Here is a 72089-nt window from a genome sequence, read left to right as displayed (position 1 = left end):
GTAATAAATCCCTACTTTATTCTTACTGTGTCTAGTCTCTGTGCTAGGTCAGCCTTCACAAGGCATCTTGGAGCACCCAAGATTAGAAATCCAGCCAAAATAAGCTGAGTTTCCCTGCAGGGAAGGAGCATACCCAGTCTTGAGACAGCCCCCAAGCCCTTCAAACATCTCAGTTGTTTAGCATTTTTGTCATTCTCTCTGTTAAATTACTGCTTTAAAAATATCTGGCATGTCTGGAAGCTAGGAGCATAATCTTAATCCTTCCCTCCATCATTAATTCATTCAATTATGTCTTCCCCTGGTTCTCAATAAACGTTCTGCCCTGGTACCTCAATGTCAATTGTGCTATTAGTACAGCAGCTGGGAACCAGGGCCCCTCTGTAGCATTAACTCCATGTCTGAGTGCAGTGAAAGGAAAGGAGGCAGGCCCTGCTGCAGGGTTAAAAGCAGAGCCAACAGCAGGTGGGAAGACAGAGGAAAGAGATAATAAAAATAAAGACATGCATAATTCTTCTCCAATCAGAAACAGCAATCACAGCTCACCACCTGCTCTTAATGCTCTTTTTCAGTGGACCAAGTCAGCAGAGCAGTTTGCAGATAAACACAATTAGTTGTTTAGTTTAGGCATCCGTAGAGATTGCAGGGCTGTGGAGATTACTGTGCAAAGAGAGCAGAGCACACACGTGTGGACACAGCAGTCATGCAGGGGATGCTAAATGTTTTAAGGGGATTGCAAAAAGGAATTAGAATATATAAGAGATGGAAAAAATGGAGAAAATTAATCAAAGAAGAATAGAGGGATGAATGTCAGGCAAGCTACGGGGGTTTATCTCTTCCCATTCCTGGAAAAGCCACTCAATGGAAATGATTAAATCATCTCCCTAATCAGAAAAAGAAAAAACCCACTGACATACAGATTTGCCTTTTATGCAGCAGGAGAAAGACCAAAAGGTCTTTTCTCATCTCCAGTTTTAGTGACAAATACAAATTACATAAATTATTTAGCACCTGAGCACTTGTGCTATAAGAAGCACGAGCACAATCCCAACAGATAAATTGAAATCCTGCGAGAGAATCAAGTGGAACTGGCCAGGTGTCCCTGCACACAAAGCCATGGCCCTCTCTCTTACAGCCCGTGCTTGAGGACAAGCCTGCCTCTTCCTTTTAAGCCATCACATTTTTATTTTCATTTTTCCTGTTTAGGAAGAGGGAACCATGTTGCTAAGGTAGCTTGCTTTAGACATTACAACAGAGAAGGATGCTTTTTCGAACTCAAGAGGTTTTCCAGAAATATTCCTTTTACTTTTACTGGAAAACTACCACCACATCAACCTTGATTTGTTCATTCACAAACATATTGCTAAGCTATTATTCATATGCTGGGAAGTATTTTGCTAGATGGCAAGTCTGTCAAATAACAGTAATAATTCTTCTTTGCAACAGCTAGGACACATGAAGCACATTCCCAAATAAAAACTGTTTGTAGGGTTTTCTGTCCTGCTCTTGTCAATCACTACATACCAGACTGGTTAGAGCTTTGACTTGTTTTTGTTTTCCTTTGAATGTTTCCACTCTTTTAAGCCTGTTTTCACAGACATGGTTGACATTGTTTTGAGTTCACCTCTTTATATTTTCCTTATGGTTTTGCAGAAATGTCTCAAACATAACTGCAGGTTGCTTCTGGCATTCAAACCCCTCCTCTGGGTTGCAACAGACGCAGTGCATAATATTGCTTTGGCCATAATCTAACTTCTTAATGGTATTTTTTTCATCAAATAACTGTGGGATGTTTTTATCTCTTCCTTCTTCAAATCTATCAGCTCTGAGGGAACAGGGATGAGCCCCAGCCAGGGTGGGATATCAGCCCGTAGCTGGTTGGGAGATACAAAGTGAAGGTCAGGACCAGGATTTGTCTTGCCCTTTCCCACTCCTAAGGAGCTATACCAGGGCCTTCTGCCCTACCCTCTCTATCTCATCATTCAGCACTGCCTCCCAGCATTGAAAACAGTCCTACAGGGCACAGAAATGCTCCCACCATGAAGGGAAACATTTCCTCCCCTTGCTGCACACAGCTCTGGCACACACATGGTCCCCAGCCATGCCTGTGCTACTGAGTGAGCTCAAAGATGTGGCATTATTAAAGGGTGAGCAGCTTTTGTTTGAGCTCATCTAGAATTAATCAAGATGTAGGCACCACTTGTATACAAACCCCCTTTTCCTGAAGCCATCTGCACAATGACATTAAGAATGGCAAGTGAGCTACTGACAAACCATCTGATTTGCATTTGTGGTTACAGCAGGCAAGAATCTGTTGGGCTACAAGTGAGATCCAGAACTGCTTTTTCTCTCTAGTGTCAGCTCAAGAGAAAAACCTACCAACAACATTCAGTGAGGGAGTACTGGAGATGTCTGCAATAAAAGAAACTAGACCTGAATGCTGAAGTAATTCAGATACACGAACACTTTACAGAGCACACTCAGGTCATCCAGAACTGCTTAAATTGTGCATTAAGGCAGACTTTAAAAGGAGAAGAAGAGCAAATACTAATTGATTAATTTGTGATGACCTACACCAATAAAACCATGGGGTATCACCAGGGCAGCCCTGATTTCTGCCAGCCAGCACTCCCAGGATTCTCTGCCCCAGGAGGCTGCTGGCACTTCCCTCTCCCACCCAGATCTCTGGAAAGGTGATGTGTAGCAGAGTTCAGTGCCAGAACCTAAATTCTATAAAATCTAAATTCTATAAAATACTGATTCCAGAATCACCATGTATAGCTGCCTTCGTTGCAGATTCCAGCTTTCCCTGTTAGGGCAATATCAGCCTGGGCTGCCAGTAACAAAAAGGCAAAACCACTGAGATTGTGACCCAAAGAAGCCTCTCTCTCTATAACATTTAAATGCTCTGTTTGTGCACGATACCATGCGCTCCTTTTCATGATTTATCAAGTATCTATCATACACTTATTTGAAAGACTGTTTAATCCATATGGTAACTATGCACAAAAATTCAAATTGTAAGCAGTGCTATGAGTTTGGTTCATGCTATGTGTCTTTTAACATTATATTTATCTCCCTGTCTGCACATCCTCCTCCATATAATATCACGGGTGCCTGGTGAAGACTGCAATCCCTTCATAGACTTGCAGATATTCCACTCAGTGATATCTGATATTATAACTTACCTGCTATGGCCTGTAAGCACACAGGTACAAATTTGGATTTATGGTTTTCTAAGCCTTTGCAGCTGTGCTTTATCCCACATTACAGTAGTAGGTGACACAGCCTGCAAGAGACAGTCATTCAATTAATTAAAGATCACTCCCTGCCACTTCAGGCACACACAACTTGTCTGTTTTCATGCACTCACTTCAACACTCAGAGCCCAGCCTGCTCTGATTTGAACATTTGAATTTACAGCAACAGTAACTCTGTACCTACCAGTGGAATCACATCATCATCATCACCACGTGAGCAGAATCTGCCTCTGACCACATACACAGAAACACAACTGCAACAAATTTCTTTTAAAATACGGATGGTTTAAACTTTAAAGCTAACTACAGCTGTCACCAAGCCAGATTTGAGCTTCATTTCAACACTGCAGCACCCATATTTGGCACAGAAGGGACTTTTCAGATGTCAAAGAAACCAAGCACACAGCAATCTCATACATGTTCAGGGTCACATTTCTCGGGCACTGCAAATGGTCACAAAAACTTCATTTAGTCCAACCTCAGGAAAAATGTTAACATTGGATGAATGAGCCCCTTGGGAATTTTTATCTGTTTGCCCAAAATATGCTCCAGATCGTGTGAGCCTGCATGGCTCCTCTTGCCTCCAAGAGGAAATACTTCCTGGGAATTTCTCAGGAGCAGAGCTGACAGCTTGCTGCCACTGCAGACAGGCTGTGAGGGGTGAGCAATGGGAGCCCTGTGCTGGATTAAACCCACCACTGTCAGCCCCACTCCACTCACTGACTGATTGCTGCCTTAGGTGGGGTTTCCCACAAAGGTGGTCAGGCTTTTCAAGTGGGATTTTGGGCTCTGGAGGTTCTGAGAGCTTGCACTAATGAGTGCCCCAGGCTCCCTGCCTCAGCAGCACCAGCAGCTGCAGGAGCCATCCAGGCAGAGATGCTGCCATCACATCTCAGAAATCACACTCCATGATGCCTGGGGTGATCCATGGGGATACCCTGATCTGCAGAGCTCCATCCAAAACGTTGTGGCACCCCAGTGAGGGAGGAGGCAGCAAACAACCTCTGCAGCTGCACAGGGAGGGGCCCTTTGGAGAGCACAGGGAGAGGCAGAGCAGGGTGTGGACACTCTAAACTGGCCACAGGATGAGCTGGAGGATGCACATGGGCATTTCCTGGGATGCAGCATGCCCATTTCCTGGGCACATCCAGGAAACTTTTTCTGAGCAGCATATGATGCACAGCTGCCATCCCTCTGTCTGGGAAGATGCACAAGACTAACCTGTGGTATTCACATTCCCTGGAAAAATCCCTTCACACAGGATTTTTCTCCTGGGAAGTTGAGAAACCTCAGAGAAAAGGAAACAACAATTATCTCATTTGCTTCTCCTGTGTTTTGCTCCTTTAGAATGTGTTTGGAGATTGTTTCATTGGTTTTCTGTGAATTTTTTTGACTCTTTGGCCAATCAGGGCCAAGCTGTGTCGGGACTCTGGAAAGAGTCAGGAGTTTTCATTATTATCTTTTTAGCATTCTGTAAGTATCCTTTCTGTATTCTTTAGTATAGTTTAGTATGGTATTCTTTAATATAATATAGTATCTTAAAATAATAAATTAGCCTTCTGAAAACATGGAGTCAGATTCATCATTCCTCCCATCATCAGGGCACCCCACAATCCAATACTAACCTCTCCTGCCTAATCAAATGAAACAGGCAGTGTAGAATGGGATAAACCCATACTGCATGGGATAAACACAGTTTTTCAGATAGTTACAGTGGTAGGGGTGAGCACAAACAGCAAAAGAAATGGGTCAGAAGTCTGATTCAGGGTCTGAGAAGAGTTTTGATTTCTTTTGTCCTGATTAAAAAAGCACATCATTACATTTGGTAGTTGGTTGGTTTTTTGGTTTGTGGCATTTTCCAAGATGCCTTTCAAGCAGAAAAATTTACAGTTCTGATGCTTCCTGTGGGCACTGAAATAACTCCACAATATGGTGAAACAATGAGGCTCCCAGCACGGGGAGAACAGGCAGATCTCAAGGCCAGGAAGGAGAAGTTCCTTGGTATCCTTAGGAGCACAAGAAGGTCATCCCAATGCCATGGATTAGTCAGATGCATTTTTGCCATTTCAGACACTAAGGGAGATCAGACTCAGACACAAATCACCCAGTGTCAGAAAACTGCCAAAAAAAAAACCCTTGGCAAATGCCAAACTCTCTGAGCTATGTGCAAACTGGCAGACACTCCAGGTTTCTGCCTACTCATATAATTACTCTTTTAAAAATTAAAAAAAAAAAAAGAAAAGAAATTGTTTGGCCTAATTTTCCCATTTTTTAAGACAAGAAATCTGCTAGATTCTACCTTTCTCTCCGAGAGCTTGGTGGCATAGGTCAGATAGAGAACCTGAAGTAGATGCAAGTTTTTTTGCTGTTCTTCTCCCTCAGGAACCTACTACTCCTTGTTCATATTCCCAAGGTACAGACTGCTCCAGAGCATGGAGATTTGGGGCACAAGATCAGCCATGAGCTGAGATGTGCATCTCCTCCAGCAACTGAAGGTCTACACGATGAATGATTCACAGCTGTCCTCACCATCGCCTACTCTCTGTCTTCAGAGAAATGAAATCTTGCCTTGGCAAAAAAGAAAAGCTACTGCATTTCTACCTCCTCTTTCAATATTTTTAAACTTTTCTTTCATTCCTGTTGGAAATTAGATGTTTTAAGAATAGGCTTAAAAACAAGGTTAAAAAAAGAGCATGCAAATACATTTGCACATCATGAGCAATTGCTGAGGTACTTCCATAGCTTTTCTTTTTGTTTATTCCCATACAGGAAACATACTGAAAAAAGTTTTTAAAATGGAAAGCAGTGAAGTCTCACTGAGGTAGTCTATGTTTTTCCATTATGGGATAAAAGCACAAATGAAAGAATTTTGTCAGTATTCAGAAAAAATGCAGCATCTCCCTGGAAACTTTGGACACAGTAGCAGCTGGAACCATGGCAGGTTCCATGAGAGGAGCACAGCAGAGCCCCTCAGTCACCCAGAAAAGACTGGCTATTGCCCCCATACCACCAGCCTGTTTAAATGGAAGGAGACAAGCAGGAGAGAAAGGCTTAGAAAAGGAACAAGTGGAAAAACACATCTATATACTCCACCATTTTCTGAATTTTCCTATAGTCCTGACTGATGCTCAATCAGAAATCGGCTTCTAACTGAAGATTATTATCTTTTGGGAGTAGAAAAATTAACACCTGAATTGTGTTAGTCTGGAAAACCACCAAGGATTACAACACCAGCAACAGCTTCACTCAGAAGAGGAAAAGTTACTCCCATTCCACGGGAATTGTGTATGCCCCAGGTGCCCTGCAGGTGAGAGATCACAGCTCTGCATATTGTCACTCACAAGGTGGAGGGGCAAAGCTTCCTCACACATTTCAGCATCTTTAAGCTTAGGGCACTTATTTTGCTGCACAATTGAATCAGTAAATGGGCTAAATGTGTAGAAGTCCCTAGAGTGATGGTGGTTTCTTTCCTTCTTGTAAATTATGCTTTAAATATCACTACTTATTCAAGGACTCCCTTTAACCAAGGAGAAACTAAAATACATAACCAAACACTCATCCAGGAACATTTAAAGTGTCATAGGAAATGCTGTTATATTGCCATAATTAGTCATAATCATGAACTCCCACATTCATCATGTTTCTCAGTGTGTTTCTATACTACCACAGCACCCCCAGCCACCAGCACGCACCAGGGCTGCAGCTCTGAGCACTTCATAAACACAAACCACGATGACTCTCCTTGTTCCCAGTTTATAATTCACTAATCACAAGCTCCTTCTCTTGCAAGCTTTATCCCCCTGGCACAGCTCCTCAAGCCAGGCATTTCTGACCCCACAGTTAGGTGCCATCACTTTTTCAGACTCTCATCCTCACCATCCACCTCACCTTGGGGTAAGAGGGAATTCTGCAACCTGTGGCAGGAGGTTACTTGGAAATTCACTGGGCAAGTATCTCACCATTTGCACTGCAAAAGGATTGCTCTGCACTTGTAACTGTGCTGGAGGGCACTGCCAGCACAGCCTTCCTTCACAGAGCTACTTGTCATAATTTCTGCATTTATTTCTATGGGAGATAGATTTCAAGAAGCCCCCCCCCTTTTTAATACAAATATTTAAATAAACAAAAATTATCCAGAGGCAAGTTTTACGTGCAGGAAATTAAATATTTTAACAGCACTGAAAACAGGACTTGAAATGCAAATATTCTTCAATTTGTATCTTTTTCCTGTTACTGGAACCAGTAAAGCCTCAGAACCTCAGATGAAACCCACAACTATATTTCTGGCTTCCTCCTGGGTTTTCCTATACCCAGGAACCACTTATGTTGTCAGAAGATGCTAAATTACTCAGGCCCTAAAAAGCAAGTCTTAAAGCCATTCATGGCTGACCACTCTAAATAATTTTTCAAGTGCACCATACACATTCATGGCTGAGCACTCTAAATAATTTTTCAAGTGCACCATACACAATTTAGATTGTGTATGGTGCACATTGTAGTATTTGGCTGCATTATACAGATGAGAAGGAAAAGGAAATATGTGCTGGTAGACAGAACAAATCAAGCTCAGCTGAATTTGATTATTTGATCTGCCATTCATTTACAGCAAAAGTAGCTGTTCCTATCTGTATTAGTCTCACTCAGTAAAGTATTTACACTTATTTTCTTAGTTTATCTAATTAGAATGATGAAAAAATACAGGCTCCATATGGCAAATGACTTCAATAAAAGCCTTTGATGCTACAGCATAACATAGTAGGGCAAGATTTGCAGTGGATTTATGTGATGGCCTAAGACATAACTCCTCCTTCCAGAAAGTTCTCCACCATAACAGAGGAGGCAGCGAATCCACAGCACACCTTGTCTCAGTTCTGCTGAGATGTTTTCCTGTGCCTCCTTCTTGCCATTATCCTTTCTGCACACCCACACCTCTGAGGGAAGCTGTTGTATGATTTGGGGGCAGGTTCTTGCTCATGAGGAGCTATTAACATAATTACTGAGGTCAGATTAATTTACAATGTCACAGAAGCTCAGTGCTGCAAAATTTCTTAACACCCCAGGAGCGTCCAGAGCTGCCCTGCACAGGGGACAGACCTCACCTCCAGCATCACTCTCCAGCCACTCAGCATCTCTGGGAAAGGCCATTCAGCTTTCCTCTTGGCTGCCTGTTCCCCAGCAGCAGAGACACAAGAGCTGTGTTATGACCACAGGTGTTTGCTCAGGGTTCCTGCTGCCATGGTTCACAGACAGGCACACGTACAGCAGATCTTTCAGAAGGGTAATTTTTTTGGTGGGGCACTCCCACAGAGCAGGAAGCTCCTCAGATCTCACCCACAAGCAATGAGCAGCTTCCCCCTCACATGCTATCTTACTGCTGGGGCAGGGAGCTGTTGGCAGTCCAGCTGGTTAATTGAGCTTAATTTCAATTTATTGAAAATTAAACTAAAGCAAGGAAAAACAGCAAAAAGATAAAAATCTGAAAAAACCAAAAAGAGCACTGAAGAATTCCAAATTACTGAACACCCGCCAAAATAAAATATGAACACTTGTTTTAATTAGATTTTTTTTTCATTTGTGCCAGTATTTGGAGTGACCACTTCTATTCAAATAAGAGATGAAGAGCAACAACCCATTACATTCACTTGTCAAGGCATCTGCACTGAGATAGAAGCATTTGCTTTGTTTTCCATGGCCTTCTGATGCACCAGAATAAGACAGGAACCCAGGAGAGGTGTAGCTGGAATTTAAAGGCAAGGCAAAGTGGAATTTGAACTGACCAAATCACCCACTGTGCTAGTCCCTCAGACTAACAGGAACATTTCTAGAACATCCCCCAGAACACAGTGGGATCACAACATCACCCCCAGCCACACAGACGTGGTTTGGAGCAGTTTTCAGCAGAATTGTGATATTATATTTCAGCAGAATATTATATGTAATAGAATAGAAGCAGAGAAGTTCTGTCCCTTCAAATGAGCTCTCATTTTCATTCCCAGCCCTTCACACTGCCAAACTCAGCTTTTGTGCAGTGCACTCTTCGGTGGTGTGGGCCATCAAGACAAATCTCTTGCTAATGTATAGGTTTGACATTTTCAGATGTATTCAGACATATTACCCATAAAATGGCTCTAACACAATAAAGGACATAATCAGAATTGTCTGTTCCCAGGATATTTGGCACTTCAAAACTCAGATGCATTCAACTCTTCAATAATTCTTGTACATTTGGATAATTTGCTGTGGTAATGCATAATCTTGCCTAGAGGACTCATACCTTAAGAAATTTAATAAATTCAATAGAAACCTGCATAGCCCACAGTTACTAGTCATCATTCCATTTAAAAAGCCCAGCCCAGAGTGTCAGCACTGCATGATCTCATTGTCTTTCTGCAAGGCAGTGCTGATCACACAGCATTTTACTCCAGGTTTCACCAAACCAGAGGTGGAAGTGGTGGCTCATCCTATCACCTTCCACTGTTCCCAGAGAGAGCAGAGGTCACTTTAGGCTCACAACTCAAGGGAAAAGGCACATTCCAACTCTCCCCACACCAGCCAGAGAAGGAGGCTAGAGGTAGACAGAGAAAAATTAAATACCTGCTCACCTCTACACATGAGTCAGGGTCAAAACAAGGAACAAAACAGGAAGAGAAAGAAATACCTGTCAGTGCTACATCCTCTGTGCATACAGGACTTCCATTTTCAAGGCACCACTCTCAAGGGGTGCAGTCACCACCTCTGGAACGTTCCAAAATGTGTGGACATGAGTGTGCTGCACCTACAGTGGCACTTGACCTTAGAGGTCTTTTCCAGCCTTAAGCATTCTAGGAGTCTGTGAATTCCTGGGGCATCAGTGCATCCTCTGCCTGTGCAGACAGATTTCACCCCAAATGAGCCTCACCATGCAATGAGCGTGGGGCACCCCAACTTCTTAACAGTGCCTCATATCCTTTAAACAACCAATCCTGCTCCCTGCAGAGACATCACGGGCTCTTTGAGCTGAGGGATGAGCTACATGAAAAATCCAGGGGGTCCAGAACCCACAAAGGTCCAAAGTGCAAAGTCCCCACCGAATGCCTTCCCATGCCTATCAAAATCCAGCTTGTTACTTCATAATTCAAGTTCCTGCCTGCTGTTAAAATAAATAAATACCTAAAAGTAGAAACCCTCAGAACCACAGACTCACAACATAGTTTGGGTTGGCAGAGAACTTAAAAATTCTGTTCCCACCTCCCTGCTGTGGGCAGGGATGCCTTCTAATAGACCAGATTGCTCCAAGCCTGTCCAACCTGTCCTTGAACACTTCCAGAGGTGGGGCATCCACATTTTCCTTTGTCAGCCTCATCCTGTGCTCACCACCCTCAGAATGAGGAATTTTTTCCTGATGCCTGACCTGAACCTGCTCTCTTTCAGTTTAAATGCATTCCCCCTTGTCCTGTCACTGCATGTCCTTGCCAAAAGACTCTCCCCAGTTCCCTCAGAACCCCACCAGGCACTGGAAGGGGCTCTGGGGTCTCCCTGGTCTTCCCTTCTCCAGGCTGAGCAGTCCCCAGCTCTCCCAGCCTGTCCTCACAGCTTCATGGGCTGCTCTGGACTCTCTCACAGCACATCTGCCCACAGCTGTTTCCAGCCAGAGCTGCAGCTGCCCAGCTGGGAAGCTCCTTCTGCCCTTGGAAGGATCACTGTGTCCCTGACATCTTGCACAGGAATGCTAAACTCCTCCTGAATTTCAGACAATCAGTCTCAAAGTTTCAATCTAAGAGTGACATGATCCTGCAAAGAGAGCCAAATATTCAGGTCTCATCAGGGCTTTAATTACACTGGGTTATTTGCCTTGTTTGCAGCTTTACCAGTATGAGATAATTACACTTGCAGGAAAGCAACACTTACAGCTGGAAACACTAACAGGAATCTATAATATCAAAATCCACCTAGAGAGGGATATTTTATTTCATTTCTCCCCTATTAAACACTTCTGCAAGAAAACTGCAGTGCAGACAGCACAGGACCTTCCTCTCTGAGGCTTTCCCAGCACAGGGGTGACCCAGACAGTTCCCATCATCTCTGGGCACAGGGTTCCTCCCTTCAGTGCCAGACTGGGTGGCAACCTGAGGCCATCAGAGCTGGCCAAGGCACCAAGCAGAGCCCTTGGCACCTGCCCCACCTCTCACAGAAAGAAAACTGCAGCAGGGGCTTGCTGCTGTGAGGACCTAAATGCTGATGTGGAGAACTGGTGAAAAAACAAAACATTGCAGAACCGTACAAATATTCTAAACTCCACACACTCCCAGCAAAGCATCTAAAAACAGGGCTAAAATGTTCCCTGTGTCTAAGCCCTATGTCAGACAATTCACACCTTTTCAAAAAACACAGGGCTAGACAAACTAGTCTATTTTAGACTTATTTGTTTCATGAACCACTTGTTCATTTATTATGAAGCAGATATAAAAGAGTCTTCCTTAGAAAATAATTTTGCTTATGATGTTTTTGATAAATTATTAACCTTCTGAAGAGCTCTGGCAGCATTCATTGATCACTAAGCTCTTTTTTAGTATTTCCTCAAGTCTTCCTCTTTTCCTACTGCAATTTTTATTTTGAGGATGTAAGTAATGATGCTTTTAGGGTCAGCAGGCACACCAATAACTCATGAGTATACTGCTCTCATTCTTCTGCATCTTAGCGCAGAAAGCTGGGGACTTTTGTTTTCTTTAGGTATTAAAAATTGTATCTGTGAACAGCAACAAAGCTAGAAGTCACTGAGCACGGTGTAATTATATATGTAAACAGCATCAAAGCTAAGAGTAGAAATCACTGAGCACAAGGCCATCTGCTGCAATGAATTTTCAGAGCATCAGAGGAGGTAAAATGTTGCTTTGTCATAAATTTCCATGAATTTTCTTGCAGCAAAACCTTATGTTTCTGTCCAGCATCTCCTTACAGGAGAAGAATCCCTATTCATCTCACATGCCATTCAAATGATATTTCTCAAGAGAGGTTGAATACTCAGAGTCTGCCACAAGATCTCATGCAATACAACAAAACAGGCTAAGAAATACAGAATAAAACTACATCAGTGGGAAGGCAGCTAAGAAGAATATAATTAAGCAGGCTAGAATTTAGCAAGAGTACTCATATTAGCACGTTACAATCAGGGTTTAAATCATAGATTAACATCTCAGAGAACACCACAAAAGCTGTGATAACTCCCCAGGGCTGGGGTCTCAGGTTTTGGTGCCCTCCAGAGGATCCAGCCCTACCCCCAGTGTGACACCCCTGTGCCAGGGGGGGCTCTGCTGCTGCTGCCCCCAAACCTGGGGTTCAGTGGCGGCCCCAGCTCCTCCAGGCTCAGCCACGAGCTCCATCCCCCTTCCTCAAAGCCTCATTTTTCACTCCAAGCCTGCAGCCAGGATGTGCCAGGTCTCTGCAAGGCTCATTTTCCTGCTGGGTGTCACACGGCACACGGGAACAACTGTGTCATTCAGGGAGAGGTAATGGGCATCAATTACTGTGACAGACAACAAGAGGCTGACCTAATATCTGTATTAATACAGCACCTCTTCATTTCTAAAAGAGGTGGTTTAGATTCATTGCTCCTGCAGCATATTCCCATCTCTAATATAATTCATTCCACGGTTTTAAGTGCAACAGCTAAAGACATTCAAAAATCAAATCTGAAAAACTTATTTTTGATTCTATAGCAACAAGCTGTTCTCTTCATAGTAAACATCTTACAAGAAAATTACTTACCTCTTTTTTTTTTCTTGAGACTTCAATGCAGAGAATTGCTTTCTGACTTGAATTTTGCATGACAAGTTTCAGATGTATTTGAATTTATAAGGCCAAACAAACAACTCCTGAAAACAGTGATTTAAAGTTTAAACACCAGCCTTATGAAATAGATGATGTGGTTAGATTAGTTCTCCAGAAGTTATAACACTTAATGCATTCAGTTTAAGATGTCTTAAAGTGTGACATGTGGACCAATATCTGCATTTCTGGAAGGTGATGCAGTTGGCTTCTTCTCACTGGCTCAAGCACACTAAGAATTTAGTTTACTATTACTCAAAATTTTACTTTTTAATTTGCAGTCAAAAACAATTGCAACAACGAAAGCCTCAGCAGGAGCAAGCCTTGCTCAGTGCTCGGCTCCAACCTCCCATCACATCCTTTTCCCTACACAGCATCCCCACAGGGGGCTCCCCACAGAGCCCTGGGCAGTCACTGCACACTGGGTGGCAACAGCCCAACAGATCCAAATCACCTTTCCAAAACTGCACATCAAAATCACCATCCAGGCAACTCTGTTATGGGAAACACCCAACATTCAATAACACACTCATGCTTGATACCCTCTGAGTTTGCTGTTCAGGCTCTGGAGGCATGACCAGCAGTCCTGTGAGATGCCAGATGTTGTGGAGCAGCACTTGAGCTCCTTCCCCTCAGAACTACTCTGTATTTCCTAATTCAAGAGGCTTTTCTCTTCCAGGATCAACAGTAAAGAAGTTTTCTTACTATTTACAGCAAAACACGTGCCACATGCAAAATGCTGTGAGTTTATTTGCTACTGCCCAGTTCTTGTGTCAAGTACAGATTTAAATACCTTTTTCTTCTATGTGAAGTAGGAAGAACAGAGCACTGCTTGACTGGCCTAAAAGAAATTTCCTGGGAAAGAGGAATTTCCCTTGAGCTTCCCAGTGCTGTACCCAGGAGGAGGAAATGTAAACAAGCCCCTGTGTCAGGCAGGATTCTTAAAGGACAGAATCAGACCTCCAGTGGCACAGGGCACAGCTGCCCCTGTGGTGGGCTGGATATCCACCACTCTTCCTCCCTAAAAATGAGGTGTCCTTAACACAAAACATGTGGGGATTGTATGATTCAGGTGAGGCAAGTTTGATTCTGGCATATGCTTATGAGGGGCAACTAATTAAAAAAGAAAAAAGATGCTACAGAATTTTGAGAAGACATCCAGAAGCCCAATCCACAAACCCCTGTTTTCAAACTGGGAAACACCCTGCCCAACAACACACAATGAGCAAGAGACCTGCAGTGGGGAGGACACAACATTCAGAGCTTGGCTGGCAGACTGGGTCAACACAATCTGCATTTCTTCTGTGCCCAGAGCATAAATCAGCAAGCACATGGTAAATGGTGCACCATAAAGCAAGCTGCAGATTTACACCAACCACATCAGCTGCTCCTTGCAGAGCTGTCCTGAGAGTCAGAATTCAGGGAGCTCCCAGGGGCAGCAGTGACCCTGCACATGCACATCCTGCATTCCCTGCGCTCTGCTGGCAGAGCCCACCACGGTGGTACAGGGATCCTCTGGGCTGCCACAGACTGCTCCCATCACTCAGGCTTTGAGCAAAGCAAGCAAGTCTGAGAATCCAAGTAAAAGTCTCAGCTGAGCTCAGTGATCAATAGAGTGTAAATCTCAGCCTTTTGCTCCTGGGATGATGTTCACTTGATTTTTTTTTTTTAATTAATATTCTTGTTAATAGGTGTGTTGAATCGTTATACAAGCACTGCAGCTATTGCACTTTACAAGGTTTATCCACTGGTTTTGTGGACTTGCATTCATGTTTATCTGGGTAAATAAAGCTGAAGTTTAGTCAGGATCACAAGACAGGTTCTGATGAACAATCATCATTCTTATCAAATGAAAATTGCACAGAGAGTGGTTGACTCAAGAAAGGCATTGTAACTAATTACTATGATCATTGTTATTTTAAAATTAATTTTGACAAGATCCATTATTGGTAAGCACCATTAATTTGTTCTATTCTCCTGACTGTTTTTATGGGACATTGAAATTACATATGTCATTAAAAGCTGTTCATTTTAAAGTATTATTAAAACTTAATACAATGACAGTAAAATTATCCATACTATAGAATGTGTTCATTGTTATGAAAAACTGGTAAATTGCTAATAAATAACAGGTTCAGTGAAAAGGAAAGCAAATCTGTACTGCACAGGAACTGATCTATTCTACATGTTACTTCCTCTACTATATTGTACCCCTTGTTTCTGTTTTCTAAAGTTACATATTTTTGCAGGCACATAGAAGCTCATATTGGAAGTTTCTATTTTGTGTTAATATTTTCTGCAGAAGTTCAATAAACAGACAATGATCTTGTGATGAGGCAGTAACAACATACCTGGGGGGATATCTGGACTATTTTCATGTATCTTCCTTAGAACAAACCAAACTGGGAATTCTCCTGGTTGCAGATGATGAATCAGAGCTGGATTATTTGCCTCCCCTGGGAATGCTGGCTGTGCATTCTCATTTGTACATGCACAGAGTGCAAAGGAACACATTTGCACCACTCTCTGTTCCAATAGAAACCTCAGGATCAGGCACAGCTCTGTCACCTCCCCAAACCAAGGAAAGGCAATTGCCTCTTGACAAAGCACTCAGGTGAACAATTCTACCAAACACAAGCAATGCCAGGGGAATGATCTCCCAGCACTCAGGGCATGCCTGTATTCAAGAATTACTGGGAACTTGGTCCGTGTGTCTGTAGGGGATATTATTTAAAGAATAAGCAAAGGTTCTGTGTCAGAAAACGTGCATCATTCACATAAACTAACACTGAACTAGGAGGGGCAGGATGTGTTGGGTTTGTGTGGTCAGGTAGTGGGAGCAGGAGGAGGGCAGAGATTTGGCTTCTCTGAAAAGCTGCCAGAAGCTTCCCCCTTGTCCAAGAGAGCCAGCACCAGCCTGCTCCACCAGACCAAGGCTGAGCCCACCAGCAACACCAGAGAGGGGGAGGTGGAGAACATGGGAACGAAGCTGAGGAAGGGAAGGGCTGTGGGGGCAGATGTTGTAACACTTGGTTTTATTCCTCCTTACCCTGGTCTGATTTGATTGGTCATAAAGCAAACTAATGTCTCCAGGTTGAGTGTTTTGGGAAATCAAAATCACTTAACAACTGAAAGTGATTTCCCTTCCTTACCCACAAGGCTTTTGCTACGTTTCCTCTCCCCTGTGCATCTGAGAAGTGACAGAGCAGCTGTGGTGGGCACCTGGCCCCAGCCAGAGCCAAATCACTCTGGTCCCAATACAAAAACCATGATGGTATCAGATCTTTGCTGGTAAGAAAGGAGGGAAACAGATTTTATAGAAAAATATCAACTATATATCAACGCTATATATATATATCAACACAAAGCAGTACATGCCCAAGCTCATAACATCAGCCTCTCAATACTTGTTTACTCTTTTAGAAATCATCCCTTTTATTTGCATTTAACCAGGTCTTCCACAAGGCTGCCACATCAATACAGGATTTAGGTCCCTCTGAAGGATTTCTTTGCCTTCACAAACAAGATGCTGCATTAATAGATTTTCCCACCTTTCATTTTATTTTTAATAACCTGTGGAGAGGAGCCTTGGGTATACTCCAGGAAGCACTGGGGCTATTTATTCCACTGGATAAACTGATTCCTAATGATCCAGCTTCAAATAAACTACAGGAACACTCCCACTTCTCCAGACAGACACATTACCTTGTTTCTCTCTCCAGAGCTGTAAGGCTGCTCCAGAGCTACTGTGACTGTGAAGATGAGCAAATGGATTTTTACACGGGGATGCTACAGGCAGACTGGGTTGCTACAACCCAAGAGGAAGTTACTGATGCTAGCACATCTGTGCATAGCATCTATTACAGTAAATAATCTCAAGCTGCAGTGAGGAAATGCTGAATTACTGTGTCCCACATTGCTCCTGGCAGGGTGGAGACCCCCCCATCCACTGGCAGCACCTCAGACTGCTCTTACCTGGGGTCTGATTTTGCACAGTCAGCACCTAAACACAGCAAAAACATCAAAAGGAAACTTGGCAGCAAATAGAGGAGCAAGAGATATTGAGGATCTCCAATGAGCCCTAACCTCAGAGCTTTGAGGTCTAGATGGAAGTGGAAATGCCAGAAGGTTTAAGGAAAAACAAACAATACAAACCCCTTCTGTGCTAACATTATCCCTCAAAAATGGAGTAAAGGGGACAAACTGAAAGTGAGCACTTACTTTCTCTGAGCAAGCCCTAAGTGATTTTATAAAACTTGTTTTCAGCCAAAATAAAGACTTTTTCAGCTCACAAAGAATATCTGATTAGCACATTTCAGCTGTTCTATTTTCCAGTTGAACACAATAAGCAAAGACAAGGAAAAAAATCAGTTTAATTAAATATGAAACAGTTATTGCTGAGCAATCTGAAATGAAAATAATTTGTCTAGTAAACAAGATGCACAACAACTAAACAAAATGCTAATAAGTTATAGGTCATGTCAAAATATCCCTCATTAGCAATCAAAAAAAGCCCTCAAACTTAATAGTTATTGAAGAGTTATTGCACCACTTCAAAGATATCATCAGCTTCTCAGCTAACATTTTTTGCTGTGCATAGTCATGCACCTCAGCATCACTTTAACTTGATAGAACTTCCCCAAAATGTAGATTTCTTACAGGCAAAGCCAAGCCTTTTTCTAGCAGACTGGAAAGAAAGACATAAGCAACTCAAAATCAGTATTTGATAAACTGTTAACTTTATTCCCCAAGCTCTTTTTGCAGAATGAGATGGAAAGAGATTCCTCAGCATACCACAGAAAGTGACACATTTTAAACAGAAAAAAGATTTTCAAGAATTTATGACCTCACAGAAGGTGGCTTACTGTTTTATTTTTCACCTAAAAAAATAGTATTCCTGTGATCAGTCTGTATTCAGTGCAGCGCTGGATGCAGTTGCCTATATTCATTGGATTTTTCAATGTATTACAATGTTGGGAGAGAAAAAGAACTTTGGGAAAGAAAGGAGGAATAAAATACAATTTAAAATAGATAGCAGACGTTCCAAGCTGGGGTTTTTTTCCTTTTATTAGTGTGCTAATTTATATTAATATCAAGAAGAGGAAACTCCTCACCAAGGAATTTAATAAGAAAGTAATGATCTGAGAAATAATAGAGTGAAATCCATACAGATTCTGTTCTGTACTGTCTGATGGTCGGGGTGCCACCAGTCATGGAGCAAAACCCATTGAAAACACTGCAACCCCAGATTATCAGGGATTTTCATGATTTCAGTCAGATCCATCACAGGCAAGCCATGACTGCCAGAACAGCCACATGAAGCAGGAGGAGTCAGCAGTGGGGCACGGTGCAGCTCCTACAGCAAAAGCAAAATGTGTCCCCAGTGTGAGGAAGGCAGGACCCTGCTGTGGCTGCAGGAAAACTGAAGCTACCTGCTCATACTCTAAACCACATTGGCAGTTCCTTTTACTGTGAGTGGGGAACAAGTATTCCCCAAAGACTGGCAGGCCACTTACACAAGATCTGAACAAAGAAAATGGAAGGACTGAAAGGGGATACCAATAAAATTCAGGTCCCATAACCATTGGAAAGACTTTCTCTTATACATCCTTCACATTGGAATCTGTTTCGTTCAATTTTCCACACACAGATTTTAATTATGGAGCAAAAGTACAAGGACTATCTGAACAAAAAAAAAAAATCCTGGTAGAAGAATACACAAAGAATGGCACACAGTTATTCCACTGACATTTAAGGAAGGAAAGATTTAACACGATATGCTGAGAATGAAACCTTTGAGCTACATAAAAGAGCTGGAATCAGCAGTCTCTTCCTCCTCAGTCCTGAGCTGACCATGTTTGGATGATGCTCAGTCTGAAATCTGCTGGGTGGAGGCAGGGCTGTGCTCCTTTCCCTGACTCCTGGGTGCCCCCAGGCTCATCTTTCTCACGCCCAGCTGGTCCTGCAGCCATGCAGATTTGTTGGCTATCCACAACTGGAAATGTAGATTTGACACAAGCCTGATTTTCCACACATGCTGTAGAAGAAAGAACCCTGCCCCATTTTTCAGTGTTCATTCCACCATTTCCATTTTTTGGCCAAACCCATCTCATTTCATCATTTAGGGGCACTCTGAGCCTGGCTCAGCACTCAAGCATTGACAAGCACATGGATTTAAACATCACCTCCAGCCTGGTGGAATTCCCTCTCACACAAATCTGCTAACCAGTCACTGAAACCAACTCCCAAACAAGCACCAAATTCTCCTAATGCTGACATTTTCAAATACAGGCCTCAGAGACTGAACACCTCCAGTACTGTAAGAAATTACACAAATAGAGAGAGTGGACCCTTTTTAGCCTTATAGGCTGATTGCTATATGTTCATTTTACCCTGGTAGTATTAATCCTATGGGTCTGAAAGCTTTTGTGATGCTGCTGCCACCAATTCAGAGCAACTTTCGTGGGAAATTAATATGTTTTGCACAATATCTTGAACAAATTTGAGCTAGCACTTGAAGTGGATATTGTGATTGCATCAGTTCTACTCAGGTTCAAGGCTTATATCCTTTTATAGTTTAACCTTAGATAAGAGAATGAACTTCATACAAGAATATGCCAGTATTTATTACACACTAATTTTTAAAAGGCTTAAATAATTTATCAAGGCTTCCTCCCTAAAGAGATGTGTAATTTCATTTTCAAACCGGTCATCACAAAGAATGCAAACACACATTTTTCACAGAGATTATCAAAGCATTCTGCAACATGGAAATATCTTGCAGGAGGATCTATAAATGTTTATCTTCTGTAAGCATGGGAAAATAAAGGATTTTGGTGCCGGAGGCATGGACATATTCTTAGGCATATAAACATTTTTGTGCTGAAAAGATTAGGGCTTAAATGGAAACAGCAACAGATGAACTGCACTGATACGTATTGGATGTCATTATTTCCCTTCTTAAAAACATAACTCCAACTAAAAAACGCAGATTAATTAAAATCTAATTTTTAGTGAATACCAGAGTGAATAAAACTTCATACTTGGAGCTCAACTCCTCCATACCCAGCCCTGGCAGCACACAGTGCCCAGCACTGGCACACCAGATAAATATAGTCATCAGTGGGAGAAGTCCTAGCAAGTTTTACCACTCTGTCATGAAGATTACTTCTATTATGGCTTTAGCTGTGTTTTTTCTTGCTCTAGCAGTTATAAAAGATTGGCTTATACAGGGTTATGTCCAGCATTCAGAGAAGTTATTTTGGAGCCCTGGTTGTACCAAATTAGTCTGGGGACTGAGGGGTGAAGCATATTTCAAAAATCAGTATAACTTTTTTGTGGCAGCTGTATTGCCCCTATTTGGGGGACAACTTTACATGACAAAGCTATCAAAAGTGATAGCACAAAAAGAACAGTTATCTTGGAGATGACAATAGATTTAAAACAGTTACAAATACAATGTATTTCATTGATAAAAAATACCATGGACCTCAAAAATGAGAGGGTAGCTTATATTGTTCTCAGGGAATATTTAAGCCGCACACATGAGAACCACACAGCCCAAAAGTATCAAAATGAGCAGGGAAGGCCCAGGATCAAATGTTTGCACACCAACAACAGGATCCCACTGACAGCTACAAATATTTACTCTGTGCTTCTTCCTTTGAAGCAAACAAAGCTTTAGTGTGTTGAGGAGCAGCTGTCTCTCTAACACACACACAGAGCACAGAAGAATTTCACTTCAAGATGAACAAAGGATTACAGGATTTGGCTTTTCTTTTCTTTTTAAGTTGCTTTTATTACGGAAGAAAAAAAATCTATAGGTTGGTCTGCAGCTGATGCTGGATGTACAGATGTGTACCAGAATTATTACTACTGGGATTCAGTGTTCTGCAGCAGATTGCATTTCCTTATCTAAATGAAATTAAAAAGTAGTGGATAATACACACAAAGAAGGATTGCATCTTCATTCCCATACTAAGATGCCTTTGGGGTTTTATGCCATTTACAATAAACCTTGGAGATGCAAAACTTGTATGCAGTCTTTTACATTGAAAATGTCTCCTGGTTTCCACAAGGAACTAAACAGATTGAGGAACCAATTGCTTTGAAACCAGCAAATCATGATTTTATTAAAAATATTTAAGGAGAACTTCAAATATCTCTCTACAGACATTTCATCCACCTCCGCCATGAATGAAAAATATGATAATGCATTACTGCCTGTATAATTCAGCATCATCTGCTTGCTTTGCTTCTTCCCACTGACAGCCAAAAACCACAGATCTCTGAGTAACAGCAAGGCTGTGGAAGGGACAAACCTGTATTTGAACCTCTCAGTTGTGTATTTCAATATCACCCGCTCCCAGTCAAGCCCAGGAGAATTGGAGATGCTCATCAAGCCTACTCTCCAGGAATGAATTTCCATCTATCTCCTGGAACCAGCTAGTGCCAAGCTAGCAGCAGGCTTTTCAATGATCCTCCACCACCTTCCCACTTCATCCTACTCTGCTCACAGACTGGAGCACAAGACGAGCCACCTTAGCAAAGCTGGCACCAAAGCTCAACTTCCCTTGGCTTTCACCACACCCTGACAATATGTTCAGGGTCACAGATTTTAAAATTATGACAGCTCCACTAAGAGTGTGATCCCTGGTGGGTTTTGGTGGTCCAGGGCCATATCTACAGCCCCAGCTGAGCTGTACCTTAGCCCACAGCCCTGAGTCTGCACAGCCCACACCAGCACAGCTCCTGGGGAGAAGAGGGGATGTTTGGTCACCTTTGTCACCTCCCAGCCTGCTCAATCCCGATGACAAATGTTGATAAAGCACTCTTTCCACCAAAAGGAGGGGCTTGCTGCCAAGAGATGAAGAATACAAACCAGAAACCCAGAATAGCACTAATACAGGCTGCAATGACTGCATTGAAAAAACCCCAAAGATAAAGGCAAATAAATCAGACTTCTGAATAGGACCTGAGAGACAAGCAAGCAGGACAGGCATCTGCAAAGGAAGGATAAAAGTCAGCCTCAGGGAGAGCATGGGAAAGCCTCCAAACAGCTTCCTGGCAGGTCCTGCCTCTCCTGGGAGGAATGCTAGCCAGCAAACCTGGGAGGGAAGAGGAGAGGAAAATTATGTGGGTTGTGAGAGATTTCTTTTTTTCCAAGAAACTGGACCCAGATCCTTCAACTTAGTGACTTCTGAAACAGAAGCTGAGGAAGTCACATTCTAAAGGGGCGGCTTTCAGTGCCTGGTTAAAAGGGAAATGATCTTACAGAGGGACCATTAACTCCTAAACAGTTTTTATCTGCTGTAGAGATGTTCCCTTAGGATACAAAAAGAAATGCAAAAGCAGTTGGGCTCAGAAACAAATGCCTGCCTGTAATTTACTGTCTGTCAGGATTATCAGCTACCTTTTCATTCTTTTGCCAATAAAATGTCAGAGTGAGGCCACATCCAGAGAACATTCATATGTACTTGGTTTTCACTGTCCTTCACACTTATTCTTACCTACCATTGAGCAGGACAAATGACAATTTTCATAACACTTCTAAGTACATAGTAAGTCCAAAAAGTCTAATAATTAAAAAGTCAATTAAGTGCAAGCATGTCACATGTTTGGCAACACTATGAAGACAAACTGACAGCCTTACCCCTCAGGAGAGCACTTGGCAGCAGCTTTGCCCTCCTGCTGCATTGGGGGGTGAGAGCATCTCTTGGGAGTCCAGCTCAGAGCCACTGGCCAGGCCATAAATGCAGTGCTTCAAAGTCTGCCTCACAACCTGCTCTGCACCATTCTCCCAGCTCCCCAGACATGTATTTCATAAGAAGTAAACTACAGTTTTAATAAAAACTCGACATCAAGACTACTTTGAGCAGAAAATTCACCCGTTTTTAGAGTTGCTAGCTTAAAATTAACACCTTCCCAAAGAAAGCAGCTAATTCCGAGGAAAGCAGTAAACACAAAAGTCAGCAGCAAATTCAAAACTCAGTTTTGTCACATTTTCCATGCAGAAATAGCTATTTTGTCAATGTCATGAGAATTTGACATTGATGAGTGAGAGTTTGACAGGACACATTTCATGCAATTTTTGCCTTTAAAAAGCATTTTTTTTTCCCCTAGTTATAAATAGACTCCAAACCTCAGAAATTATTTCTGTTATTCCACATCCTTGGCAAGTTTTGGCCAGAGCCTCAGCCCAGTAAGTGCAGCAGCACCAGGGGCCAGTGCCCAGGTCCAGGGTGGCCACCACACCCCCTGTGCCCCAGCCATGCTGGCAGGGACAGCCAGAAATTCAGCTGTTCACCAGGAGCTGGGCTTTATGTTGTTTAAAGACAAAAACAAAAAACAAGCAGCAGTATTACACATTGATTATCCAGCAATTAAGTCCCACAACAGCAGGTGATTTGCTCAAATCAATATAAGGAATCATTTGAGAGATTATCAGTTAAAGAACATCTCAATAAGAATAAAACAGAGTGCCAGCAAGACAGTAATGGTTGGGGAAATCACATTTTTCTTCCCTGTGCAAGGACTTGAGGTTAGGGCCAGACTGTACTGCTTAGGACAGCCCTCTTCAGATGTATTTTATTTGTATTTATAGGAAATGGCCATTTGAACATTGACTCTCATGCCCTTCCTAAAAATTAGAAACCTACAAGCCAACAGTATTGCATCCAGTGTGATGATGATAATGCCACACACAATAGATTTGTCATCTGAAAAACTTCTGTTTCTAAGGAAAAAGCCTTCAAAATAGTGATGTCCTGTATCTTTAATTATTAACACTCATAATCAAGAAACTTTTCCTTCCTCAGTTGTGAAATACACTGCCTGAAGTCAAAGCACACCAGCACAGCAAATTCCACCCCAAAGTGACAACTCCAGCTGCTGTATTCTCTACTTCCAGGAACAAGGCAAACTACATCAGTGACTGAGGGCAGGAAGACCTTATTTTTTAACAGTAGAAATTCACTTTGTCTTACAGTCCCTTGGACAAAACAGCAGGCAGAGAACAGCAGCTGCACAAAGTCTGCAGGCTAAGAAATGCCCCATGCTCTGGTAAAAACAAAGCATGAAGGACAAATAAAAGCTGTGGAATCAGTAAGAACAGAACATCCAATGGAAGGGTATTGCACAAACCCTCACACTGCTCCCTCCTGCAGCAAACACTTCACACAGATGCTTTGTGCACAAAAATTTCAGCAAAGGAATATATACATTAGCAATAAACTACATAAATGTTTGCTTAGTGTGTGCAGTACAGATAACCCTAGAGATTAAGCACCATACAGCCCTACAGAGGCCCCCCAAATCAAAGAGATTTCTGTTTGAAGTGGAGCTGAAATTTGCTAGGAGTTACATATTATCAAATGTAGGCACACAAACATTACCTTCCCAGAAGGCTATGCCAGCTTTGCAAAGTAGAAAAAGAGAATTTTGTGAAGGAAAAAGCCACCAAAATTCTGTATTTTTGGTGCTTCAAATGTTATTAAAATCTCAAAAAAGCCAGATTTCAAACACAACCTGGTAAATGGCAGCTATACTTGCAGAAGCTTCCATTACCTCCCAAAATCTCAGGAAAAAAAACAGCTCCCAAGACTTTAGCACATAAAGTGCAGAGAAACTTTAGAAGGAACTCTTCAGCATCAAAAGAATTCCCAAACAACACAACCCCTGAAGTGCACCTGCAACAAATACTTGAAAAAGAACAGCAGGAGTGACAACCACTATGAAACAAACACAAACACAAACCTTGGTCAAGGAAAGAGCAGGTTTTACCCAAACACAGCAAAAAGTGTAGGGATGGAAACTGGGAAGGGAAACAGCCAAACACCCTTTCCAGAAGTGCAGAAAGCTCTGCTCACTGGTTCATTCCCACTCTGCTGCTCAGGACATCCCACAGAACCCTTGGCTCTGTTTCACATTTACACTGGGTGGGTGCAGCTTCACCATCACCTGCTAACATTCAATCCTGCATGTCACATTCTTTTAAACACACAGACTCCTTTATTCCCAGTTACTTCTATTTCTTTCATCTGCTTCATTCCCTGGAAGCATCTCTGGGGAGTTTCTCTGCCAGGACCAGTGTGGCTGATTGCACATTGTGCTTTTGTTATCTGATGAGCTGCTTTGCTTCTTCATTCCTTCTTATTTCTGGCTTGTTAGGTTCTTTTTCCCCAGCAGGAAGGGGCACATTAAGCCAGTTTAGTTAAATTTATATTATTCTTACTTGTATAATACCCATGTGCTGCACTTCAAGAGCCATTACTGTTGTTAAAAGAACTGGTCTTCAATATTAATAGCATCAGCCACACCAGGTCTTCCCAAGGCTTTGTTAAGGCAAATGAAACATTTTAAAGTAGATCAAGCAGGGTAGAATACTGTTATTATTATTTTCCTGAAGTACAATTCTATTTGGCCTTAAAATGTCATCAGTTTGTATTTTGTGACACTGCTGAACTGACCCACACCCTTTGCTTCTGCTGAAGCTTAAGCTTTTTATTGAATTTAAATATCTCCAAGGCAAGAATTCAGCCTACCCCTTCTCAAGGCAAGTCTGCCTGGTGAGTATTGTATTTCAAAAATCAAAATCACTTTCTGCTTTCCAAAGCATGCAATTTACAAGCAATTAGGGAAGATGCAGGACACAAACTGATGCCACATGGTCATGGGTAGAAATCTGTCTGTGAGGAGCTGGGAGGAGGCTCTTACAGGGGTGATGCTTTCAGCTGAGCATGGTATTGAGAGAACTCAGACGTGGAGAGTGCTTCTCAAAGGACACTGATGCACAGGACATTTTTTCAGTTTTACCTTAGTAAATGCTGTATTAAAAATAAACAAATTAGTTATAATCTCAAAACTGTGATCCTAATATAAAATCCTGTTTGCAACACACACAGTAACCTGTAAATCTGATGACAGTTGTTTAAAGGAAAGTAAAACCTGGGGAAAAGAAACCCTCTTTGTTATTTTATACCTATTAAATCTGTGAGCAACATCTAAGATCCCTACAGCTGAGAGTTGTGAATGGAAAAAAATATTCATCGATTCTTCCTTTCTTCACTTACTTAATATGTACATTTCAAAGGGTTTCTTTAAAGACAGTTTCATTACTTGCCCAGAATATTTAGCTACAGACTTTGCATTTGGGATAAAACATTCATAAGCATCAGTGAGATAGATGTACTGTTTTTAACTGTATATGAAACTAAAACTTCTCCAGCAAAGATATATGCTAAGAAATATCAGTTTAAAGTTATTAACAAAAACAATAAATCAGACTAGCAAAGAAAAATAATTATTTTTTTAATTTGGATTCTGGAGCAATCCTGGCTGGTAGAGTCTGGATCCTTATGGAAATTATCACCTAACAGTGTGATGAGCCCTCTGCAACCATCGAGTCCAACATAAACCCAGCACTGCCAAGCCCACCACTGAACCACACACCCAGGTGCCATATCCAAGTATTCCAGGGACACTCTAGCACTTCCCCAGACAGCCTTTTCAAGTGCTTGACAACTCTTTCTGTGAAGACATCTTTTTCCTAATATTCAATCTAAAACTTTGGAAGGATTTTCTCCAAAGCTCCCTCACATCAGTGACTGCCAAGTGCTTCGATTTTAAGGCCAAGAATGGGGAGTCTAAATATTTAATGAGGTCTTACACATAGTATAACCCAGAAATCTTTAATCAGAGTCTCCTGCAGCTACCCTGGAAGTGCTGACCTTCAAAATGGATATATTCCTAAGGACTTCTAGTGATAAAGACCCACTCTGTCCTTATGTAGGATTTTTTGGTGGGGTTACTCTTCTTCCAACATGCACTGGCTTAATTTTAGTTTCCAACCACTGATTTATATAGTTCCACTTTTGCCTATTAGTTTAAAAAGCCTCCTGCAGCCATAAATCTCCTGCTGCAGTGTTTATACAGTTCCAATAAGTATCCTCTTAACCTTATTTTAACTAGACTGAGCCTCTCGTTAAAAATGAATGTTTTACAGACACCCAGTCATTTCTGCAGAACTTCCCTAAGCCCTTTATGAATTTCTATAATCCTTTTTTAAAACATGTTGACATCAGAGAGGGGCTGAATGTCTAAGCAGTTGCCATCAGCAGGGCGCACGTGAGCAACAATCCCTCCCCCACAGGTACAGCCAAGGGCCACACTCAGCCTCACAAAGCTGGAGCTCACACGTGGCTGGGTTTCAGCCTGACATCCAAGACCCTTTCAAACATCATGGCACTCTAAGATTGAATCCTCCCACCCTGCAGATGCAAGCAATTTTCTTCGTTCCTAAATGCATGACCATTGATTTGGCCGCATTAGAATGCACAGGATACTACACCAATTACAATGGGCTTTGAATCGGACTTCAAAAGAAAATGTGCTGTGAAAAATGGGGCTTTTCGAGGAGCAGAAGACAGGCATGTTAAGAGCTTATTCCAGCAGCATCCTGCAGCAGGAGGTGCTTATGGAGGTCAAAAATGCTGGTGTGCACCAGGAGCCAGCGGGAGCATTCACACCCCAGCCAGGAGAGAAGCAGGCAGGAACGGTGAGCTGCCACCTTTGTGCTGACAAGGAGTATCTGCACCTGTTAGCACAGCCCTGTGGAGGGCTGCCAGTTTCTGGCAGTGCTCATGCACAAAGTACATCCTATCTCATCTATTTTAATCATTGCAATAAGCTAATGAGAAACAAAAAGCCAGCAGAGCTGATCTACAGCGACTGAATGGAGAGATCCCATCCTGCTGTGGAAGGACAGTGCACAGACACAGTTTTACAGAACAGAAAATGGAAACCAGTCTTACTTGGGATGTGAAACCTGTTCTAAGATGCAGATTTGTGGGCATTTTCAATAGTTGAGAAAAGATGACTATTCTTTGATCATACAAGCAGAAAATCAGCAAGTCCATGGTCTGATCACCCCGCTCCACACTGCAGAAACTCCTGCTGCTCCCACCTTCCAGGCTGCGGGCCTTGGAGGCCCAATTCTGCTATTTGAACATGCTACAATGAATGATGAGTCTCTTTCCTTGAGTTCAGGGGGCTCTGTGGCAGTCCTCAGGCTATGGCTGTGTGATTGACAACATAAAAAGGAGTTTGAGACCAAAATGTTTTGTTCCTAAAGCAGAGTGGCTGCAGATTTTTGTAGAAGAACTTCCTGACACTGATGTCTTTCCAAACTGATGATTTTCTTTTAGGGTTTTTCAAATGTAAAGTAACAGCCATTAAAAAGAAAAAAAAAAGTGTTTTGCATCTCTGCTCTCCTCCCTCTTCCAGCTCCTCATTTTCACTGGATGAAGAAATTCTCTCCCCTCTGCTAAAACAAGGTTTTCCCCTTCCTCTGAACATCTCAGCATCCATCAGACACCAAACAAGATGACCCCACAGCCTTCTCCACCTTGACAGTTCTTGAATTCCTGTACTGTTTGCCAGCAAACAAGTAAACTTCAGCTTTTTAAATAGCAATGAATTCTTCACTTCTCCCTGTCCTCTAAAATACCATGTACATTCACATCTCTCTCAAAGCACTAATTGTGCAAGCTAGTAATTCTTAATAATTACAATGAAGATGCCTAGACTATTCCTGGCTACCAAAATTGAAGTTCTTATAGAGATGCAAATATATTATTTTTAGAGATGCAGAGCCACATTTTATCTCACAGTCGAATGGCTCTTCCTTAAAGGGTTGCAAATTTTCTTGCGCACTGTGTTTTGTCCTGCTAATGTGGCACTTAGGAAATGGGGTTCCCAATATAACAGCATCTGTAAAATTTCTCAGGGAAAACTTATTTAGGTACTTTTGCCTTCATGAAAGTAAGCTTTTTTCCTATACTGATGCTATTCAAAGAAAACAGTAGGAATGGGACTGAAAGAAAGAAGATATTGCCATGAGCAGATTCCAGGGTGCAAACAGAATGAGAAATATTGATCTAATCAGCCACTCTTCTTCATCACAGCAAACAAAAATTGCCTCACACACTTCCATGCCCAGTGATAGAAGTCAGCCCTTCACTCCAAGGTACAGTTTGTAGTTAATCTGATTTTCCTGGAAACAGCATCTTTTCTGTTTAACTTCTTTTGGTGCTGTTGTAAATCTATTCTTTTCTATATGAATTTTGCAGACAGGCTTTTACACACAGCCCAAGCTAGTTCTTTTGAAAATGGCAAAATATCCCTCCTTTCCTGTGAACAGAATTGCTGTGGGCACAACAGCTTTAAGGAACAGCAGCCCAAGGAAACTCCTCTCCAGGGGTGCAACAGCTGGCTTCAGCAGCTCTTCCAAAGCCTTCAGGCTCCCACCAAGTTTTGGTGACCATGTGGCCTCTCCTGGCACCATATTGAGTGTCTAGCAGGACACATGATGAGCAAACACCCTGAGCTGAGGATGCTCTTTAATGACAGCATTGTTCATGCACCTGACAGTATTATAACTTGAGTTAGGCTGGGGAGTTTCCATGGAAACAAAACATGACACTAAGAAATAAAGCAGAAAACAGATTTGGAAAGAGGGTCCCAGGCTGTAGCCCACTGACAGTCTGGAGGAGCTCCAGCACTTGTCACAGCAATGAGAGAGGAAAATAGGAATAGAAGAATTCCTTATGAAATGGTTTCATCCTGCCACATTTCAGAGCTGTTTTATCGGTGATGAGCAGCTTGGGCAGAAGCAGGACAACCTGTACCACTGCATAAGCAGCAGCTGCAGGCAGGCAATGGGCAAAGGAGGCAGCAGTGCTCAGAGCTCAGGCACAATCAGCAAGACCCAGCCCTCCCAGGGCAGAATCAAACACCTTAAAACGGAATCAAACACCTTAAAACGTGTTCAAATGTTCAAACAGTTCCAACTTCCTCTCTCCAGTGTGGTTCAGGAGCTGTGATCTCAGATGCCCTGCTGGCAGCCTATTGAGAAACTCTGCTTGCTCAGGCTGAGTGTCCCAGGTGAACAAGCACAGCAACCCTTGTGTGGAACCACCAGCCCTTTTCCACCAGCCATCACTTCAAGGCACAGGTGCAAGATGACTGATAATCACTGCCACCATCTGCTAGTTCACCAAAGAGCCAGAATTTTCATTTGACCCAAACACTTCACCTCGACAGAGGAAAAGGTTCACTGAAAGGCAGCAGTTGAGAGAGAAATGTTGAGATCTAATGCTTCCATGATGGCCAAAAGCAAGTGAAGAAGCATTATCTTTTTTTTCAAACACCTCCACCACCCAAAAACTATTTCTAGGAGGAGCTGCACATTGTTAAGATTAACCTCATTGTAGTCTGGATAGAAAAATGGGAGCTCTAACCCATTTTTGCTAGAAACCCTATGTGTAAGGCATCAGGCACACTGAGCCAGCATGCAGTGAAATTGCATTTCCCCCAGCCTTAAGCAATGTCAGGCTGGGACAGAGCTGAGCAGCCTCCTCCTGCTCCCCAGCTCAGCACAGACAGACTGGCAGAGCACAACCCCATCCTGCATTACCAGCCCCTGAGTCAGCTGCAAAAAAGCTATTTTCAAACCAGCACAGCTCATGTTTGCCTGGGTTTTGTAGCTTCAACTCCTGAAAGCTGCATGGCCATGGAGTTCTTCACAGTGTTCTGCATGCTGAGCAAAGAGGGGCACACCTTGACCCTTATCCAGATAGCAATGCAGAACTCAACAAGTCAGCACGAGATTTTTCTTAGAAGCCTGATAAAGGAGAAAAAGTTCAAAAAGGGAAGAAGGAGGTCTTGGTTTTAGACTCATTCCACCTACAGTAAAACTTTCACTTGAATGGTTTTATGTACTGTTTTCTTGCACTTGTCTGACAAGTTACTCCTCCTTGTGCAACAAATTCTTATTCGAAAATAACACTGCCAACAGTTTCTGAGAAATATCTGCACAAGACAATACACCCTTAATTTCTGAGCTCTTTGTAACTTCTCACTCAACTCCCGTTGAGACATGAGCATGGCTCAGGCGTGACAGGTCTGAGGAAGGAAGGTTCTTGCAAAAAAAGCCTGGATTGTTACGCAAAGAACTCGGTGATTTCTCAGCCCTGCCAAGGGGCTCATCCCAGGCATGCTGTGTGTCTCAGTGCTGTGCATGCCTCAGTTCTGCAGTGGCAAAAGGAGATCAAAGACAGCCAACGTTACCAGCAGACCTCCCTGAGGTATGGCAAGATGACAGGCCCCTGGAATAGCCTTACTTGTACTCACCTTGGCCTTTCCCATTCTCTTTGATGGTAAAAGCTTCTCTCTGGATATGGCATTTAGCACAACAAGGGATGTCACAGCGTGTGTGACATATAAGAAAAACAACAATGAAGGCAAAGACATACTTAAAAAAAAATCACATCCCATTAGATTTCTTCATAAATGCCAACTAACACATCCTACAATAATCACTGGATTTTCAGCTCTGCCTTGAACTGGAACAATCCATTCCAGTTTAACCTTCACTTTTGCTAATGCCACCTGAACCTTCATGGACCCCAGCCTGGGCTTCCTCCCCACCCCTCCACCTGGACCCCATTTTCCCCCTTGGTCCAGCCAGCACTGAGAGTCATATTCAAGGGATGATTTACATTATTTACATCATCCAAACTGCACTGAAGGAATTAACCACATCCTTGGCTAACAGCTGCCTCCCTTTCAGGAAAAGCAACAGTTGTGGGGAGGGCAAAGAGGAGAGCTCCCTGTTTAGGAGCACCACAAAAGGGGGTTTAAATCCACAAGATCCAAAAAACTTTGCACACCTATAAGGCCTAGGCCCAGCACTGATCATGTCCCTGACCATCCTATAGCAGCTCACCATTTAATGCACTCAGATTATAGTTGAACAACAAGTACCACATCCCTGTTTAAGAGATGCATGAATTATTGATGATGTTCAGGAGCCCTATTAAACTGTCTAGTGGGCCAGCAAGAACATTCAGTAGTTCAGACGCATCAAAATGAATAATAAAGCTTTCTATTTTGAAGTTTGGCCGTTAGAGAAAAGAACCCTGGCAAATATATAATTTTGTGTAATTTCACTTGGATGCTCACTGTAATAGCCATAGTATTTATGACACCATGAGTCATAACCATACACTCTTTGGATAGCAAAGACACCATTATCCACACTATTTAAAATCAGAAATGCAGGAAAATTTTCTACTAAAGGCAAGGCCTGCTTATTTGCCTTAAACTATAGGCTTAGCCTATAAATATGTACTATTTCTCTAGGTACATCTGTGCTAGCCATGAAATGTGTGTTAATACGTGTTATAAAAGGAGAGTTGTAAACATTATGAGAAACACCTTCCAGTAATTCTTTAGATCCTGCCTGTAAAACAGAAAATCCAATTAAATTGCCTTCTTCTTCTTCTTCAAACAAACCCTTGTCATACAATAATTAAATCATAAAATAAAGCCTCTCAGGAAAAAAAGACTATTGCACATTCAGAACATGATACCCACTCGCATTCTGGCAGCATTTGTGTGTTTCACTGAGTGCAACGAGAAGACAGAAGACAAAGTTATCATCTTTCTTTTGAATGAGGGGCAGTGCAGGCTAAAGCTGTTTTGAGGAACATTTTCAGTAAATTTGAGACAAAGGAGATTTTCCTCCGTTCAGTTCTGGCAGATATTCAGCTGCAAGCTGGAGAAGTTCCTGCACTGAGGGTCAGCATCTCTCTTTCCCTCCTCCTCTTCACATAATGCGTGGGAGACAGTGGCTCCTGAGGATGCAGCCCCTTGCTGATTGCCAGCAGAGTTTTCACAGCTGCCAGGGACCTTTCCTGGGTATGTTACTGCACACAGCCTCTGGGGTTTCACACATTTATTCAGTGCTGTTGATAATCACTCAGGGTAAACCTGAACAGTAAAATATTTATTCTGAAAGACCCAGTGTCTTCATTTAAGGAACTTTCCAGCAGTTTGAGACTCAGAGTCCACCTCAACCCCTGCGGTTACAGTGAAACATTAATTGGTATTTGGAGAGATGTTGTTACATGATATTCAAAGGCATTAACAGAAGGTAGCCGCTATGTAAATATTACACGATTTTTATTTGCAATATGCTTTTAAAACTTCTCTTTTTAATATCCTTCCCTGTTTGCTTGCAATCACCATCCACATAAAAGTCACTAACTTGGGAAAAGGTTTGATCTAGAGTTGTTATATTCTATGTCAAGCCTCAGAGATTACACAGAAATGAACTACCCCATCCCAAAAATCAACCCTTTGCCTCTGCAGAACTCTACCCAGAGCAGTAACTGCCCTAAACTCCAGAAAACAGATTCCTGAATCTCTTTTACACAGGGTACTCTAAAAAGCTTTCCTGATAGTGAAGCAATTGTTAACAGGCAATTTTTCCTTAGAAGACACTAAAAGCTGAATGCATTTCCAGAATTACACATGCCCCAACACTGCCACTGCAAAGCATTTTTATATAGCAGTGCAGCACAGCTATTATAAAAGATGACATCGACTGCTCCAGGCAATATTTTGTCCTTGGATCTTCATCTTTTCCAGAGTCAGCATCCACATTTGAGCAAAACAAGAAAAGGATAACAGGGTCTGTTGTACATAAAGAGCTACCTGTTCCTATCATCTTTACAAATAAACCCCTCATTTCTTATATTTCATCTCCAATCAAAAATCTGTCATCCTGACAAAACTGAACTATCTTAGAAAATTATATCAAGATTTTCAAGCTTGACCTCTTAGCTACCAATCACCCAAGAAACTACTGCCATTATGACATACATCCAAGCCCCTTAGGATGCTTTTCATACCATTAGGAAGTCTAGTGTTCAATTTCAGCATTTTCTCATTTTTCCTCAATCAGCCAGAAGCAAAAAAAAGTCCCTGAGCGACACAGAGCGAAAGAGAAAATTCTATCTCAGTATCCACTTTTCTCACAGAAATCTCAAAAAGAAATCAGAGGTGAATATAGCTCTATAATTATTATTCACAAAGTGTTTCCAGTGAGCTTTTTCCTCATCTCTGGGAGATGCAGGATTCTGCATCAATGTCAGACAACATGGCAAACTCACTTGCAAACTCTATAAAGGGTTGTGAATTCATCATTGCTTGGGGCAGTGATGGGGCTGATAGCCTTTTCCTGATCAAAATTATCTTCTGGAATAGCCCAGGACATAGAATATACAATACAACACTGCTGCAGATGTAGAGCAACACTTCTTAGAAGAGATTGGGGGTTGTTTCTTTGCTTGTTGTCATGGGTTGACCCTGGCACAGTGCCAGCGCCCCCATGAAAGGTGGATTTTCCAAAATGGTTACCGTGAGATGTGACCCAGGAACAGAACAAAACAGGCTCCAACTTGGGAATGGAGGGAAAAAAAAAAAAAACAACATTTTATTAATCTACATAGACACAAAAGGGGAAAAGGGAAAAACTACACACAACAATCCACAATAGAACATCTTCAAAAACACTTCTCCTCCCCCCACCTCTCCAAACAAACAAATCCCCTCTAACACATCAATTCTCAGTCCAATACCCTCCTTCACACACACTCTCCCCAGTTCATCAGGAGAGAGGAGTCTTCCTCTCACACCATGGGCCTCCCCAGGGAAACACTGCAAAGTCCCCAGTGCTTCCATGTCACACACTGCAGCCGCCCGAAGAAAATCTGTAGCGGTGACCATCTTCCTTCCATGTCCAGCGCTCTCACCACTGTCCATGGATCCAAACTGCTCCTTAGGTCCTTTTAAGAATGCTTTGCCCAGTTCCAAGAAGTGGCCGCCTCTCACCATTTGGGACACCTGTCCCCCCCATATTATTTCCCCTGGGGCCTGGGGCTCTCAGGAACAGAGATCCTTCGCTGGAGGCAGAGGGCTCCACCACACCCTCCCCCTCAGTCTCTGTTCTCTCCGCTTCTCTTCGCGGCCTTGTCACTCCTGGCTTCTAGCCAACCGCCTCCCCCAAGGAGCAGTCTCTGTATTATCAGAAGAACTTAGTTTCGCCCGTGGCTGTGTAAGAGAAAAGTCCAGCCAAAGCCACTCCACTCATCTCCTCCACCTAGGGCACTCTCATCTGCAAGCATTCCTTCACCTAATCAAACTTCTTCTTCTTTCCCATCCTCTTTCCCCTCTCACTCCTCAGCTGGGGAGGATCAGTGTTTTTAAAGCTTCCAAAGGTTCAAAAAGGTTACAAGCTCGGCCCAGTCTGCTGGCGGCTGGGCACCTCGCCCCCCCCACTTTCTCCTCCTGGCTGTGCTCCCGGCACAAGATAACAAATTTCAGCCTGCACAGTCTCTATCATCCTCTCTCCCAGGGGGGCTGCCCAAACCATCCCAGGACTCCTCCACCCCTGCACCTTGCCGGGGCTCCGGCCTCCCTTCTTAGGCCGCATGGCCTCCCCTCCCCCGCCCAGACGCCGCTGGGCAGGGGAGAGGTCAGAGCAACTCACCGGCCGGACTCCAAAGAGGAAGGTCTTCTCTAAATCCTCTGCTTTTTAACCCACTGAGTGTGTTCTCGGAGGCGTACCCAAATCCTCAGTGGCCACACCAAATGCCAATTTCACATCTGGCCACTGATTGGTTTGACCATAACTTTCCAAAAAAAAAAACCTCACTTCCGGGTCAAACCATGACACTTGTTTATGACAGATAGGCTGAGAGTCTTTCATTTAGGGTCTGGAGTGAGTTCTTCCTTCAACCACAGCTGATAGATGACAGAGCATTAAAGCTACAAGCTCATCAAGTTTTAAAAAGAGATCCATTGGAAAGCATTCCACAAAAAGTTAAGCATTTCTTTGAGTTACAGGCAGGTGATGTCATTTCTTTTGGCTTCATCCCTGTCAGGGGGAGCTCAGGAAAGTGAAATACAGAAACATGAACCAGGTTCAGTTCTCCATCATGCCAGTTTACATGTGCCCGTGCTACAGCCAAAGGATGCTTGTGATGGACCTCACTGGTTAGGAAATTTCATTCAGAAAAACGTGTGCCCAAGTACCATCCAACAGGCAGCAGATCTGAAGGAAATGCAGAGAATCCCCAAGACCTGCCACCAGAATAACGAGCTTGGCTGCAGAGCATGAGAGACAGATCTCTCTCTCCCTGTAAAATGTCAGTACTGTGGAAGCAGTAAACACCCTGTGAGATTAATGCAGTCATTTCACATTGCTCTGCAAGTCACTACACGAGTCAGATGTCAATGCTGAAATTTGTATTGATTAGTGAAATATGAGCTTTTCTAAGATTTGATAAAAATAGTGATATTTTATAAATGTGAAAATACCTGTAGAGATCTGTATTTGGAAATCTACTAAAACCTAGGGAGTTAAACACTTTGTACCCTCAGGAAGAGTGGCAACGTTAAGCAGCTCACTGTAGAAACACCCTAAAGTTTGGATAGGTTTAAAAATATCTGGTTAGAAAATAAATCCAAAATGTATGATTCCACTTATGAAAAAATAGGAATTCCCTCAGTCTACTTATCTGTGTCCTGGCACAACAGTGAAATTGCCTCTCCCCCTGCTGCACACACCCATCCTTCAGCTGGCAGTTGGTCACCCGTGGCTCAGCGCTGGGGACACCTCCAAGGATGGCCTGAACGAGGCCATGGAGGGCACCCCCAGCCAGGTGACTCCAGTTTGGGGGGAGTGCTGTGCTGCAGGGCAGGAAGGCTCTGCAGAGGGATCTGGCCAGGCTGGGTCCACGGGCTGAGGCCAATTGTGTGAGGGTCAGCCAGGTCCTGTCCCGGGTCACACCAACCCCCTGCAGCTCCAGGCTGGGGCAGAGAGGCTGGAAGGTGCCTGGTGGGAAAGGCCCTGGGGGTGCTGCTCAACAGGAACCAGGTGTGCCCAGGTGAGCCAGAGGCCACTGGCACCTGGCCTGTGCCAGCCATGGTGTGGCCAGCAGGACCGGGACAGTGACTGTCCCCTGACTGGGCACTGCTGAGCCACTCCTCAAATCCTGTGTCCAGCTCTGGGCCCCTCATGACAAGAAAGACACTGAGGGGCTGGAGCATGTCCAGAGAAGGGAACGGAGCTGGGGAAGGGTCTGGAACACAGGTCTGAGGAGGAGCAGCTGAGGGAGCTGGGTTGGCCTGGACCAAAGGAGGCTCAGGGTGACCTTCTCACTCTCCACCACTCCCTGGAAGCTGCAGGTGAAGGTCAGCCTCTTCTCCCAGGCAAACAGGACAAGAGGAAATGGCCTCAAGCTGCATTAGGGGTTGGACATCAGGAAGAATTTCTTCACAGCAGGGGTTGTTGGAAGGGGCTGCCCAGGGAGGTGGTGGAGTCACCATCCCTGAAGAAAATGACTGGACTTGGAACTTGGTTCCATGGTCTAGTTGACAAGGCAGGGATCGTTCAAAGATTGGACTCTATGATCTTGGAGGTCTTTTCTGACCTAAACAATTCTGTGGTTCTGCAATCACATGCATTTACTGAAGAGTTTACATGGCAGAACAATAAAACAATCACTGTAATTCATCTTGTTCTACTAAGATAAACATTTTAAAAAACTGAATTTTAAAACCATGATTTCTGAGCTGTGAGGACAGACAGAGACACGTGAGCCCAGGCAGCCCAAAGCACAACAGAAGAGACCCCTGTAAGCACACGGTGCTTGCTGCTTCAGGAGGGAGACAACAGTGCCCTCCCTGGCTACCTCTTCTCCCAAATTAGCATCATTAACACAGTATTCACACCTTCTGTTTCCCAACCCACAGGAGATTTCACTCAAGTGCTGCAGGCAGACATAATATTTGCCCTGCCACCGATGAAAGAGCCAGGGGGAAGCCCTACCTTATCCATTACAGCTCTTCAGAAAATTACTTGGAAGTCCAAGTCTCTCCAGCCTACTTTGACAGACTAAAGCAACACAAACCATTCAACACAAATTGGAAGAATAAAAAGAGAACTACCATAAAATCTGCAGCCAGCAGCAGACAGGGACAAAGTTTAGATCTCCAGTTAATGGCACCTATTACTTTCAGGGCTCACCACAGACTAAAGAATTTCATCTCACTTTGAAAAAAATGCTGTTCCTCAGGCTGAGGACTTCATCAAGCACTCCCATGGCCTGATGAAGTCAGGGTCTGTCTGACCCTTCAGGTGCCACTCCTGGGGTCACAGTGGCACCAACCCAGACTGTCCCTGCAGGGACCAAAGCTCCTCAGCAGTGGCAGCTCCAGTCACCCATCGGGTCCCTGCTGGTCTCCCTGCACACCCCACACACACACACACAGGTTTCCCTCACTGCTCAAGCCCAGGTGTCCCATAAAAGACCCCCAAATACCTGGTTCTTTTAAATCATTTAATCGTGGTGCAGGATATGATAACAGCTGGAACTGGCACCTCCAGGGAGGGACCCCAACAAAGGAATCCCTGGGCTTTTCTGCCCTCACACTGAGCACCCCTTCCAAGGTGACATTTAGTCTGGGGTCTTGCTGCTGTTCCCCAGCTGCTGCAGAGTCTCAGAGTGCCTGGCCACCCCCAGCCAGCAGCAGAGGCCCCGTGTCCTTTGTCAGGTGAAGGGGCAGTGCTGGTCCCCAGCCCTTTGCCTGGAGCTCTGGCCCTCTCCCCCACCCAGGGCACAACCTGCAGCTCTCAGGGCAGCTGCACATGGAGCCTCCTGCACCAGGAGAGTTCCTCTACTGTCACCATAACATCCTCTTATCATAACCATGCTCCAACCCAAATTCCAAGAATCTCACATTTAAAAATGCACACCTATCTTTTAATATTTATAAATGAGTACTTCAAGACAGTAAGACTTGTTTGTTCTAATTTTTACACCACAAACTAGAAAGCATCTGCACTGTGAGATAGCAGCAATAACTCTGATTTAACCAAATTTTGCTTGCAAGTAGCACAAGGTTATCAATTCAGCAAAGGATTTTACAGCATGCCCCCACAGTGAACAACTTCCAGAGAAATAAAGAGCGGGGGCAATAAACACCTCCTTGGTAAAATGTCTATTACCTTTAGCATATTTATAATTTGGCTTAATGTAGAATTTGGAGATTTAGTTTTTTATTCAGCTTTTACAAAAACTCCCATTCTTTTTCTATGTACCCTATCTGCATTAACAATCATTAAAGTGATGTCAGCCTAACTCGAAGCATGGTCTGACTTGGCAGTGTGATGAGCAGTCCTTCTCTGTGCTTTCCATCCTCTTTAGGGGTATAGGCTGCTGGGCTGCATTTGCATACATTAGATGAGCACAGGTGTCCCTACTGCTAAGATACCAATAAAACATTCTTTTAAGAACAAAATGAATCTGCTCAACTTAAAAAGGAATCCATAACATTCTTAAATAATCTTTTTCTTCATTTTGAAAAAAAAAAAAACCCAACTTTTAGGCATCCCTGGCTTAAATATTTTTAAGATTTCTAGAAGAAATACTCTTCAGCCCCAACATAGCCCATGTTTTATTTAAATTAGCATTACACCTAAGAGCTTTAGCACATATTTTCTTCTCAGGCAGTCCTTATTACTTTGTGACTGTTTCGTATCACTCCTAAATAACAGTGTCACCAGCTAAATGAATAGAGTGAGCCACACTTACAGATGATTTATACAGAACTAAAACATGTATCAGGAGGCATATTTCCACCCTGAGCCTCTGGATACAGCTCCCTGTGGCAGCAAAGGAGCTCTGTGCCTTTCTGCCCTGAATTTCTAACAAGATAATTTGCATATGCTCACACTCCTGAGCTCTGGCACACACAGCTTTGCACAAAGTTGGAAACCTCCATCTGGGAAAGGCACACTGTGTGCCTCACCCTGTTCTGAACATCCTCTGCAGCCACTGCAGGCATCACTTGGCACACTAGAGGCACTCCTCTGCTTCTGCAAGGTGCAAGGAGAGGGGAGAAATCAGACAGGAAGAAGGACACCCAGTCCTATTCAACACTCACACACCAAGCACTGGAGCACTTAGAGCTGTGGGGACTTGTGGACTCACCTCCATGGACAGAAGAACCCTTTTCCTTACTAGTGAGGTCAAACAGGGAAGAGCTGGGTGCTGATGACCAGTCATGTCAACTTCCCTTTGCTCCTTCACATGTTATCCTAAAGAAGTCCCAGGGACTCCAAAAATTTTGTGGATAACGTACAAAGTAATGACCAAAAAAGAAAGTATGTGAAGAAAATAAGCCTCTGAAAATAATTCTATCAGTCCATCTGGCCATCAGGTGAGGATAAATCAAACTATGGTGTTGGGTGCTGGAGTGCTGGAACCCTGGTTGCTGAGAATTTCGGACTCTGTGCTGACAGTGACCCTCAAGAAAAACTTGGAGCTTAAGATCTTAGACTATAGTAATACATATAAAGCAAGATAGAGGCTTTAAAGCAGAGGCTGGTCCTTCCTCACCTTCTCCTTCAAAAGTTTTCGTGGTCCTGTGGAGCAGTGATGACAACAGAGGAAGCATCAGATGAAGGACCAGGAGCTAAAGGTCTAACACCTGCAGCATCACTCATCTTATTTAGCTGCTCAGCACCCTGGATAATATATTCTATAGACTAAGAGGTATTTTTAAATGCAACTTCAAACCTAGCATTTGTGAAATTGAAGTACGTTTTTCTAACTCCTTCACACAGTTCAGACCTTGCTTCAGATTTGAAGGAATATGGAGAAAACAAATGATCTGTAAATAAAGAATGAACCCCCAAGCAACCTTGAAGAGGCAGAGAGAAAAGCCCCCCAGACATTCCACACAACTTCTCCTACTGCTTTGGGTCTCTCCCTTCCCTGTGTGGTCATGATTTTCACAGATTTTCAGCACCACACTTATCAGATTTTATTGCAATCAGCTTGAACACCACAGGAATCTGTCAAGCAGCACAATCATACAAGGGCTCATAACCAAACACAAGGACTTTTCCCTTCATCTTGCCACACTGCAACCATCTCAAGGAGGCAGAAGGGAGAGAACACAAGCTCCTACTCCAGCAGGTACAAGGAGTCCTGTGAACAAACCTCAGGACTGGCTCAGAAACAAGAGCGTGGCTGTTTGTGCTAAGCTAAGCAAAGCAGTGGCACGAGGAAAGGCCAGCACTTTTGGAAAGAGGCAGTTACACACAAAAATTTGCCATCTTGTAAAATTGTCCTTTCCTCACCCACATGGTGTTAGGCACAGCCCCCACTGGGCTGTGCTTAAACACATTCACAACAGTCAGGCAGACGTGACGTTGATCACTGCTGCCAGGATATATTAGGATTATTATATTCTCACCCTGCTTTTTACATTATTCTCTAAGCATCTGCTATTTGCCACTGTTGGAGACAGGATACCAGGCTGTCAGTAATTGTTAGTGTCAAGGAAACAAATGGACTGCTCAAGAAAAAACTGTGGAAAAAAATGAAGGTGGCAAAAAGAGAGAGGAAGAAGTAATCAAGGTGGAATCATAGAGTCTCAGAGATGAGGTCAAGGGGTGCTAAATAAATAATAAATACCAGGGTGAGCACTGAGGGGATAGGAAATAGAAAACAACACCCCAGTGATTGGAAGAGGAAAGATTTTACTTTGTATTCCTGCTAGAAGGGAAGTACCTCAAGGGCAGAATAATGGGAAAAGATGATCAAGCTAAGGAAAAGACACAGATGAGGCAAGGAGCTGGACTGGAGCAGTTTGGATGGGCCACAAATATTAGTCCAGCAACTGTAAGTGGTCACCTGGACATGAGACCCAAAGCAGGATCACAGGGCAATTGTTAGAGGACTCAGAAGCCTCAGAACCAATGAAAAGTATGGTGAAACAAGAGTGCTCAAAAACCAATTTTGTAATTTGCTTTATCTGTCATGGATTTTATGAACACCTCAACAGCAAGCTGTTCAGTCTGTCCTGGAAGCCATCACCCAGTGGCCAGCAGGAAGCTGAACCTGAAAGCACAGAAATCATTGTGACTGCAGGGCCTCCTGAGCCTGCATGGGATGAGAACCTCCAACAGCCTTTTGAATAAGCCTGAAATTTTTTAATCTACTTAATAAAGGGGGGGATGGGGGAGGAAGGACTAGCAGCTGTGCCAGCGCTGCAAACTTGTTTTTTTGCAAACAGCTCAATGACACATCACACACTGACTGTAAGAATATCATTACCTGAAATGACTACAGCACACTTTAAAGATCACTGATAATTGACGAGATGTAATTTTAATGAGGAACCATCAGTGAATGGAAGTGCTTTTAACTGGGCCTACAGAGACAACTCTCACAGCCCAAAGCAACTCAGAACTGGCTTACAGGATAAATATTGCCAAACTTAGACAAGCACAGTCAAACAACTCAGTCCTCCCCATGTGCCCAGCCCTATCAGAGGTCAGACACTGTAACAGAGAAAAAGACAAGTCTACTTGTCCAGGATCAAAGAATGCAGTGGGGAAGAATCTACCCCACTTACAGAAGGGGGAACTGTTACATTGAAAGTTGGAGAATTGAAAATATATATGGGAGTCAGAGCAGAAAAATGGAACACAAGGTCCCAGGGCCACGCTGGAGCTACAAGATCTAATCACAAGGTTAGAAAAGTCATAGTTTCTGCACATGGTGCTAGTGAGAATATTAGTAAAACCTGGGATTCTGCTGTCCCAGAGAAACCACCTCTAATGTCCACAGCTCAAAAAGATGCTGAAAAACACTGAGAAATGCATAGAATTTAAGTGCCTGAAAACAGATTGCATGGAAAGGGTTTAAATTATATGACCTCCTCAGCAAAAAGAAGGCTGAAGAATGATTTGTCCACATCATGGGAAATTATTTGCATTACCAGCAGGCTCCTTAATTAAGCAGACAAAGGACGAAGATGATTCAACTTATGAAACAAGAAAGTAAACAGATTGGATTTATTATTTTATAAATCTCCAGAAATAATTACTCACCAAAACAACCACCCTGAGGATACCTTTGGGATCCAGTTATCTGCACTCCTTAAAGAAGCCTGAATATTCTTCTGAAAGGCAGGGAGAAGTTGCTGGGTGAAATTTCCTATAGCCTGTGTCATCAGGATGATCCCAAGGATCATACATGCATTGCAGAACTGAGGACTGCCAGAGAATATTTGCCATATTCACACTACAGTGCTCAGACCTACTTACTTATATGAGGTTTTATATTTGCACACAGGTTTAGAAAATAGAGAATGAGATGATTAACATTTAAAAGCAGTTATCAAGGCAAGAGAGCTGTTTGGTACATTTATTCCAGCATTCAGCTATTTTATTGTTGTAAGCCGAGTACGTAGCACTGGGTACCATAAAATATATAAAAAAATCACCCTTTTTCAAAGGGAGCATATATTAAATTTAATCCATAACTGTAAGAGTTTCAGTAGATGCACAATAGCCCCCATTAGAAACATTAATATTACAGTCTACCAAATAATGTCCACAACACTGTGTGCAAACCACTATATATGTTAAAGTGGGGATAATTAATATGCTTCTGCCTTTTTTTTTCCCTTTGCAAACAATAGCTGTTCTAAAATAATATATGTCTGCCCAGAGCTTCCTGAATGTCACATATGCTGAAAAAGAAAAATTGTGGTCAAATGCTGCAATTCTTGGCATGAAAACACGCTCAGAATTCCACATTTTGGCTGAAACAAGCCTCCTGGGTAAATCTCAAACATAAAATTCTTTATGACACAAATCCCACTCTGCTGGTCTTCTCTCTGCAGCAGTAACTGCCTGCATACAATCAAGGTGTTGGGGAGTGGGCAGGAGCAGAGGATCCACAACACAAACATGTACTATCCTTATCAGTCTGTAACTGACACAGATTTGCCTCTTTGGTTCCACCATAAAGCCTGGAACACGGAAGTCTGGTAGCTAAAACTGCTGTTGAACAGGCAGCACGGCCAGCAGTGCCAGTCAAAGAGATGGTTTGTGGAACCAAGTAGCAGTATTGGGTCCCAGTGAGCAGAAACAGAACAGCACCTGCTCTGGGGATGCTCAGGAGCAAAGAGCAGCACACACTCCACAGCCCCACTCCATCACAGGGACTGACAAAGGAACTCAATTCAGAGCTCAACCTGCAGGCTTAGATGTTCCACCAGAGGAGCCTGGAGCATCCCAGGTGGGGCTGATGGTTTGCTAAATGTGGCCTGAGAGCAGCTGCTGTTGTGGGGGTTCATCTCATCCAGTGCTGCTGTGCCACCCCAGACCCAGCCCTGAGCCAGTCACTCAGGCTCCACCCGTGGGACTGGAGAGGAATGGGCATTTCCAGCCTGCAATTCATCTCATCTTGCTGTAGGCAACAGTAATGGTTCCCTCACAGTGCTTTTTCCTCTGCTGCAAAGAAAATCTAAACATGAAGCTCCAACACCAATGGTTGCAGTGTCAGATTAATGCTCTTCTCTCTGTCAGAGCCAGGTAATTATATCTGTAATGACCAGTGAGATCTTCCACACTGTCACACCTAACAAAGCTGGGACAGAGCAGGGAGAACAACTTTGCCACTGCTTGAGTTGGAATCAGAATTTATTACTTGTTATCTAATATCTCTGGAGGAAAAAACAAAATCAAAGTACAGAAATTGGTAATACAGGAACCAATTGGTCATAAAGGAACCAGAACGTGTCCTGCTGTCCAGAAGACCAAAGTGATGAGCAGAGTGTGTCCTGGCTGTAGAGCAAAGTAGCTGAAGTAGTTACTGTGCAACTTGAATTCATGGACTGTGGCCCAAGGATGGAAAAACCTTGGCTGGCAGTGGGGCTGATCTGTATCACATCCTGGCTCACCACTAAAGAGCTGCTTTGCTGTGCAACCACCTCCCACCTCTATTTTCCCCTTTATCAATTGTGCAGAATTCATGCAATATTTATAGCACAGGAGGAGCATCACAGTGATGGGGGGGGGGTGATGCCATTTCTCTAATGTTTGTTGACTTATGGCTAGAATGTGCAATTCACCAGCTGAGGAATGTATCATTCCTATTCATGCTGCACTGCTCAGAAGTGCTCACATTTCAGCCCATGTCAGCTGAACAAAAGTAGCCAGATCCTTGGACACCTGCCACTGCAGCTATGTAGTAGAATTATGGTGCCTTGAACATTTTATGATCTCTGATGATAGCAGCGTTTACACTGGGCTGATGGTTCAAATTAATCTGATTTTCAGAAGTTACAGCATTTAATTAGGATTGGTAATAAAAATTACAGCATTGAAGGAGCATTATGACAGCATCTGTCCTGATCTGGGGGTGGGGGGAAATCAGTCAGGATTTTTTTTAAAAGCAATAAATTATTAAATTTGGTTAGTCACAACCAAAGAAAATGACCTTCTGGAACAATAAACAATAGATAGCAGCTGCCTCGTCTTTGGGGTGGAAAGACACTTGATAATTTTGCACCTCAAAACATTTCTTTGATGTGTTGTAAAACCCACTCAACAATACAGATCCCTTTCCGTACATTTTCTAAGCAACCACATCCTAGCACTCCATTTTTACTTTTATTGCCTTTCAGACTGGTGAGAGCAATATAATGATTCATCATTAAAGTACTCCTTAAGCAGCTTTGTTCCTATTTGTTGCTATATATATTAAATAGAAATTGCTCTTTGAATTCACCTCTAAAGTCAGACTCAGTTTTTTATCTAACAAGAATGATCTCCAGTCATCATCTGAATCTAGCAAAGTGAGAAAACCTTTTGCATAATATAAATATCTGCATTCACTAAGAGGAGACTGATGCCACCACCTACCGTGAATACATTTTATAAGTGGTACAAAGCCAGATAGATTTCAAATGCAGCCTCTTAAAGACACTCCAGGCACTCTCAGAAAGGAACAGTTTTATCTCCAACTCAACAGTTTCTGGACCACTCACCTGTAGCTGGTTTACAAGCAGCATACAAACCATAAAAAATGCAATGGTTGCTGAAAGAGTGCAGGTACCTAAAGACAGGCCCCTGTTTAAATCCCTACAGAAACCAGGGAATCACTCCCTAGCAAATAGTTGTTTCTTTGGCCTGTCTGTTACCCATCTCCACACCACCTGTGACTGATGAGCAGCACATGAGTCACCAGCTAGCCCAGCATGGCAGGGCAGGCACAGCACCTAATGGATAAGGGCAGGCATTGTCTCCAAAAGGGCAAACCTGCAGAGATGCCAGCATCTCTGCTGCCAGGGCAGCATTGGGCCCATAAGAACAACAAATTTAGGCCCTTGTTCAGAGGGGCACAGGGGGAGTCCCTGCCCTCAGTCTCCAGGGTGGGCAGAATGTGACTGCCAGGCAGAGGAAGTGACCAGTACAGCATGTGTGACACAAAACGCTGGCCAGTCCCCATTTAATAAATTAAAACTTAAAAAATTACCATTATTAACTCTCAACTTCCACATAGTTAGAGTTTAATGCAGAACTTTAGTGCTGACCAGAAAGGCTGCTCAGAAATAAGCAGTGGTTCAAATACACTGGTTTGATTTCCTGAGCAGATACAAGTAAGGCTGTAAGGAAGATATTCCCATCCACTTCTTCAGAACACAACACATGGAAATATGCCCCAACATTTTGCTGTTCTTGTAGAAGGACCTTTTGAAAAAAACACTTGCTGGAATAGAGGCATCAAGATGACCAAAATAATTGCTGGCCAGCAAGTGCCCAATCCAATTCTGAATTTTGAAATCTTGTTTAAGAACCGTTTTGCTTTGATTCAGCCAGTTCTAATCACCATTCTGTCTGTGTGCAAACAGCAGTAAATGGGATGACTAATACATATTCTTTTCTAATGTTTCCTGCACAGACAATGGTGTTACTTAATGCCCACCACCTTTTATAAGGGCTGTTTTAGACAGGAGTCATTCAGATGACCTTAAACCAATTCCACACTGGTGAGATTCCACTGAATGTTCGTACATTTGTGTTTTCACCACTCCAAGTGAAGCCAGGAGATTTCCTCTCCTCTTTGTGGGAGAAATAAGAGTTGCTGTGGAGCACTGGATATCACCTAGGGCGTGGGTAAGAAGGAATCCTTTCTCAGGACAGAGAGAGCAGCTGCTTCCCAGGTATGAGCACAGCCTCCATCCCTGGCAGGGATTGTGGCTTCTTGATTCATGCACAACAACAAATCCACCAGACCCACTTCTGCTTCTGCACCTCCAACACAGAGGTCTTGCAGAGCAGAGGGGTCTTCTCTACAGGATCCCAGCGGACACACAAGTGTCCCGTTCTAGCAAAAAGAGAAGGAAAAGCATTCTTGACTGCATTTGGGCCCAAATTACAGAAAAAAAAAAAAAAGGCATTCTACTCCAGACTTCCCTATGAGATATGTCAGTGCTGAGTCAAACACAGCACAGCAGCCCTGGGGAAACTGAGGAGGCAATTACAAACGCTCTGACAAAAATGCTCAGGTAGCAACACGTTCCAGTGAAGAATGCGTTGCTACCTGAGCAAAGAAAACAAAAGTGACTAAAGAGATTTACAGTGATGCTCTTTCTCCTGAAGAGTGCAGTCATGAATGACACATTTGTTCTGCTAGGGTGCCACAGAGACACTTCTGAAACTGTTACACAGCAATGGCACTGTTGGCTGTGCTGTATCAATCGCTCTGCAAGGCCAGAGCAAACACAAACCACTCTCCATGTGATGATGCAGGTGTGTAATCCAGGCAGCACCTTCCTCTTCTGCACAGCCAGGCTTCCTTGGCAGGGTCTGCACTCAGGAGCCAACAGGCAAACCTACATATGTGGGTCAACCAGGCCAACAAAATCAGAGGTACCCAATGCCCAACACTCTGCTTTTCCAGAAAACTGGAAACTTTCCTTCAGCTGAATCTTTACAGAATAAAACTCCCACTGGAGGTCTCAAGACAAACCAGAAAGAGCATGCCCTGATGGTGAGAATGTAATAGTATTAGCTGCTGTTGATTTTGTTAGGGATTTCTCGAGAAGGCAACTTTCAAAATAAGCCTAAGTAAATTTGATGGCACTGACAGATTTTTTTCTCCCAGGTATTGGTGCAAAAAATCCTCAAGCAAAGATTCTGGGTGGTAAAGTCATTAGAGTTGAACCAAACTCCTCTCCACACAGCTGGGAAAACAAAACACAAATCCCAGACTCATACACTGCTGCTTCTAAAACAAATTTCCTTCTCTACTTCCGAACATCAAGATCAACCCTCAAGGACCTCAACATTCCCTCTTCCTCAGGGAAGATCATCACCTTTTTTCTTCCTCTTGGTGTAATTTCATGCCTCAAAAAAAACCACCAGCTCCCTGTCAGCATCATTTTCCCTCTCTGCGAGGGTGCCCTCTGTCCTCCCCCCGTCCGCAGGAGCAGAATGAAGGGACCTGTAGAGTGCACTGTGTCCCAGTTTCTGAACCAAAGCACAACCCAGCATACTGCAGCCAACCTCATGGAAAGGTCACATAGCAGGAAGAAGTAAAAGCTCCCAGGTGCATTTCACTGAGACAGAGGGTAGTTTGTTCCAATTAAGTGCAACAACTTTATTGCCCATCAGAAAAGGTATCACTCAGGCATCCTTTGCCCTCTCCTCCCTGCCGCACACAAAGAAATCACACACGTATTTTCTGTCTGGCATTATAGATTGCAAATTAAGCCCTGTTCCCGTGGAAAATTTTTTAAAATTGTATACCCCAGACCGAGGAGAGGACTGTATCCCCGAGAATAGATCCCAGCATATTGCACAGGCAGCAGCACCTACCTCCGTGAGCAGATAGAGCCAGCAAGTCAACATAATTCCTCTTGGCTGGAGACATTTACCCCAGCTCAGACAGCCGGGGCTCTGCTGCCATGCCTGGAGCTTCGGACACACCAAGAAAGCATCTTCTGTGAGCAGCACGGCTCCTCTCACAGCCCGAACTGCAGCAGCGGCAGCCTGGCAGAGCGGCAGCAGTTGAATTGCTGCACATGTATCTCTGCAGATTATTTCCTGCTCAAACACTTGGCGTAAAAGCAGATGCTCTTAACCCTCTGGAGGCCTCTGCCTTTGTCCCCCCTCGGCAGAAGAAAGCTAGCAACTCCAAATATTCTGCGCTGAGGCCGGAGAGGAATGACCGGAGACACGCAGGGCATCTTCCGAGAAGTAGTCCCAAGCTCGTGTTAGTTGCAGTCACTTTGTGCTCGGGGAGCCAGGCATTCCCACGGCAGCCCCCAGCATCCCCAGGCAGGCACCACACCGCATCACCCACTGCAGATCCCCAGGCTCCGGCGGAGCACCGCTCGGAGCTCACGCAGGAGCCCCGGCGAGGGTGGGGTGGCCAGAGCTCTGACCCTGCGGCTGGAGGCCACGGCCGGCCGGGCGAGGAGGTGACACGAGAGGAGCACGAGTGATGTGCGAGCCCAGCAGTGCGAGCCCGAGTCAGGCACGCCGGGCTGCTGCTCGTGGCACCGGGCTCTGCGGCCCCGGGCGCTGCCCCATCACCCGCCCGGCACAGGGCACGGCGCTGCCCGCGGGCACCCGGCAGGAGCGGCAGCGCTGCTCCCTCTCACAGCCTGCGAATGTGACTGGAAAGCATGGCTGAAAACATGCTACAATTAACAGGAGGGAGGGAGATACTATTGCTCTCCTGCTAGTCTTAAAGGCACATTGCTCACATGTGCCTGTTGAGGATGCGAGCGCCCGCAGCTGCGGTCCCGGCCGCTCACCCTTCTGCGGGCGGCCAAGATGCCCAGGCAGGAGCCCTGCTCGGGGGTGGGGAGGGAGGGCACCCCAGGAGTCAGGAACCGAAGGGGCAGCCAGCAGGAGTGCCCCCATCAGGGGCTGGGAGCGAGGCCTGACACACCTTCACTGCTGTGCTGGGAGTCCAGCCAAGCCCCTGTCACCCAGCCCCACTGCTCACCCCATCACTGGCACCTCCACCAGCATCCAGGCAGACATGGGGCACACTGGCCACTGCCCCCCGAATCCCACATGGCACCAGCCATGGTCCCCAGCAGGCAAGGGGGGTCTGGTACCCCCCAGGAGCATGGTGTCCCCCTCTGGCCTTGGCAGGAGGGACAGGTTAGTGGCACTGTTCCCGCTGGCCCCAGCAGCAGGTATGGTTTTGCACCTTGGTGTACACAGCAGGGATATCCCTTCTGCACAGCCAGAAGCTGAGGCACTGAAACCCAATGTGCCACACATCCTAAAGCTGTGATGAGTTCTGCAGGTCTTAGACTGGCTGTAGCATCTGGGGCCATGGCTGCCTCCCTCCTGCTCCAGGGCTGGGGCCAGGGGGCTGTGCACCAGCTGAATGCCACATATTGTCTCTTTGCTTCTCCTCATCCCCTCTTCTGAGGGCCTTGGCATATTCTGGTTTGTCCATCATATCACAGCACAGATACAAAAACAATACCAGTCAGTCCAGCCCACATCAAGCTTTTCCCTCCCTTGCCGCCATACAGCTGGCATCTGAAACTCAGAAATCTGCAAATCAGGTGATGTACCCTATTAAAAATCTCCACTTTTTTTCTCAGTAGCACTTGTTGCCATAGATAACATGCTTTTCTGAGCAGGACAAACTAGTGTGAAGCCCTGAACCTTGTTAAGCCTCTTTACGTCACACAGCAACCCGTTAGCACCTTTGATTCTCCAAGGCCATGGAGACACCAAAATTAACCTGATCAATACCTGCCTCCATCACCGTGGGGAAAGCTGTTAGCAGTGGGGATGTTTTAGCCTGAACACACAAAGCCAAAACAAATTACTATGGTGAAAAGCAAGTTAAGCATCCTGTAACTTTGGTCCTGAAAAATAGTCTGAAAGGGAAGGTACCCTTAACACAAATCCAGCAAATACTTACCACTGATGCAAGAATGCATCACAGCAAAACAAATTCTTTCTTTCCTGCAGTGCTAGTACAGAGGGGCTATTAAAACATGACCCCTGATGAAACAAGTGCAATGCATGTTTCACTGCTTCCAGACCATGCAGCTTTGTGCAAAAATACCACAGTGAGTTAATTCAAAACGGTCTTTATTAAGCATTGCATATCTTAAAGAAAGGCTTTTTAACACCAGACCTACAAAACATGTATAAGTAGCAATCAAAATGCTAGGCAGAGACACTTAAGGCTTTATGCTCCTGAAGTTTCTCCCCTGAGTATCAAAGATCAAATTTGTTCTCCAGAAGATAGCTGAGGATTTCTTGAGTTTAATGCTTCCTGAGCTCATTGATTAGTATGCAAACACAGCACAGTGACTTCCAGCACATCACTACAAGTATCTGTCCTGAAAGAAGGCAGTCCTCTGCAGCACACTCAATAGAAATAGTCTGTGTACAGGCACTGGTATATTTTTAAACTACAAGACCTGATGGACCAACCAACTTTAAATTCAGGGGAAATGACTGCCTATTAAATTCATAAGATCAAATGCTCATTTGAGTTATTCCATCTTGTACAACAGAGTGCTTTGGCATGAGAAACTCAGGTCAGCAGGGTCATATCTTTCTGTCAGGTACCAGGTCTGCCACTAAAAATTATGCATATGCTTGCAAAAGTAGATTTTTTTTTTTTAATTTAGTGAGACTTCATTCTAAAAAGTATTTGCACATAAGGAAGCCATCATATAGGGAAGTGTAACACTACAGAAAGTTGAATCATTAAAGATGTCTGCAAACACCTGCAAGACCCAAAATCCACATCACAATTGTATTAAATTGCATATTCCACCAAATATATGTATTCTAATTAGACTGCACTGCAAAACAACCCTTCTCAAAGACTTTAAATGCATAACACATAAATGCAAACTGTAAGAAAGACAACCATTAGAGTGGGGGTTTAAATAAAGAAAAAATAAATAAAAAGAACTTTGGAAGTCAGAAACCTGACTATAACTATTCCCAACTTTCAGAAACATGTTTTCAAGCGTATTGCTACGTGATAACCGAGGAATAACAACTTTAAAACCTTTTGAAACTCGGATCTCCCAGGTGGTGGATATGTCCATGCACACAAAACAAGCAACCACCCAAGAGACAGCAGGCACATTCAAGAGCATCCAGCACACTGACCCTACTGGGACTTATAAAAATAACAGCACTAGTTTAAAGGGCTACTTTGAAAAAAAAAAAAAAAACCAAGCAGGAGCAAGAGAGATGGAGGCCTGGCAGGATGAAACTGTACCCACTTGCAGGGGTCCTGTAAATATTGTGGCTATCTCTGCCCAGAAATCCCGGAATACTGACCTCAGCCTTCAAGTTACAAAATTCTCATGCTCTACTCCTGACACTCAACATCCGACCTCCCTTTATAATTACTCTTTGACTGCACTCATAGAGTACATGAGGACTAATTCATCTTCCAAGAAATGGTTTGTGCCCTGCTGTTACCAAGTTGCAAAAGATCATGGTTGGTTTGTGGCAGGTAAGTAAACAATTCATACATCATGTAAACAATTCATATGTCTATTGTCAGCTCATCCTTCAGGTCACAAGTGGGAGGAAAGGGCTCTGTACAGGGTGAAAAGCAATGTCAGCACAATCATTTCAGCCTTCTGGAGAGTGATGGGGGTGGCTGGAGTTTCACTTGTGCACTTCATGCACTGAAGCACTGCATTGGCCAACCCATACAGGCAAGCACCTGAACTCCTGCAGCTAACAATAGCAAGAGCAGCACTGGAAGAAGCCAGCACACCCTGGTAAACAACAGACAGGGAGAGTGTCCCTCCTGGGCCTTGCACCCACTTTCCTTACACACAGTAGGAACCATACTTAGTACAGTGAACACCTCCTCTACAGACCATGAACTGAAAATTTTGACCATGTTAAAACATTTGGAAAACAGTGAAAGCTTCTCCAAGAAGGACATTTCACACACATGTCCAAAATCTGTAAAGGGTAAGTGTCACATGCCACAGTTGAGATGGCCACAACACAGAGTGTCACCATACAATTTCAGAAAGCTTTAAGCATCCCCATACAAAATACCACCTTACCACATCAGAAGACTTGAGGCATCTGCTCACACAGAGTAGCATAATCTCACCTCAGAAGGCTGCAAGCATCTGCCCTTCTTGCTCTTTAGCCCAGCCTTTTATCCCCTCCTGCTGATGCACTGCACCTGTGTGCCCTCTGCTCCCTTTGGTGGTTGGTCAGTGCCCCTGGGCACTCCCTGGCTCGTTGCTGTCAATGCTGCTCACCTGCTGCTCACAGCTGTGCCCATTTGGGATGAGGGTCAGCCACAGCCCCGCTCCAAATTACCACCAGCTGTGTGCCTACAGGTAATGCCTGATTCTGTACTCCCTACAAGCTCTTGAATTCAAATAAATTTGCTGCAGTCTCTGGCACGTGCCAAACCTTCCACCCCAGGGTTCCCTGAACTTGTTCTCCAGGCTGCCTAACAGAGCAGCTCCCAACGTTTTGTATCACCAATCACTCTGCAGTTTTTCTTTTCAGTCCCTACCAATAACCAGCTAGTCAGCACCCACCATGACCCCATGGATGTCTGAAGCTCAAAACTGGATTGAGAGTGAGGGGGTTCCAGCCAGAAGAGAAGTGCAATAGCAGATACCAGAGCATGGAGTCTGGGAAGCAACAGCACTGAGCTGTAATACTCAGCTTGCTCAGAAGCTACCTCCCAGCCAAACTAACAAAAGGAGCATTCACAGTTTTGAACATTAGCCTGGTGAGCCATCAGTCACCGGTTTTATTTATATTGGAAAAACTTCAGAAGTTCAAAAAAGGCATCAGGATCCAAGCAAGCTGCACTGAACATCACAGGACCAGGGTGCAGTGTTTACCCAAGGAGATGCACGGTGACTAGAATGGAAGTTCACTGCAGGGAAAAGCTAGGGACATCAGAGACCCAAATATCCTTTCAAACACCCTATTTGCAAGACAAAAACCCACTCTTTTGACTTGGTCTGTTTGGAAGCAGATATTGCTGATTATGAATATTTAAGATATCAGCATCATATTGTGGTTTTTATGCAAGATTTTTTTTTTGTTTTAAATCAGTATTTATGTTGTGCTTAAAAATATTCTGGTGTATTTGGATATTAGAATCCCATAGACCTCCTTGTATCTGTGATTTAAAAATGGAACTATTTGCATTGTGAGTAAGGTTTGCAGAATTCAATGAATTTGTTGGCAAAGAGTCAAAAGAGCATGTTTGGACAGCCTGGGGATTATAAGGTCCCCCCACCTGCCTTTTACAAGCTAGCTGGTTTACCTTAATCAAGGCTTCCTACTTGAACTACTTTTGAGAAGTCAGCCTTGATTTCTCTGAAATTTTCAAATGTATTTGATAAATTAAACATTCAAATAGGACCTCATCAGACAATAATCTTATACTTGCTGAACATCTTTGTAGTCAGAGACAACTGAGCCAAAACCTATAGCCAAAATCAGCTCTGGTATCTACAAGTACAAATCAATGTATTCAGAATGAAGCTCTCAAAGAAGACAAATCTTCATTCAGAAATGGGGGGCCATGGCTCTGACTGCTGATGCTTCTTTCTGATTCAGTAATGAAAGAAAGGTAGCAACTATGACTAAAAACCCCAAAAGGTGCCAAAGAGAAAACAGACTGTAGCAAAGTGACCACCTGGGTATTGAAAGACAAACTCTCCTGAGATTCAAATGCAGCAAGAATGATTAAACACAGATACAGAGCTCAAACTACAGGAAGCAGATCCTCTGTTTCTTGGTGCAGGCAAAGTGAAGCTTAGGAGTATTTTAGGAAGGTGAGCGCTGGTAATAGCTTTACTGTAGGACAACTAGGTTAAATTGAGCTGGGATAAAAAGGAGTGAGACTGAATTATTTAAGCTTCCTTTCTGGCCATATGTGCTGTGAACAGCTGATAAGTTGTAGGAAGAACATGCTACTTTTAGATCTCTTGACTTTCCTGTGCCAGGGTCCTTGTCTCTCTGCTGAGCAAACAGGGAACCAATGCCTACTGCAACTGGGAAGCTGGGAAACATGGGCTCTCCCTCTGCCTCTCCTGCTGGCTGATGAGTTATTTTGGGCTAACCAAGTTCACAACCCATTCTTTAAAATGACCCCAAGATTCCATTCATATTTGGGAGGTGCTTTGAAAAATGCCAATGCAGCTTAGTCCCCATCAGCTCCTGCCTACACCAACAAAGGCTCCAAAACCAGGAAGATCTGTCCAGGCAACTGTCATGAGCAAGCTCTGTGTTCAACTGGGATACACAAATACCAGGGAAATATTGTGAGGAGAGGTCTTGAAGAAACACTGCTCTAGTTAATGCCAAATGAGGAGCTCGTGTGCCATCAGCTTCAGAGCAGAGCTGCACAGGCTGGGGCCCCGAGAGCCAGGGGAGCACCCCAGCACCCAGTGGCACAGGGGGACACAGCAAAGCCATTGGACACCTTCTGGCCCCCTCCCCACCTCATCTTCCTTCTGGGGATTGTCTTTGTAATGAAATTTTTCCTTTCATCAAAAATTTCACACAATTTTTTGGCCAAGTTCAATTTTCTATTTATATCTGTTTTACTTTTATACAGTTTTGGAAGAATTCTAAAAGGCTGTTACCCCATACCTTTGCAGAATTTTTGAATTTTGAGTTGCTGCTGAAATGGCTTTCAAGGCATTAAAAAGTTTTTTTTTTCTAGCCCCGTGCTCGAGGAAGAAGTTGAGATTTTTTTTAGCTTTGGTTTTTAAGGTTATTTTCTCTTATTTAATACATTTTTTTTGGACTTGCACAGGTCTGTTTGGCAGGTCGGGTTGAGGCACACTGTTATCTTTTTATACCAAAAAGTACATGTATTTTATTTACAATAATTTTTTAATACTTATCATTTATGTTAGTTTGTTTCTATTTAAACTAATCTAGAAGTGCTACTATTACAGCAGAAGATGGAGGACAAGAAGAAGAAGGAGAAAGACAGGATGCACTTAGATTTTTCTATTTTGTTTTTTGAACTCTTATGTTTAAAAACTCTAAACTTTTACTTTTTTACTTTGTGATAAATTCACTGTTATTTCACTTAAACTTTTGTGGCTTGTAATTCTTCCCCCAAAGTTGGGAAGAATTTCACGGGTTAAAATTGAAGGCACGGCTGTTTCTGACTCGGTGCCAAGGTCTTTGAGCTCCCTGTTAGGGTTTTGAGTCCTCCAGGGCAGCTGGGGGAATATCTCAGGTTTTGACCCCTTTGGCACTCTCTGGGCCAGTGGGGAGGAGCAGAGGCAGGTGGGGGAGCACTGCAGGGCAGCCCAGGGTCAGTGCCCTGCTGAGCACAGAGCTGCCCAAGCACACAGCCCCTGTCCTGGGCTGCTGGGGGGGCACAGCTGCGGCTCCAGCCCGGGCTGAGGGGTCACTTCAGCCCCTTCCAGCCAGAGCAGCACTCTGTGTCCCTTGGCAGGACACCCACTGGGGAGCTGTGACTGCTCAGCCTGAGCACATGAACCCAGGAGCACTGCAAAGGTTCATCTGAACCGGGGCTAAAAAGAAAATTACAAAGAAGCTTTGGCAGAAGGGTGAAACCTATCATTAATTTTAGTAGTGAATGATCTAAAATATATAAACACATTGTCCTTTAATAGCAGGACCGGGTTTCTCTATTGCTGCCTTAAAAATGTCATGCTAGCTCCACCTAGCACACGGAATGCTTGTACTAGCACTGGGGAATTATTCAGGATTAAGCATGGCCACTTCTGTTCAGTTTGATCAACTGGTTATTTTTTACAATTCAGACTAATGCTTCCATTTAATTCCTTTCACCATCTCCCACAGGAAAAATATGGGCTTCAGCTAACCTCTCAAGGGTACATTTACTAAGAATGCAAAAGATTTTACAAATAAATGAGGGGGAAGGCAACACTTTGCTGTACATCACATATATTTTAAAAGTCCATTAGAGCCCTCTAGATTTATCATGCTACCAAAACTCAGATGAGTATTTAATACAAGTAAAATTTTGTAGGTTGATGAAGAAACCTAAATGACTGATGCAAAATTTCCTGGACAATAAAAGTGTTCAGGCCACCCCTTGCAAATACTGCCTAACAACTCACAGCTTCCAAGCCCTGCTGGTCCCAGCTGGAGCAGTGTTATCTCATTACAAGTTTATGCTCAGTCACTAAGCAGTACAACCACTAAAACAGGATTTCTGGAATATTAATTCCAAAGGAAGACAATCAAACATAATCCTACTACTACATCCCACCTAATTTTTTGTGACTGGCTCTCCACTGAATTTAACAAAAGAAATCGACAATCAACAAACAATATTTTGACAATAGACAGAAATAGAAAAGTTTTGGAGAAGGAGCAATTCTTGAAGGAAGACATGCACTTCCCTGCAGAAGTCCAGGAGGGATTACTGTGCCCTCTGATGGGACAACTTCCCTTCTGAACAATGTAAGCCGACAAAAAAATAAATCCTTCAGGGGATATTTTCCAGTGTTCTGTTCACAAGTTTAATGAAAAGCTTTGCTGCCATTCAAATGGCTGGTCCCATGGGCCAGACTGGGGCATATTCTTTTTTGGCTTCTCCCTGAAGTCAGAAAAGGCTGGGAAGATTTGAGGGGGTCATGTGAAGTTTAAGGTTTGCACACCCCTTCAATGTCCTCAGGACTCTGTCATTCAAGTGATTTACAGTTCAAGTCCATGGGCTTTCCCATCAGGAGGATCACTACACTTTTTCAGCACAGAATGACAAACACACCCACAGCTGTGGCACTTCAGATGGGGCTGGAATGGCCCTTTACAGGAGACAGAGCAGGGGCATTCACAGAGCACCCTGAGCCTCTGCAAACCCACACTGCCAGCCTGGCCAGCTCTGGGTTCAAACACTCCTGGTTAGGGGCCATTCCAAGGCTGTAGGAACACAGAATTTGCTGAGAAAGCTGCAGAAAAAGGGAGGATGATGGGCACGAGTTACTCGGATTTGTGAAAAAGAGGACCTAAAGCAGATTGCCTTTTACAATTACACAGCCACGGGGAGACAGCACAGCAACAAAGACATGGCAGAAACACAACAAAAGCCATCACACATCCTCAGTATAGTGCATTACCCACAGGAAGCAGACTCCTCTGTACATACACTTGCTATCAGACTTTCAATACTTTCATTTTCAAAGAAAACTAACAACACAGAGAAAACATTTTGAAGATTAGGCCTTCTGCAGAGATAAGAAAAAGAGCTGATATAGACCTCAATCACAGCACTGAATAACAGCAAAAGAGTCAAGGAAACAGAGATCAGAGCACACTCCACCCACGGGCATTCAAAAGGTGAGTCCATGCCTGAGAGCTGCACTATCTCTCCTCTGTGGGAATCCTGCTCCTGTTGGACAAATGCACATCCCTGCTGCACACACGTGGAGCAGCCTGAGCCCATCTGCCTGGGTGGCTTTGGGCCCACACCAAGACACGTGCCAGTGCCACCAGGGCAGGAGATGGGGAGTGTGTGCCATGAAATGAGTGTGTGCCATGAAATGAGTGCCAGCTCCCTGGCAGGAGCTGCTGGGCTGATGGGGTGATGCCACATTGATAGCAGATGCTGCTAACACCTGTTGATGGGTTCAGCAGTCCCTTTTTAAAAGCAGTCAGCCATGGGAGGCAGGGAAGCAGGGGTCTTGTAGGCACAGATAATTGCCTTCCAGGTGCCAGTAAACAAAGGAAAACCTGTGCTGCAAGGTTACAGAGTCAGGCAGGACACAAAGGAATTTGCATCAAGCAACAGCACCAGTCCTCAAGGAAAAGAAGCACCAGCCTGAAGCTGTAGGACCCAGAGCAATGGACTTCATTGCTTCCTGTAGAGCAGCAGCAGAGCAGAAAACATAAACCCAGTAAAGTTTCAGAGGGAGCTGGGTCTAGCACAGAGACCAGACTTCATTCAAAGATTCATTCAAAGAATTTTAGCTCTTCCTTTTCCACATCACATTCTTGAATATACCCTCTGCTCACTCTGCTTTAGAAACTCATTCTTTACTACATCACTTTAAAGGAATATTATTTTTCCTAGACTGCTTCATCCAAGTGGGATACTGAACATAGTATCGAGGTAGAAAGGGAACTGTGGCTTCCAGACAATAAAGCTTTCCTCTCCAGAGGCAGGGTCAAAAATAATCTACAGGCCTGGAAACCTTTGCAGAACCCTTGCACCAAACAAGAGCTGTAGCTGGTCAGTCTACTTTGTACGTTAAGGCAGTCAGGATTCAGTTTGCAGTGGACAAAATAAAGGTTGATACAAATTTGTGTTAGGGTGCCCTCACTGTGCACCTCATTTCCTTGCTTCTTGCTGCATTCATGTTAATATACTCTTCCTCCACTGCCAGTTTCTTTTTAAATACCCACTTGGAGCTGCTGTGATAAGGGGTGTTTTCATTACAGATTCTCAATTATTCTTAAATTACTAAAACATCCAGATTTCAAACAAGCACTTTTTTCTTTTCCGTCACAATTCTACCAAATAGTGCCCCAGTTAATTATTGTCTTCTGACTGAGTTTCAAAACTCAGCTTGTTTGATGCCACAAAAGCATAAATCCCAAGAAAAGAAAAAATCCCTGGAAATGCAGTCCTTTTCTTCTTTTATTTTAAATTGGTTTTGTGCCATCAATGAAATCATCTTGTGGGAAAAAAAAAATTATATTCAAGCCTTTGGGGAGAGACTGAACAGAAAAACTTTTAATATGCAAAGTTCAAAAAGCAACAACAGAAAAGAAGGTTTTGGAAGGAGCACCTCTGGCTGGCCCTAACAATAGCTTTTGTCATTCCCCAGGCTCCAGCAGCACAGTCAGCCAGCTGGCTGCATAATTTAACATATAATATCTTATGCATCTTGATCTTATCAGAACACTTTACAGAGGCTAATGGAAATGGTAGAATAGGCTTTGGAGACCTTCTACAGCACTTGCTTTAAACTGCCTGGTTTACACAGCATCCAGTCAATTACCTAATCCCAACTACAGACATCTACTGTCAAATGAAGCAGAAAGTAAAAGGCATTTCATAAAAGCATGGATGGAGCAGACATCAGCTGACCATGAACAGCACATGACTGTTCAGTCAGTCATACAGTGATTTATTTAATACCCTCAGAGTACATATTTCAGAAGTCCTTTTTTTCCAAGGCTTGCTCTTTCTTCTAAGGCTTGCTATTGTAAAGATGACAGCACATTTTGCTAGCAAATATCTGTGAAATACGTTCTATTTCAAAAGTTTACTACAGAAAAAGTTCTTGTATTTTGCCATAAATAACAAAGAACAGAAAAGTGCCATTTGTTTGTCTTTGGCTTTTATCTGTTAAAGCCAGACAGAAAGAATTGAAGGCACTGAAAATAAAGCATTCATACTGCAGACAAGCAGTGCTGGAATTACATCTTTTCATGCTTCTTTTTTGACTCAAGCAGCAGTCTGGCAGGGCAGACATCATGCCCAGAAAGTTGTTTTTCCCAGGGTGAGAATAAACCCTTACACTCTAGCTGTTCTGACCTTGCAGCTTTCCCACACACACGGAAGTTGACTGCATGATTTGTAGAACATCTCAAGTTGGATTTTTTTTTCCCCACCCAAAGTTAATCCCTGTGCCAAAAATAGATCAATGTGAATCAGCTGAATCTAGGAAAACAGAGAAAACAGGTCTGTTGCTAAGCACAATAACTTCAAGAAAACTGCACTCATTGTAACACCATAATTATCACCACAGCTGTGCAGAAGATAATTATTTCCACTAAGATGTGGCAACCTTTTGCAAAGATAAGACAGATACTTCCACTTTCAATCACCCAATGCAATACCTGCATTTATATCAAGATATTAGACAGGGGACAGGTAAAAAATAACTTGATTAACTTTGCACATTCTTTTTATATGACTTATGTCCTTTAGTGCATCTTGGCTTCAATATATGCCATAAATCAGCAAAAGGAGAGAGCAATAAAAATAGAGGGACGCAGAAAAGATGAAGAAGTAATATTCAAATCCTCCCACAGAAGGCAGACAAACCTCCAAGGAAATGTGGGCAGATTCTTGTTGGTAGGAGGAGAATGAGAACATGAAAAATATCAGCCAACCAAAATAATGGAAAAAACCAAAAACATACATACATATGGATGGCCCTGGGAAACTGGCAGGGACCTCTCTGCAGGAGTAGTGTCTGGGGAGCAAGATGTCTCAGGGCTTTTAAGTCAGACCATCCAGCCTTGAGGTACCACAGCCTGTCAACATCCAAAGCTAGCACAATGATCATAAAAGGGAAACAGGAACTAGGACACACTGATAAAAGCACTAAAATCGCCTTAAAAACACAAGAGCTGGGAGATTAGCAAGCTAAACAATACTTTTTCCTCCACGCTGTCATGGTTGATTGTTTAAAGCCTGTCAAAAGCTCCTCTGGGAAACCCTTCATAGATATACTGAGAGCAGTGGGAGAGTGGGGAATCAGTCAATATTTAATAACTTTATTACTCAGACAGTACCACATGCAATTAATTGAAAATTACAACGGCTTTTGGGGAAAAAGTGCTTTTCTTTTGCAATAACAACCAAGCAGCTTGTAGTATTTTGAAACTTTGAAACTATTTTTTTCTTTTTTGATGCTTGAAAGAGGCACACACCTTTGCAAAATCCACAGCAGATTCTTGAGGGCAGCTCAACTACCAGAGAATTTCCAGCAATAACTTCTGTCACCAATGCTGGGAAGTTTTCTTTTTGCCATCTTACTTTCTTTCCAAATCATGAGCAAATATGAGACTGCACTGAAATCATTAGCACCGCCCACCAGGCAGATCTGCTCTCACTGCACATTGCCTCTCTCCAAGACAGACAGCTGGAGGCTGGATCTGGACACCAGGCAGGAGGCTGGCAGAGCACTCCCAGCTCCAAATGCATGGGCTGCCTCAAGTTCCTTTCTCAAGGAAAAAAGACAACTTCTAAAGGAAGCCCACGAACACATTCAGCTCCTACAGCACGCTAGTGGAACCACTTTTGGAATGCTGAGCACGTATCAGAAGTTCACAATCCTAAAAGAGAGATGGAACGGGGAAAAAAACCAACATGGAAGCAGCCAGAAAGAATTTGGGAGGTAGACACTGTGCTGCACAGCAAGACAGCCAAAGAAAAACTTACAGGAAAATGAATACCGAGCAGCGACATGTAGAAGTGCATGAAAAAGTGTCTTGGAAAATATGCATGTGCCTGACTGGTGACACAGACAGCTTCTGGAACTCAGTAGAGAAAGAAAAGGGGAAAAAAAACCCAACACCATATAGGAAAAATGACTGAATCTGGTATTGAAGTCTACCAATCAATGTATTCACAGTACTCCCAAATACCACATCTGAAAGTCTGGGAGCACATCTTTCACTGCTCCTCTGTATCTGTCTTCTTCCAGCCAACAACTGAAGAAAGCAATTTCATACCTTCTCTCCTCAGGCACCAAACTCTGAATTACAATATGAATTTAGGTGTCCCTAAGAGTTGGTAACTCACCTGCCTCTGCTTGTCCCCGTCATTTTCCAAGGAGAAAAGCAGAGCAGTGCCACTCTCACGAGTTCATTTGATTGGCAAGTACCTGAGGTTTTCTACTCATCTTTAAATGCACTATGAATCTAATAAACCCTCAATATCAGTACTGGAATATTTCAGACACTGCAGTTTTATTTAATTTTTTGTTTATCTGACTACTGCCAAACAAGAGGGTATTCCATGAAAGCTAATACAGCTAAATGAGACATGAACCATTCTCAGAATACCCTGTGTGTATTTTCTTGCACACATGAGTCCACAAATCCTACTGCTAGTTCTGAACAAAGATGTTTTGTTTGTTTAAAATAATCTGACTGGAGACATTCTGCTTCAGAAATACCTCTATAAATACACCCAGGAGGAAATTTGACATATACAGTATAATTGCTTTGCTATCTAAACTTAATCCTGCATAGAAACCATCTGCTGCATTAAAAAAAAAAAAAAAAAAAAAAAGGGAAAAAACCCCACAAACACAAAAGCTGAATCAGATTCTTTTTGTACACTGCTTACTATTTCTGCAATTTGTATTTTACACTGTGTGTGCAGACCACAAGATCACCATGTACAAGAACATCACAAAGTGGTGTTACAATACTGCTTAAAAAAACCCAGACAAGCATGTCAAGAAGTACTGAGAAACCAGGTGTGAAGAGAAATCCTTTCATTCTGCTCTGCTCAGGAGAGAACCAGAACCAAGAAAATAATTCACAGGAAACAGCCAGAAACATAAAATATTTACCTTACTAGGAAGAGTGAAAATAGTGGGCTGCTGCTCTGGGAGAGAAGACAACTGGAAAGAGGAGGTGCTAAAATTGCCTTGCTTGATGCAGAGAGCAGAAAATATTCTGGCTGGAAGGCACTGCTCAGAGGGTCAAGGGCTGCTCCTTCCCCAGTAATCCTTTGCTTTTCCAGAAGTGTTTAACTTGACCTTCACCAGTGAAGGCTCTAAATTTCCCTGGGCAGTAAATTCTGATGCTTTACTACTTTTCTTTAGCTTTACCCAGCATCTAAACTCTGTCTTCCTGTCACAAGGAATATTTAAGTACTATCAGGCACCCCTGGAAACTCCCCCAAAGGTTCTTAGGCTATAAAAACTTCTGTTTGAAAGAACATAATTACATGTGACCCTGCTCAGGTGCTGACTTGCTCAGAGCCTTTTGGACTAACCTGGGGGGATGTGAAAACCAGGAGTATTTCTCCATTCTCACCTTCCTTTCCCACCTGCTGGTGACAGGGTGCTGTACCCAAGTGTGACAGCAAACACTCCAAGCACCAACAGAGCTTCAGGGAGCTTGGGGATGAGCAGGAGTCCTGGCTTTCGTGCCCTAAAGGACCCCCAGCTTCCTCTGAAAGGGGAATCAGTTCCCAAGAGGGTGATGGTGGGGGAGTGAGGAGCTGGGTGCTGTTCCCAGGGAGCACTCAGCCATCTCTGCAGGTGCAGAGCCCTTCTGCTTCCACATCATTTGAGGACTTGCTCCCCACTCCTTACCCTGCTCTTGTTCCTCCAGGTCAAAGCCAGAATTTAGCTGTTCTTCCTAGAACCCCTCATTCCCACAGATTGATGGGTTTTGTCTTGATCCCTAATCTCCCAAACAAAGGCTCCATGCTTCACTCCTAATGCAAGGCTCCATATATTAACAACTTACAAAAGCCATACAAAAACCTTTAGCCTGCTGGAAGCAATAACCTATTGATTTAACATTTTGCTCACTGCTACCAACTAATAAAAAGATGAAAGCAAGGCACTATATCACACATTGTCACCAGCAGCTCAGAACAAATTGGGTCCTTTTTGGATCAACAGAAGCATGAAGGCTAGCACAGGCTCAAATCACATCTCATCAGCTTTGAGCCCCATCCCACTGCCATCACCTGCATGTGACCAGGAACACTCAGAGCAGGACTAATGGCAGATGGCATAATTAAAAAGCTTTGAGTCATACATCTGTGAGTGTCTGAGTGCTAGGCTCTGGCACTTAGCATACTTACAAACAGAAGGTTTTGAAAGACAATCTAAATTACGGCACATGATCTCCAAATTCAGCTCTGAAGTTTCAAAATAACCTTCCTGTCATCCCCAGATACAAACAGCCATGCCCAAAGCTGGATGGATGTCCCCTCTTCCATCAACATATCTCTGCTCCTGCCTCGTCCTAATGGATGCTTCACCTTGAGTTGTCACAGCTGATTACACACAGGATGTGACATAGGAGGACATGAATAATGTGCCCTCCTTTGATCTGAACAAATCCATTCGTTTGGCTTTGGAGAAGAACAGGAAAACACAAAGGTACTGAGCAGAAGTTTACTTGAATCATTGTAGCATTATTATTATTATTGTTGTTATTATTATTATTATTATTATTATTATTATTATTATTATTATTATTATTACTGTTACTACTATTATGATGATGTTTATGTTTACTTCCCCTCTCACTGACGTGTAGCAAAAAAAGCCTGTTAAAAAGAAAATTATTTCCTCACAAAAAGCATTTGGGAAAGCTTCCACAGCTCTTTATTTCCAAATTCTACAAAAATTAAATGGGTCAATTCAGCATTGGTTGGCATTGAAGTGTCAGTTACCACATACTTTTCATATTTCTTTTCAGAAATGAACGACATGAGGAAGATCTTTGCTGCTTGGTTTTTGACTAAGCAGTGTTTTCCCCCCAATTGTTCTACAAACTGGATATACACAGATACCAGAATATTTTTAAATCAAAGAGCCAAAAAAGGTAATTAAATCCCTTGTTAATTAAAATCTGAGCTGGTGAGCTTCCTGCTTACTCATGAGGAGGAGTAGGAACAGCACTTGGAGCATCACAGCTTCCTGAGGATTGTTGATCGTGGCCAGCAATCTCCCAGGGCCAGAAGAGGTGAGAGTGGGGTGCATTCACCTCTCTTTTTGGGCACATGCACATTCCCTCACTCTTCCAGCAGTAAAAGTTACACAAATTCTCCTGTAGATCTCTGGGTTGTGCTTCACACTCATTTCCATTTTCTGCGTTCCCACCAGGGTTCGTGGCACCGCACACAGCTCAGCCAAGGAAGGAATTCAGCCCTCTGCTTTTATTTTTACCCGTTGTGCTTTCATCAGAGCTGGGTGAGTGAGAAACCATCTGCTTCCTTGGGATGAAATGGCAAGAGAGGGAGCTACAGTTTCCAGAGGAGTGCATCTCTCAAGGCACAGCATCTGTCCTTTCTGTTCCTTCTGATTTATAGGGATTTTGGTTTGGGCCAAATTCACAGCTACATTAGGAATGAGAAGAGCCTAATGTGACACTGTACCCAGAATGAATTTGGCTCAGTGACTTCAGCTCATTCATTCTCAGGGATGATATTTCTGAGCACTTGATCCATGATGAATAGTAGGCAAATTTACACTGGTGCAGTAGGCAACTTTCTAATTTCATTTATGCTCAGTCCATCCTGTTGCCTGGTATTAAAGGAGAGGTTTTAGCTGAAGCTATTTAGTTTGAAGGATAACAAGGGTATGTAACTTTCCTAATCAGAAATATGTTGTGTTAAGATTTTGTACATGAACTTTTGTAGTGCAGCACAGAATCACTGGACATCCAATCTGATAATCCTTCACATTTGAAGGCAACAGGAGCTACAGCACCTAATGTAGAGACAAATATTGACAGAAACAATGATGTGAGGAAGCAGCCAGAAGTAAAAATCTAATCTTTCTGACACATATGAATGTCAAGGATTTTTCATCTTGAACATTGATAGTGGGATTCTGGACACATGTATAAGAGTGAAAGATTTTCCATATCACAAATATAGTCACTGGAAATGCAGTTCAAATAACAGCCCTGATCTTCTAACTTTCTAGATAGTTGCTAAAATTTGAAATCATCTTCCTAAAGCTTCTTGGAGATCTGCCTCAACTTTCTTCCTGAAAATGATCTGACAAAGGCTAATGAGCAAATGAACCAACTTGCTATTTTCCTTTCAGTTACTTCTGTGGTAATCAATGTTCAGATTATTTCATAATTGTGTTTCACATAAATTTTTGCTTTTGCAGAGGAATGTGTATTACCTTCAACACTGATCTGCCCAAATTTTCAATCCTACATTCTTCCTGAGGTGATGCCAGAATGCTGGGAACAGTGAACTTGTTTGGGGACCACACAGCTGGGATGATGGAGGAGACAGTCAAGGTTGTCCACTTGCTGCTGGGCAGGTGGTACTGAAACCCCCTGACCCTGCTTCCCTTGCAGCCAGGTGCTCTGCAAGATTCTGGACAGCAAAGTGCTAGTCCTGCCCTAGCTAATATAAAAAAGGTATTTCTACTTAATGACTACTTTCTGTTCTAAAATACCCACACTTAGGACAAAAAAGGCAGCACAAATAAATCTTGAGAGATGCAGTGCAGTGAAAGAAGAACTGGAGATGAACAGGAGAGATATTTGCTGTGACAGAGGCAGGATGTGTGAAGCTTGGGAGCAGATTTCAGACCCTGGCAGTATCACCTAGATACAGGATTGAACCCAAGTGTATTAGTAACAATCTTAATCCAGGTGACAATGTTGATACCAGCTAAGCTGTGCCACTAACAGCTCCCAAAGCCAAGGCAGAGAGCCCAGCAGCTCCAGCAACATGGTCCACATGCTTGGGTCAAACTGTGGGCAAAATTCAAACGTCTTGTCCAGCACTGGAGAACACCTCCTACAGTATTCAAGACCTCTGCAGAGGGCTTGCAGGAAACAAGACCTCCCAAAGACCTGCAGCCACCCCAAGCAGCAGCTGGAAGCCAGGACATGCCAGGAATGAAAGCCACAGGAGTCCTGAGCTGCACATCTGGGTCATCTTCCTCCAGAGCTACCAGAACTTTTAGAAAAGTATTTTGCCAACTTTCTATACATATTTTAAAAGCTGCAGGTGTTCTATGCAGTCCTGTCTGGAAGCATTAGTGTCCACATTAACCCTCCTGGCCCGGCCATGCCTCTGGAGTCGAGTCCTTGCCATGCTTTTTATCACCTCATTACTTAACTCCCCTTACTGCCAAGGGGATAAGTACTGGCTTTGCCTTTGTGAGGAGTGATGGAGGAAGTGCAGCCCTGCAGCTGCCAAGAGAGGTTGCTGAGGTACTTTTATTGGCAGGAGATCCAGGCATAAGTCTTACATGAGTACTGCAGGGAGGGCTGTATAGAGCACTCCTCACAACTTTAGGACACAGCAACCTGGAAACTACAAATCTGCACAAAACTGGGCTCCAGCACAATCTTATTCATGATGCAGTGGTGGTTGGACTTTGCAAAATTACTTCATTAAAAAAACCCTAGAAGAATTCCAGTAACAATACTTATTCCTGTCATTCATTAATATACCTGCTGGCTAAAAATGACAAGGGACTTCCAGCATGGCAAATATCTTCTGAGGTATGGAAGAATCAAGAATTGCTGTATTCACTTATGAAAGGGTTTGTCTGTCATGGTTGGAGAACAGCTGTCTGGGCTCCTTACTCTCTGGTAATTAATGCCACTGAGAAGTAACCAATCCCACACACTGACAGAAAGCAAAGGAGCAAGACTGGCATTTGTGTCCTTCTCTGCTTCAAGGGGGACAGCTTTGAGTCTGACTTGATTCAAGGGGGCTGAGATAACAACAGGACTTGGGAAGGTGATTCTCTCTTGGGAAGGTGTCTGAGCTGAGAAATGAAAAACAAAGTTCCAAAGCAGACCTACAGCAAAAACATTAAATTTGTCCATTCTCAGTGATAGTAAGGATGTCAGTCTGTCACCTAAATTTACCTGTGCATTGCTTCTTGGTTCTAAGATATGCTCCTCCTGAACAGGTGTGTCTGAAATGAAGAGAATTGCTTTCCCTGGACAGCCTTTCCCCCCCTAACTGCATCCTTGCCTCTACAGGGGGGCACAGCCACCCTCCCAGAGAGGGCTGCATGAACACCACACTCCTCCAGCTGAGAGCACAGGGTGGAAAGTGCTGCTGAAGAGAAGTGAGAAGTGGCACTGGGAGATCTGAGAGCTGTGCTCAGGGAGAGGCTGTCAGAAGGTCAAAGCACCAGAGAACCAGGGAACTGCAGAACCACTGCCAGCCTTCCTCAGAACCACCAAACCCTCCCACACCTAGAGGCAGGCAAGAAATGGAAAGAGTGCTTTCAGTCTTCCTGTAAGCCAGTGGTCTTTCAGTGCAGGTGAAAACACTGCTTACCAGTGATTAAAAATTAGCTTGCTTTAGAAACACTAAGCAATTAGAATAATTTTGCACTAAACCCATTCCAAATCTCATCTCCCAAAGACCCCCAGGCTGCTTAGATTCCCACAAAGCACACTGTGGCTACAAAGCAATGCTGTTTGTCATGCACAGTAAGTCACATTTTCAACCCTCCCTGCAAGCATCAGCTTGAAAATAACTGTGGGCAAACCCTCTGCAGTTCTGATTTTGCAAGTTTTAACTCCACAAAAGTAAAAAAACCCCATTTAGGTGGTGGACCCACTTGCCAAGCATGAGCTCAGCTGGTGTCAGACCCACTTGCTCTCTCTGGGGCAGAGCAAGAGCCAAGGAGCTGCTGTGTGATGTCATTCCATGTTTGTCTGCAATAAAGGCACTCACCCTGTTCCTGTCAGTAACATTTACTCAGCAGGTCAGCATGAAGGAAAGCCAGAAGATGAATCTGCCAGTCTAAATATAATGATGCTTTTGAGACTTTCCAACAACAGGCTTTCAAAAAAAAAAAAAAGAGAAAAAATAAGGGTTGATCTTAGCCCTAAGGCAATGCTCAAGGTGTCCTGTGCTCCCTCTGTGTCACCAAGGGGGTGCTCAGAGAGCAGTTCCACACCAAGTGGCTTCCTTCCCAGGAACTGTTGGGCAGCTGCAGAACAACTTTCCATCTCTGCCTCTCAGTGCCTCATGTCGGGTGGTCCACAAATTCTCACCTCTTCAGACACCAGCTGGGAAATGAGCTTTTCCATCCTATTAATTTCTAAACTGCATTAAAGAGAACACATTTGAAAACCTTTCATGTCCAGCAGTGATTACAAAAGCCATGTACTGCCCTACAGCTGTCCTTCAATGCTGAGCTGGCCCTCCACACACACACCTGTGTGGTTTTGCATCTACAGGAAACAATAATCTATCCAGCTAAAAGATAAAGCTAAGAGAAAGATTTGACCTCACTGCTTATAGATAGTCAGAATGCAAATCACCATGGAAATCTCAGCAGCTCATTATGAAGGGTGCTAGCTGAGGGGAAGCAGAACAGCCAAGAGTGATAAATAGATTCCACTGAAGCCCATGTGATTTGTACATTGTGAGTTTTTGTTAATACAGCTGTAGATGATACTGTAAGAGCTCCTTAAAACCCCATTCCCTGTAGTGATCTCTGGTTTTCACTATGAAAGGGAGTTAGACATTCTGGAGGATCTCATTTTCAGAAACTAGCCAGGTCCCAGGAAAGCAGCGTGGTGATCAAGACAAACATCCAGCTGCCTTTAAAGGATGTGTCACTGGCTAGAGGATTTGCCATATAATTATTTTGGATTCAATAAGGAGAAGACCAATTTCTGTTAATCTTTCACTTCAGTTCAGTTTTGGCACACTGAAGTTCCTCTCCAGGACAGCAGGACCAGCAGGGATGTCACATCCAGTTGAATATATTTGCTGTGTGAATACAGCACTACCTAAGGTGCATCAAATCACAATTTCTCTAGCTCTAGTGGTGGACTCCTAAACATAAATGACCAAGACTGAAACTCTAGAGGAATTCTTGGGCTGTTCCCAGAGTAAAAGGAACTTGAGGTGCAGAAAAAGCACTGCCTATCTCCACCAGTCAGTGTTCTTTAATTCTGGCTTTCAGCAGTGATATCAAACACCTCAATGAAAAGACTACAAGGAGAAATTTCTTCTTTATGCAGTGAACTGCTGTCATGCTTAAAAAAAAATATACCAGCTTCATCAGCAGAGACACAATCTGGAAGTGCAGTTCAGCCCTTAAGGAATTTTTTTATTATGTACACAGGATGCTTCACAGTCAGAGAAATAAAATATTTTTAAAGGATTCTCTTCCCTCTACAGCTAAGATTGGCAGGTGGGAAGGGCACCAGAGGACAGGTTTTAAGAACACATTTTTCAAAGTTCTGCTCAAATTCTAAGCCATTCCTACCTCCCAAAGCAGGTACATCATATTGAATCATTTTTTTCATAAAATGCACATGTAATTCTGGAAAATGAAGAGTACAATAAGCCTTCATTCTCGATGATACTCTGCTGTGAACAGGAATATTTTAAAATACATCGAACTGAATTAAGTGTTCTTAGATCTCTTCTTAAAAAATGCCTCTGACAAATTTTCTGTTTGCCAACTCTTGATAGTAATAAGTTGAGAACTGTCTTAAGACTATGATTAAGAAAGAAAAAAAAAAACTTGATTTTTTCTGTATTTATTCATTAGGTTATTAACATTTGAAAAGCTCATTCATCCTTTACCAGTTGACAGTGATGGACTCAAAACAATTATTAATGTTTTTTTTAACTAAAACATGGGTCAAATTCAACCATGGGATCACTGTGAAGGGAACAAAACTACCTCAAACTTGTATCCCAGCTTGGTCTGGAACTAAGCAGTTGAAAAAACAATGGATGTAACTCACAACTGGAGCAAAACAATTTCATATCTCCTGGACTCCTTTCAAAGTTATTCTAATTAAATTGACACCTTTTCCAGAGAGGCAACAAGTGCTGAGAAAAACACCTCTGATGCCTACAATTCACCGTCTCTCTCCCAGATCTCTCATTATGTGGAAGACAACCACAAACAAATATTTCCTTTTCTTCCTTTTTCAAAGCTCAATGGTTCCTAGCTAACTTACTTTATTTCATGCAAATATATAAAAGATCCTTTTTTTTTTTTTTTTTTTTTTTTTTTTTTTTATTTCAGAGACTCCCCAATGCTCGATTAAATAACAAAGGCAGGGGTATTTAAGGATACAGTGCAGTTTAAGGAACATTTCTTCCATAAATTCCAGAAGAGGTATGAAACTGGCTCAACAATAAAAACACCTCATTCATTTCTTTTGCCTTTTGACCATATTTAAGAGAAAAAAAAAAACTATTATAAAAAACAACTGACAGTTTTGTTTCATTTAAATAGACAGCTAAAACTTCTGGCCCTCTCTGGTGGTCTTTACATAAGAGACATATTTCAGTGTAAAATGGCATTTCTATCAGAAGTTACTTCCAGGACCAGGAACTCTTGGCACCAAAACATGCTCTTCTAGAACACCTCATTTTAGAGTGCCCTTTAACAGCATCATATATAAACCCACCACTCACAGGAACCAAATGAGAAGCACTTCAGGGAATGGAAAATATATTCTTATTAGCTAATCTACATTAATTTCATTCCAATTCTGGGACACTTATTAGCAACTGCTCTAAAGATCCTACTTGAAACTTCCCAAGGCATGCATTCCTTCACAAGTAGATCCTTGTACATAACGAAGAGCACTTAATTTGCATGCCTTAATATCTCAGTAATTAGGTGATAGCAAGCACACATGACTGGACAGAAAGTTGCATCCTTCTGTTTCAGATTTTGTGATATATTTCCTTTTCCCTTTCAGGTAAAGGGTCTAACATCTGTTATTTTGCCCAGCGAATAAAGTTTGTTTCCAGTCTGAAATCTGGCAGCCCTAAGCCTAACATTCACCTTATTAAGAGCAAAAAGGCTTAAATCAGA

The sequence above is a fragment of the Fringilla coelebs genome (genome assembly GCF_963513975.1).
Source record: "Fringilla coelebs genome assembly, chromosome: 11".
Taxonomy (NCBI): Eukaryota; Metazoa; Chordata; class Aves; order Passeriformes; family Fringillidae; genus Fringilla; species Fringilla coelebs.
Note: the sequence above shows the minus strand (reverse complement) of the source record.